Source organism: Anabrus simplex, chromosome 2 (genome assembly GCF_040414725.1).
Source record: "Anabrus simplex isolate iqAnaSimp1 chromosome 2, ASM4041472v1, whole genome shotgun sequence".
Classification (NCBI taxonomy): domain Eukaryota; kingdom Metazoa; phylum Arthropoda; class Insecta; order Orthoptera; family Tettigoniidae; genus Anabrus; species Anabrus simplex.
Window position 1 is genome coordinate 76,611,951 of NC_090266.1, and position 72,089 is coordinate 76,684,039.

Here is a 72,089-nt window from a genome sequence, read left to right on the forward strand (position 1 = left end):
TGAACATCTCCGTTGGTAAGTTATTCCGATCCCTAACTCCCCTTCCAATTTAATGAATATTTGCCCCAATTTGTCCTCTTGAATTCCAACTTTATCTTCATATTGTGATCTTTCCTACTCTTAAGGACGCCACTCAAACTTATTCGTCTACTAATGCCATTCCACGCTATCTCTCCGCTGACAGCTTGGAACATACCACCTAGTCGAGCAGCTCGTCTTCTTTCTCCCAAGTCTTCCCAGCCCAAACTTTGCAACATTTTTGTAACGCTACTCTTTTGTCGGAAATCACCCAGAACAAATCGAGCTGCTTTTCTTTGGATTTTTTCCTGTTCTTGAATGAATTAATCCTGGTGAGGTTCCCATACACTGGAACCATACTCTAGTTGGGGACTTACCACATACTTATATGCCCTCTCCTTTACATCCTAAACACCTCCCACGTAGAGAGAAGTTCTGATCGAACGCGTGCGAGGTCATGTCTTACTGCGAGCACTGTTTGACATGCCTGCATTACACTATGAATGAAAAGAACTATTACGAATAACTCTAGCAATGAAGTCATTAAAGAAAATGCTGCGATACTTCAAAACGCATTTACAGTATCTCCTTTAAAAGTTGGTCGGTTCCTTTCGTCTTTACCTGAAGACAAAGCATACATTTAATATACGGTGATTGGCAGTAATATGACATTTGCTTAATGATACGACAGAGTCCACGAAATTTCGGTGTCGAAGAATTTCTAGAAGCACGCTAATTCTTAAGATGACCATTGCCATTAATTAGTTTTGGTTCTTCGAAGGGCTCCAACAGTCCCGAAACAATTTCCGCATGCTCAACTCGCAACATTTTTGTTTTACTTATCTATTTTAAAAGTATATTTTTATCTGTTATGAGAGCAAAATATTTTAGTGATGGACGATAACTAGCTCAGAAAGAGAATAGAAGCTTTTGAAATGTGGTGTTACAGAAGAGTGCTGAAGGTGATATGGATAGATCGAATCACGAATATAGAGATACTGAATCGAATTGGTGAGAGGAGATCGATTTGGCTAAATTTGACGAGAAGAAGTGATATAATGATAGGACACATCTTACGACACCCAGGACTTGTTCAGTTGGTTTTTGAAGGAAGTGTAGGCGGTAAGAATGGCAAGGGTAGGCAAAGGTATGAATATGACAGATTAAGCAGATTAGAGCAGATGTAGGATGCAGCAGTCACTTGGAAATGAACAGGTTAACACGGGATAGGGTGACATGAAGAGCTGTATCAAACTAGTCTGGACTGATGACTGATGACTCAAACAACATGTTGAGTGACAGAAAACAAAATAACTGTGAATAAGTTAAATGTAAATGTAAAAAAAAAAATGAAATGTAGTAGGCTACTACAGCACTGTTGGAAGTATTCTGAGAATACAATAAATAAATAAATAAATAAATAAATAAATAAATAAATAAATAAATAAATAAATAAATAAATAAATAAATAAATAAATAAATAAATAAATGGTATCCATTTAGGACTGTCCCTATTCATTGTTTACCGAGCAATTTTTAGAATGATTTCAAGGGACTTGAAAAGATTTTTCGAATATTTGCCTTGTAAATTTATTCCAATCCCTTACTCCCTGTCCTATAAATGAGTATTTGCATCAGTTTGTCCTCTTCATATTACGATCTTTCCTACTTTGAAAAGCTCCTCTCAAGTTTTTTCGTCTACGTATGTCATTCCACGCCATCTCTCCACTGACATACCGCTTAGTCGAGCAGCTCGTCTCCTTACTTCCAAGTGTTCTCAGTTCGAAATTGGCAACATTTTTATAACACTATACTTCTGTCGGAAATCACGGAGAGCAAAACGTGATGCTTTCATGTCAAGTAATCTTGGTGTGGGTCCAGTATACTGGAACCATACTCTTTGGGGTCTTACCTAAAGGTGTACAATTTGTACTTCAGGCTTGCCTGCCCCAAGCTGCTCTGCAACAAGCAAAGCAGCTTAGCTTGAGCGTCAGCGAAGCAAGAGTGCACGCGTACTGAGCTGCTAGTCATAGCAAACCAAAACCTGGGTTTCCCTAAGCCTGACAGGTTGCCTGGGACCCGTTCGGACTGCCGGGCTTGACAAGAGAGAACGTGAAGTTTGCTATCGATGCGACGTGATTGTACCGTTATATGTTAGTGTAGCTACGTATTGCGTCGAGTGCAGCTCTGTTGTAGTTAGAAGTGCAACCAGCAGAGAAATGAACAAATCAACCGTAAAGGAAATCGAAGAAAAATTAAAAAATGGTGGATTTATTCCAGCAATAAAACAGGGCTCAAGTCTAGCAAGGGAAAAGTTTTCAGGTGTTTATGTACAGGTATCAAATAAGCCAGTACGTTACTCGCAATGCAATTTTTGCAAAAAGCTACTCAACACCAATTCAGGGACCTCAAGTATGTTGTGACATGTCTGCAAATTTGACCCAAATTTTTCACAGTCTAAAAATATTTTGAAAGAGGACAAGGACTTGGTGACTGACAAGTGCGTGGAAATGTGCGCCAAGGACTTGAGACCGTTTACAACTATTGAGGGTGAAGGATTTTTAAATTTAGGGCAAACGCTGATAGAAATGCGCAAAAAGTATGGCTCGGTGGATATTTAAAATGTTATCTCGAGTCACAGTTGCTAGGAAGGTACAACTTTCGCGGACAAAGTGCGCAGTAAAACGCTTCCTGATATAGTACGTGCTATTAAATCAGGTATCTGTGCGAGTACCACTGACCTGTGGACAGATAAGTACAAGGGTGTGCACTATATGTCTGTCACAATGCACTATATAAATAGAGATTGGTCTCTCAATAAGTACGGTATGTATTAATGTGTTCGGCCTTCCCTGACTGTCCAAAAACTGGTGAAAATATTCGCAGTGAATTGGAAGATCGTTTGAAAGGACATGGCGTTGCTCATGAAGATAATTGCAAAATTACATTTGTAACAGGCCAGGGAAGAAATATTGTTAAGGCCCTCAGCATATACAAGCGTCTTCCATGCATGGCTCATATTATTAATACGGTCTTAAAGCATGTTCTGAGTGAACCCTTTTTGAAAGAAACACTTCCTAATGTGTTAGCTGTTATCCATTCAGTGAAATCTCTGGTTTCGTACTTTAAAAGAAGAGGCATATGTGTGAGGTTACAATCATCTCTGAAACCCTATGTTTCCACTCGGTGGAACAGTTATTTTGACATCCTGCAATCAGTTCACTCCCAGATAGATGCTGTGAGAACTATTTTAGAGAAGGAGGGTGCCTCTGATAAGATGTTCGGTTATGATCAGGACATTACTGGCCTGCTTATAACATTTCTTAAGCTATTTAAGGAAGCCACAATTGATCTTGAGGATGATGAGGACCCGACTTTACATCTAGTCTTTCCGTGGTTTTATGCGTTAAAAGCCCATTGTACTCCACAGAATGACGATGAACAGCTAAATGAATTTTCATTACTTGACGCTTTTGAAACAAACCGGTGGTGTCTTCCTGGAGCAGAAAATGGAAGTCACTATGTTACACAAAACTGCAACACTTTTGGTGCCTAAATATCGCACATTAAAGAAACTAAATGCAGGAGAATGAATGCCTGTTTTCGAGGCAGCTCGACAAATGTGTGCTGAAGGTAAGGTTCTCTGGTTATTATTATTATTATTATTATTATTATTATTATTATTATTATTATTATTATTATTATTATTATTATTATACGTATGAAAATGAGATATATTTAACATTCTGTTATTAGCATAAAATATCAATAACTTGGGCAGATATATTTTCAGAGCAGCTACCCAATCAAAATAGACAAGAAGTCCCATCTTCATATGAAGAAAATTCAGTGCAACGTAGGAAAACGAAATTTGATGATTGGGCAGAAAATTCGCCAATGATACATGGTGAGGTCAGTAGGTACTTGCAAGAAGGGTTTATTAGTAACGAAAATATACTGCGGTGGTGGAAAAATAATTCGCACAGGCTGCTCCGACTTGCCTTGTACCGTAGCGAAAAAGGTGCTTAACATACCCGCTACGAGTCTCTCCAGCGAGAGGGTCTTCAGCTGCTCGGGAAATTTTATCAGCGAAAACGTTCCCGTCTTTATACAGACTTAATGGCATCATAGTAATACACACAAGCGATAATGTGTCCATGCATTAAATATTGGTATGCAGTATGCATAGTATGAGGCGACCACAAACTAAGAGAGCAAATGGTAAAATTACACTTCTAAGCTGATTAGTTTTATAGTTATTTCTTTTGGTTTTGTGGGGAAGGGGTTCCTAAATTATTAAATGTATTTCAAAAAATTTACCTATAAAATTATTCTTTTAAAGATATTTATGACCTGTAGCTACATTACGTATATCATTGTTTCAAATTTTCTCGAATAGTAAATAATGCATTATATTTATGGTCATACTTCCAAGCTGTCATTATGTTTATTTAAATATTCAAATATTTTGTTCAGAGAAACTACTTTTTATTAAGTAACTATGTTTGACAGAGAGAAATATTATTTGTTAATTAGTTACATAAGACGTCTGACTTACGAAATAAATTTAAACATAACTTTGTAATGATTAACATAATACTAAATAACCATACAAAATAATATTTGTGTTGACGAATCCTATATAAATTCTGGCATGTAACAACCCCTTTCCTGCCTGCATTCACGCTAGTCTCATATCAGCACAATGAACGAGCAAACATCGATTAATGCAGCAGGAAGAAGAAAGCAAGCAAGCAAGCTAACCTGTAGCCTGCCCAGGTTGGGCTGAGCTTGACCTGGCCAGGAATGCAGCAGCCTGCCTGTACTGTTGTTTACGTGCGGCTAGCTTGCTTGCCTGGAAAGCAGGCAAGCATGGGCAAGTTAAATGCGGAGTTTGTACACCTCTAGTCTTACCAGAGACTTACACGCCCTCTCCTTTACACACTTACTACAACCCCTAAATACCATCATAAACATGTGACCGAGCTTGTTAGCTGCAGTCGCTTAAGTGCGGCCAGTATCTAGTATTCGGGAGATAGTAGGTTCGAAACCTACTGTCGGCAGCTCTGAAAATGTTTTTCCGTGGTTTCCCATTTTCACACCAGGCAAATGCTTGGGCTGTACCTTAATTAAGGCCAAGGCCGCTCCTTCTCACTCCTATCCCTTTCCTGTCCCATCGTCGCCATAAGACCTATCTGTGTTGGTGCGACGTAAAGCAACTAGCATAAACATGTGAAGAGATCTGTAACCTTTCTTAAACACCTCGTTAATGTGATTACTGCAAAAGAGATCATTCCTCATAATAACACCTAGGTACTTGCAGTGATCCGTCTGAGGTAGGTACTATCGCCCCCTTCACACAGTAATTAAAATTAACATAACTTGTCCTCTTGGTGAACTTACAGTCAATATTTCGGGAATCCAGTTCCTATACGAAACCTTACTTCCCACTCACCTCAAGAGGCGTATGGAAGGAAAATAAGCTTGTCACTAAAGTGAAAATTGTGTCTTAAATAATATGACAAATTATTACTAGATAGATACATTGTCTGGCTTATAAAATTTTATGAACTATGCCAAGTTTTATATTTATCGACGTTTACTGGTCAGAATGTTTTCGTATTTAAGTCATTTCTCTTGTTAGCTCAAGAGAGTTCCAAGGTTCAAGACGCAGTAAAATGCGGACGTAAGGAGCGCTGTGAAACACGAGCCGAGAAGGATATGTAAGAGCCTGGTATTCTATAAGTTGTGTCCGGCTCCATGGCTAAATGGTTAGCGTGCTGGCCTTTGGTCACAGGGGTCCCGGGTTCGATTCCCGGCAGGGTTGGGAATCTTAACCTTAATTGGTTAATTTCGCTGGCACGGGGGCTGGGTGTATGTGTCGTCTTCATCATCATTTCATCCTCATCACGACGCGCAGGTCGCCTACGGGTGTCAAATCAAAAGACCTGCATCTGGTGAGCCGAACTTGTCCTCGGACACTCCCGGCACTAAAAGCCATACGCCATTTCATTTCTATAAGATGTCAGTGACAACGTCTCATCACGCGGTCATGAATCAGCCAGCGCGATAGCAGGCGGTGTCAGACCTTTCGCCGTCCCATGGGGCAACATCAGTTTTCTAGTAAACTCGTGAAATGGCGCTATGTGGTATCGACTGGAACATTCCCCTAACGGAAAACAACGTCCTGTGATACAGTGCTTAACAGAGTAAAGTGCCATGGCGTTAAAAATTGGTCACAGAATTGTTGCCGAGTGCCGGGAAAATTGTCTGTCGCTAAAACTCTCCATATAAGAGTGGCGGTTTATTGTGAAACCTCGTACCGTGATGCACAATCCAGCAAAGCCCACAGTTTCATCACCCCAGAGCTCCTAAAGCTCACAGATGAACACATGAAAGCACAAAGCGGGACAGGAATTATTATTATTATTATTATTATTATTATTATTATTATTATTATTATTATTATTATTATTATTATTATTATTATTATTATTATTATTACAATCCAGCCTCGATATGTGGAACCTGCATTACCGGAATTTTCAGTATGTCGAAGTAACTTCAATTTCCCGGGCGTTTGGCCTATTCTTCACGTGTTTTTATTTATTTATTACTCGAAATTTAGTTACTGGAATTTCTCGATTTATCGAAGCAAACGTTTCCTCCCTTGAAACAAAAAATACTCTGTAACTCGAATTTTGTACAATATTAACTGTGCAATACAGCATTTGTGGTTTGTGTGGAACAGTTAACAAGTACAGAAAGGGTTACAGTGATGCTGGGAGCTAATATGAGGGGAACTTAAACTTCTAATGATCGGAAAATCGGTGAAGCCTCGCTCTTTCTCGGGTCCGAGCCTCCTACGCATGCCGTCAATGCTGCTGGCAAGATAATAATAATAATTATTATAAGAAGAAGAGGAAGAAGGTGAAGATTCCCAACAAGAAGAGTAGGAGCTACCTTCTCCTGTACCGTCAGCAGACTAGACGTTAAATATAGTGGCTATTCTTCGAACCTACATACAGAGTCAGTAGACATTTTTTTTTTGCTAGGGGCTTTACGTCGCACCGACACAGATAGGTTTTATGGCGACGATGGGGCAGGAAAGGCCTAGGAGTTGGAAGGAAGCGGCCGTGGCCTTAATTAAGGTACAGCCCCAGCATTTGCCTGGTGTGAAAATGGGAAACCACGGAAAACCATTTTCAGGGCTGCCGATAGTGGGATTCGAACCTACTATCTCCCGGATGCAAGCTCACAGCCGCGCGCCTCTACGCGCACGGCCAACTCGCCCGGTAGTCAGTAGACTATAAATGACATTTTTTTCACAGCAATAAAGGTTTTTGAGAAGTATGTAGAAGAAAAAGTTAACAGTACAAATCAAAAGAGACTAACCAATTTTTTCCAAAGATGTTAACGGAGGTATGTTTCTTGTTTCACTTATCTATGTACTATAAATTCTGTCTTCCAAAAAAATGCTATAATAAGGATTATAATTAAAGTGATGCCGTTAAATACGAGTTTTTATGTATATTATTAAATACTGTTAAAAATACTGTATTCAGTATAAGCCCGTAGATACATATGATTCAATTATGCGCTATATATGCTAAAGAATGGTAATCTCTACATCTCGAAAATTCGATAACTCGAAATAAAATTTAGTTCCCCGAGTGATTTGACATATCGAGGATCCAATCTGATTTACGTTGCACCGACACACGTACTGTAGGTCTTAAGGCGACTATGGGATAGGAAAAGGCCTAGGAGTGGGAACGAAGCGACCTTTGCCTTAATTAAGGTACAACCCCGGCATTTTCCTGGTGTGGAAAAGGTAAACTATGGAAAACCATCTTCAGAGCTGCCGACAGAGGGGTTCGAACACACTATCTCCCGAATGCAATCTGATAACTGTGTGAGCCAGACCGCACAACCACTTGCTTGGTGGCAGGATTGATCTTCAATGGAGAGGACGAGTTGGCCGTGCGGTTAGGGGTGCGCAGCTGTGAGCTTGAATCTGGGAGATAGTGGGTTCGAACCCCACTGTTGGCATCCCTAAAGATGGTTTTCCGTTGTTTCTCATTTTCAGACAAAGCAAATGCTGGGGCTGTACCTCAATTAAGGCCACGGCCGATTCCTTCCCACTCCTATGCCTTTCCTATCCAGTCGTCGCCATAAGACCTATCTGTGTCGGACCGACGTAAAACTAGCAAAAAAAAAAAAAAAAAAGTAAATTGTAAAAGATCTTCCATAGGGTAATCACATTAACGAATTTGTAATTGAAGATTACATATCATTTCACATGGTTATGCGTAGAGCCGGGAAGCACATGCAGACAAATACGCCCTTATAATTTAGAAAATAGGCATTTATAATGACAAAAATGGGCACTAAAATAATAATAATTTCGTGTGGCTATTTCTAGCCGGATGCAGCCCTTGCAAGGCAGACCCTCCGATGAGGGTGGGCGGCATCTGCCATGTGTAGGTAACTGCGTGTTATTGTGGTGGAGGATAGTGTTATGTGTGGTATGTGAGTTGCAGGGATGTTGGGGACAGCACAAACGCCCAGCCCCCGGGCCATTGGAATTAACCAATGAAGGTTAAAATCCCCGACCCGGCCGGGAATCGAACCCAGGACCCTCTGAATCGAAGGCCAGTACGCTGACCATTCAACCATCGAGCCGGACACTAAAATAATAAAGATGGTTAAATGTAAGTCACGTAATGCACATCTGCATCCCATTTTACTACTTAATCTTACGTCTCCCTGTCGGTGGTGTGGCCGTAGCCGTGTTGTAACACCGGATCCCGTGAGATCTCCCAAGTTAAGCAACATTGGGCGTGGTGAAGACTTGGATGGGTTGCCACGTGCTGTTGGTGGGGTGTAAGGTAATGGAGGAGAGGAAAGGAACTGCCCAACCTACCCGTACGTAAACTCCGGCTCAAGCACATCTCTGCGGAGGTTCGGACCTGCCTTCGGGGAGAATACACCCTTATCTTACCTGTGGGTGGGGGTGATAGAATAACATCAACGGAATCCCCTGTCTGTCGTAAGAGGCGAATAAATGGAAGACGTGGGGCTTACAACTTGGGAGTGTTGGTTAGCGACCACGCTTCCTTTAGCTGAGTCTAGCGTTGCATCCACTCACTTGTGTCAGGATCTTCGCTTTTATCTTTCATACCCGAACTCTCTTGGTCAACTCTTGTTTTTTTGCGACTCCACTGTCGGCAGCCCTGAAGATGGTTTTCCGTGATTTCCCATTTTCACACCAGGCAAATGCCGGGGCTGTACCTTAATTAAGGCCACGGCCGCTTCTTTCCCACTCCTAGTCCTTTCCTGTCCCATCGTCGCCATAAGACCTATATGTGTCGGTGCGACGTAAAGTAACTTGTAAAAAAAGTTACTTTTTGATTATTTTTACACTGACAGACAGAGCAAATGCAACACCAAGGAGGAGTGGTTCGAAAGGGATGAAAGTTGGGGAAAAACAGAGACGGCACGGAAGAATAATTGATGTTTATTTCAAACCGATATGCAGGTTACACAATGCGCACGGCATCGACTCAGAAGGATGTAGGACCACCGCGAGCGGCGATGCACGCAGAAACACGTCGAGGTACAGAGTCAATAAGAGTGCGGATGGTGTCTTGAGGGATGGTTCTCCATTCTCTGTCAACCATTTGCCACAGTTGGTCGTCCGTACGAGGCTGGGGCAGAGTTTGCAAACGGCGTCCAATGAGATCCCACACGTGTTCGATTGGTGAGAGATCCGGAGAGTACGCTGGCCACGGAAGCATCTGTACACATCGTAGAGCCTGTTGAGAGATGCGAGCAGTGTGTGGGCGGGCATTATCCTGCTGAAACAGAGCATTGGGCAGCCCCTGAAGGTACGGGAGTGCCACCGGCCGCAGCACATGCTGCACGTAGCGGTGGGCATTTAACGTGCCTTGAATACGCACTAGAGGTGACGTGGAATTATACGCAATAGCGCCCCAAATCATGATGCCGCGTTGTCTAGCGGTAGGGCGCTCCACAGTTACTGCCGGATTTGACCTTTCTCCACGCCGACGCCACACTCGTCTGCGGTGACTATCACTGACAGAACAGAAGCGTGACTCATCGGAGAACACGACGTTCCGCCATTCCCTCATCCAAGTCGCTCTAGCCCGGGCCATGCCAGGCGTGCTCGTCTATGCTGTGGAGTCAATGGTAGTCTTCTGAGCGGACGCCGGGAGTGCAGGCCTCCTTCAACCAATCGACGGGAGATTGTTCTGGTCGATATTGGAACAGCCAGGGTGTCTTGCACATGCTGAAGAATGGTGGTTGACGTGGCGTGCGGGGCTGCCACCGCTTGGCGGCGGATGCGCCGATCCTCGCGTGCTGACGTCACTCGGGCTGCGCCTGGACCCCTCGCACGTGCCACATGTCCCTGCGCCAACCATCTTCGCCACAGGCGCTGCACCGTGGACACATCCCTATGGGTATCGGCTGCGATTTGACGAAGCGACCAACCTGCCCTTCTCAGCCCGATCACCATACCCCTCGTAAAGTCGTCTGTCTGCTGGAAATGCCTCCGTTGACGGCGGCCTGGCATTCTTAGCTATACACGTGTCGTGTGGCACACGACAACACGTTCTACAATGACTGTCGGCTGAGAAATCACGGTACGAAGTGGGCCATTCGCCAACGCCGTGTCCCATTTATCGTTCGCTACGTGCGCAGCACAGCGGCGCATTTCACATCATGAGCATACCTCAGTGACGTCAGTCTACCCTGCAATTGGCATAAAGTTCTGACCACTCCTTCTTGGTGTTGCATTTGCTCTGTCAGTCAGTGTATATGTGAATTTTTTCCCATATTAATGTATAATTAATTACATTGAGTAGGCAAAGGTCATGGGAAGACACTGAATGTGAGGTTAATAACGAGTTGCTCCTCCACGAGCCCTCAAAACGACAGCAATACGGCGAGGCATCGACTCTACAATGTGTTGGAATCGTTCTGGAGGGATCTGGACCCACGCATTATGCACTGCTACCCACAATTGATCTTGTGTAGTTAGTGCGGGGTTCATGGAGCGTACACTAGCATCGACAGCAACCATAAATGCTCGAATGGATTAAGATCGGGGGATCTGGATGGCCAATCCATGGTCGTAACTTCACTGGAGTGCTCCTCGAACCACCTGCGTGTCACCACAGAGGTGACATGGCACATTGTCCTGTTGAAGAATGGCATCCCATCAGGGTGCTCTAGGGCCAGAAATGGATGCAGAGGGTCTCAAAGAATGTCCACATAAGGTGCACTTGTCAGCGCTCCCTACAGCCGGATAATGAGGCCTAATTGCAACCATGAGAACGCCGCCCATACCAGAACTCAGCCACCTGTCGCCTGGACACTACCTTGTTGACACGCAGGATCCATAGCTTCATGAGGCATACGCCACACTCTCACGCGCCCATCAGCTCAATACAACTGGAACCAGGATTCATTGAATCATACCACGCTCCGCCATTGTTCCATTGCCGATGTTCGCGGGCTCATACACGTAATTGAGCTCTGTACCGAGGTGTCAGCAAAGAAACACGAGTTTGCCGTCGGCTGGTGAGGCCTGTGCGGTGCAGCTGCCTCTGTGGAGTATTAACGATGCCTTTATTTTCTATCTGTATGAATTCTTTGTATCTTCTATGACATCACTATGTTTTTCTCTTTGTAAGAAGTTAAGTCTAATAAAGAAAGCTTGTGTTTATATATACGACATAAATTGGTGCCGAAACCCGGGAAGTTTAGGGAAATACGGAATGAATTGCGAAGATACACCAACACGAGACGACAAGTTTGAAAACTTTCACTAGTTGAACTCAGAATTGGCGAAGAAAGTGAACGAAACTGTCAACATTTGTATTAAAGGAATTTCACAACACGACCACATAGTACTGGTACTTCCCCACGAGACATCGAGAACACTGATAAGTATCCAAATTACCTATTTGAATTACTTTGAGATATTATACGGGAGTTATTCACTGAACGTTTGCCAGTTAAGGGTTGATTTGAGGTTGTATAGCTAACTGATAGATTCCTCTATTTGCGAGAGAGTGGCCAGTAATTTTGAATGGAAAGAGCAGCCTTCTCTTTTTTTTTTAGATACAATGATTGCTAAAGGCATCTAAGAACGTATATGTGACTAGTGCTGCTATCTATCGGATACTTATAGAAACATAACCGACAAGAACACCCTTGCAGTCTATTTAAAGTAGGCCTAATATTTCACGAGTATGGCAGACGAGAACGGAATACGGCGTTAATGTTGATGAAGATAAAAACGAAAGACAGTGCGAGCAAACATAACCAAATTCAGTAATGACATTACAAAGGCAGCGTCAGATGGAGAAATAGATCACGAATATAACGGGATGAGATTGCAAGAGACCTTAGATTAACTCATTTCCCTCGATAATGGCAATCACGAACTTCTATCATACGCCGAATATGACGCAGACGTCATACAGTGTGAGAAATACATCGAGGTCGCGAAGCGCGTGATATTTAATTCGACACGCGTTATTCGTGACAAATTATCTGAATCGTTCGGAAACATGAATCTTGACCCTTCCAGACCTTCATCCGCAGTACCAGAGCCATCACACTTATCCATCACGCACTCCGTAAAATTAACACCTATCAAACTAGAACCATTCGCAGGAGATGTAGAAAATTGGTCCCGGTTTTGGGGGCAATTCCAGTCAGCGGTAGACAACAACCCGACCTTCAACAATCAACAAGCACATCTTCCTTCTTGGATACCTTGAGGGAGAACCTAAGGAGCTAATCGATGGCATAACGGTGACTGCAGACGCATACGAGGAAATCAAGGGGATTCTTATTGGACGATATGGCGATAGGAACCGCATCATCCAGGCGCATCTGTATTACCTGGAGCCCATGAGACCAGTTCGCGATGCTACGCCCGACGCCGTCAATTGTACATATGTTGTTTGTTGTTTCAGTCATCAGCCCATAGACTGGTTTGATGCAGCTCTCCATGCCACCCTACCATGTGCTAACCTTTTCATTTCTACCTAACTACTACATCCTACATCTGCTCTAATCTGCTTGTCATATTCATACCTTGGTCTACCCCTACCTTTCTTACCACCTACACTTCCTTAAAAAACCAACTGAACACGTCCTGGGTGTCTTAAGATGTGTCATAACATTCGCTCTCTTCTTCTCGTCAAATTTAGCCAAATCGAACTCCCAGCGCCAATTCGATTCTGTATCTCTTCATTCGTGTTTTGATGTATCCATCTCACCTTCAGCATTCTTCTGTAACACCACATTTCAAAAGCTTCTATTATCTTTCTTTCTGAGCTAGTTATCGTCCATGCTTCACTTCCATACAATGCTACGCTCCACACGAAAGTCTTCAAAAACATCTTTCTAATTCCTATATCAATGTTTGAAGTAAGCAAATTTCTTAAGAAAGCTCTTCTTTGCTTGTGCTAGTCTGCATTTTATGTCTTCCTTACTTTTGCCATCGTTAGTTTTTTACTACCCAAGTAACAATATTCATCTACTTCCTTTAAGACTTCATTTCCTAATTTAATATTTCCTGCATCACCTGTTTTCGTTCGACTGCAATCCATTTCATTTGTTTTGGACTTATTTATTTTCATCTTGTACTCCTTACCCAAGACTTCGTCCATACCATTCAGCAGCTTCTCGAGATCTTCTGCAGTCTCAGATAAAATAACAATATCATCGGCAAATCTCAAGGTTTTGATTTCCTCTCCTTGGACTGTGATTCCCTTTCCAAATTCCTATTTGATTTCCTTTACTGCCTGTTCTATGTAAATATTGAAAAGGTTGGTCCAATCAACATTATCGAATGTCTTTTCTAGATCTACGAATGCCATGTATGTGGGCTTGTCCTTCTTGATTCGATCCTCTATGATCAGACGTAAAGTCAGGATTGCTTCACGTGTTCCTACATTTCTTCTGAAGACAAATTGATCTTCTCCCAACTCAGCTTCAACTTGTGTTTCCATTCTTCTGTAAACAACACGTGTTAAAATTTTGCAGGCATGAGATACTAAACTAATGGTGCGGTAGTTTTCACACCTGTCAGCACCGGCTTCCTTGGGAATAGGTATAACAACATTCTGCCGAAAATCGGATGTGACTTCTCCTGTCTCATACATCTTGCACACTAAATGGAATAACCTTGCCATGCTGGTTTCCCCTAAGGCAGTCAGTAATTCAGAGGGAATGTCATCAATTCCAGGTGCCTCGTTCCTATTTAGATCACTCACAGCTCTGTCAAACTCTGACCTCAAAATTGGGTCTCCCATTTCATCAGCATCAACAGCTTCTTCTTGTTCCAGAACCAAATTATCTACATCTTCACCTTGATACAACTGCTGGATATGCTCCTGCCATCTTTCTGCTTTATCTTCTTTCCCTAGAAGTGGTTTTCCATCTGAACTCCTAATATTCATACACGTAGATTTCCTTTCTCCTAAGGTTTCTTTGATTTTCCTGTATGCAGCATCTACCTTTCCTAGGACCATACAACCTTCGACATCCTTGCACTTCTCCTTCAGCCAGTCTTCCTTAGCAACCTTGCACTTTCTATCCACTTGATTCTTTAATCGCCTGTATTCTTTTCTGCCCTGTTCATTTCTAGCATTCTTGTAGTTTCGTCGTTCATCAATCAGGTCTAGTATCTCCTGAGTTATCCACTGATTCTTAGTTGACCTTCTCTTCCCTCCTAACATTTATTCAGCAGCCCTGATGACTTCATTTTTCATGACTATCCACTCTTCCTCTATTGTGTTTCCTTCAGCCTTTACATTTAGTCCTGTTGCGACATGTTCCTTGAAACAATCCCTCACACTCTTTTCTTTCAACTTGCCTAGATTCCATCTTTTTGCATTCTTTCCTTTCCTCAATTTCTTCAGCTTCAGATGGCATTTCATGACCAACAAGTTGTGGTCACAGTCCACGTCTGCTCCTGGGATAGTTTTGCAATCCAACATCTGGTTTCTGAATCTCTGCCTAATAATAATGAAGTCTATTTGAAACCTTCCAGAGTCTTCAGGTCTCGTCCACGTATAAAGCCGTCGTTTGTGGTGTTTGAACCAAGTATTCGCAAGGACTAAATTATGATCAGTGCAGAATTCAACCAGCCGACTTCCTCATTCGTTACTTTGTCCCAATCCGGTTTCTCCTACTGCATTACCTTCTCTTCCTTGGCCTACCACTTCATTCCAGTGTCCCATCACAATTAGATTCTCGTCACCTTTTACATATTGTATTAAATCTTCTATCTCCTCATATGTTCTTTCGATTTCCTCGTTATCCGCTGAGCTAGTAGGCATATAGACCTGCACTATTGTGGTGGGCATTGGTTTGGTGTCTATTTTGACGACAATTATTCTTTCACTATGCTGGTCATAGTAGCTTATCTGCTGGCCTATTTTCTTATTCATTATTATACCAACTCCTGTATTTCCTCTGTTTGATTTTGTGTTGATAATTCGGTAGTCGCCTGACCAAAAATCCTGTTCATCCTGCCAACGTACTTCACTTGTACCAACTACATCTAAATTTAGTCTATCCATCTCCCTTTTCAAATTAGCTAATCTACCACAACGATTCAAACTTCTAACATTCCACGCTCCGACTCGCAGAATGTCAGTATCCATCTTCCTGATGATCGCCCCCTCTCGTGTAGTCCCCACCCGGAGATCCGAATGGGGGACTAGTTTACCTCCGGAATATTTTACCCGGGAGGAAGCCATCATCAGTACATCATTCATACAGAGAGAGAGAGAGCTGCATGTCCGCGGGAGTTACTTACGGCTGTAGTTTCCCGTTGCTTTCAGCCATGTAGCAGTATCAACACAGCTAATCCATGTTGAGTATTATTACAAGGCCATATCAGGCAATCATCCAGACTGTCGCCCTTGCAACTTCCGAAAGGCTGCTTCCCCCTTTCGATGAACCATTCGTTAGTCTGGTCTCTCAACAGATACCCATCCGATATGGTTGCACCTGCTGCTCGGCCATCTGGTTCATTGGGACACGCAAGCCTCCCCACCGCGGCAAGGTCACATGGTTCGCAGGGGAGGTTGGACATATATGGTATGTAATAGACGTATTCAGGCTATCTGTAGAAGGTGGACCGTCTACGCGAAGAGAGGGAAGATATCGGAAGCGCACATAACAAGGCTTATTGAATTCCTCAGTGAAGAAGTGGAAAGGCGCAATGACGGCGCAGAAAATCGAAGGCGACAACGCCATTTCAAACTCATATTACCCAACTGCTGCTGCCTTGCAAGTCACTACTAGGACGGGCCAGATGGCCAAGAAGACGAAGACGTCACCTTTTGGCGAAGGTAAAGCCCATTGGGCTCAAAATTGTACCAAGATGACAGATGTCAAACAACGCATAGACAAGCTGAAGTCTACTCAACGATGCTTTTTGTGCCTAAACAGAAGTCACCTTGAGATACTGCAGCAAGAAGAACAAAGTGTTCTGCATTAATGTAAGGGACCACATCACATCTCCATCTGTGAAGGACAAGTGGGAGTAACTGTAGGAAAAATAGACGTTAATATGCCTAACTTGGCATACCTCCAAACAGTTCAAATTAGGGTCATCGGACCATCCGGACTTCAGAAAAGAACACGTTGCAATACGCATTTCGAGTTCCATGGTACTTCTTCCCTCTAGGTTTGGTTGGATTCTTAGTGGGAATACGTCTGGTACTACAGTGAATCACATGTCCGTAAACCACGTCAGTGTCAATGCAGAATTACTATCTTCCGAGGACCATCTAAGAAAGTTTTTGGGATCTAGAAGCACTAGGGATAAAGGAAGATCAGCAACGAGCACTCACTGCGAGAGAGTCTGTAATCTTGGAAGGCTTTCATGAGTCCTTCAAAATGGAAGATGGAAGGAGGGTTGTCTCCCAACCAAGGAAGGAAGAAGTAATGCTGCACTCGAATCGCAAGAACGCTGAGAAGCGTTTTGATTCCCTGAAGAAGAAACTTAATGGAAACAGTTTCGAGAGGTATGCCACGCTCTAATGGCCGACTACTTTGCGAAGGGACACGTAGAGATGGCCCCCGAGGCTGAATCAGTTACCGACACCTTCTATTTGCCTCACCATGCTATAGAGAAGCAAAGAGATGGCACGACGAAGTGAAGAATAGTTTTTGATGCTTCATCTCATGAGAGGGGTTCCCTATCACTCAATGATGCCTTGGAGGAAGGGCCTAATCTCCAACCAGAAATTCTGGCAACACTACAGCACTTCCAACTCTACTGACTAGCTTTAATTGGGGACGGAATCCAAGCCTTTCTGCAGTTGTGCCTGAATAAAAATGACAGAGGCTTAACGATATTTCTATGATTTGGAATGGGGAGATGTGAAAACGGAGATTGGAAGACAACTGACAACACTGCAGTATACAGATTCGCCCGCTTGCCGTTTGGACTTACATGCAGCCGATTCCTTTTATCAGCTACGTTACGTGAATTGGCTTCCAGATTTTGTGACAAGTTTCCCTTGACTACAAAACTGCTAGATCAAGGGACCTTCATGGATGATTTCACAGCCAGTATAGAAGACGACAATGAAATCATTGCTGTGTACTACGACATAACAGGGCTTCTCCGAGAGATACAAATGCCAATGTCAAAGTGAGCGACAAATTCAGCACTCTTAAAGGATATATGGAGAGCCGAAGGCTACCAGGAGAAGAGAGAGACACACGAGTTTTGGTTGTTAACTGGAACACGCACACAGACTGTCTTCTTTTCGACCCTAAAGACGTCATCGGAACGCTACCAGAAGAGCCGGCAACGAAGAGACAGGTACTACAAACTACAGCAAGATTTTACGATCCGATTGGTTTCCTGTCACCAATATCGATTACAGGAAAAGTCCTGTTCCAGGATACTTGGTGTAGAGGGATAGCATGGGACGATCTCCTACCCATAGACCTAGCAAAAAGTTGGCAAATCTGGACTTTTAGCCTCATTCACTTGTCGGTCATTCAAATCCCTCGATGGATAGAATCTTCTTCTACAACGCCAGAGAATGATCAAGTGCATGTATTCTGTGACGCTTCGGGGAGGGCTTATGGTGTCGTACTTTATCTCAGAGTGGTGGAGAACAATACAGTCTCGGTACACTTGGTATGCAGCAAGAACAGACTGTCACCTATCAAGAGAGTGAACCTCCCAAGACCTGAACTCCTTTCCGCATTAGTAGGTATAAGAGTTCTAAAGTATTTCTGTCAGTCTACATGATATGCTATGACGAGGGCAACACTATAGGAGTGATTCTATGGTGACACTATGCTAGATTCACAACAATCCAAATAGATGGAAACCATTCATCTCCAATCGTGTCACAGAAATCCAGCAGAGCTCCAATCCTGCACAATGGCGACATTGTCCAGGTGAAGACAATCCAGCAGATATACTATCACGGGGATGTTAGCGAAAGGGTTGCAGAGCTCATGATGGTGGCACGCATCACGATGGCTTGCCAACGCTCCCAACTCCTGGCCTCAACACTCGGTGTCTAACACTATCCCATTCCCAGTGGCACGAAAGAATGGCCAAGTATTAACAGTTAGCACATGGGAAAATCCCATAAACGCCAGTCGATTCAGCTCGTATTGGAAGATGATTCGGGCCATTGGTTGGATTTTACGGTTTATGAAGGATGTTCGAAGCACAGAGAAACACGACGGTGAATTAACTGCAACGGAGCTGGAGATTGCGAAATTGCGTTGGATCTACATTGTACAACTGGGAAGCTTTGGTGCAGAATGTTGTATACAAGGAATCGGTATACAGAAACACAACATAAATTTATTGCTTCAGTAAGTTTTTACACAATATGTACATAAATATAACTAAACTTTTCTTGAAGCTGGATGAACTTGTACGCAATTAATGATTATATTACAGTAGACTGAGGGTCTGTTGAAATATATACTTTATACACATGAGAGTTCTATATACACACGAATCTATCTTGCGGAGATAGTCTGTCAAATAAGGGAGAGTTCAAGATAGTCGAAAACTATCTGCCTTGTAGAATTACTAGTGTAACTCGCAATGAAAGTTCGCACTAACAGGATGCTAGTAATTGCCGTAGGCTTGTCAGGAGCTGACATAAATATTCACAATTAGTAGAATACTAATGTTGATGTCGGAGCATAAGTGAGGACTGTGGGATGAGTAGAATACTGGCATCGGGGCTCGACGTGGTTACAGGAAGCGGGAGGTGAGGCAGTGTCTAGAGGTGAAACCTCACAACCAGAATTCAGTCCACCTGTTCGACACACATGTTTAAGAGGGATTTCGACTTGCAGTGTAATCTGGCGTTGGACACTGGGGAGTCCTGGGAAGTAGCGGAATGCTGCTCCTTTTATAGCGCTGGCTGACGTCACAAGCAAGCGCACTGCAGTCACCTCGTAGAGTCTGGAAAGATCCGGACTGCGGCGTGTTGCGGAGCTATCAGGCGCAGAGCTGAGATCGCGAAGGACACACAGCACAGAACACGCATGTCTACGAGAGAAAAAGAATGTCTCATCTAAGTCAAATATTGCACGCTACAATCCCTTCCTGGTGGGAGATCTCATCAGACTGGTGGGACGCCTGGATCACGCAGACCTGACATCTCAAGAGACGCATCCACTGCTCCTCGATGGATCCTATCAATTTACATAACTATTAATCAAGCAGACGCACATCCATCTACAGCACCTGGGAGTAAGAATTGTGCTGTGCGAACTACGCTGCAGTACTGTATCTTAAAGACACGCCAGCCATTAAGAATGCCATTCATGCTTGCCTCCCTTGCAAAATCACCAAGAACCACCGAGGAGACGAAATAGAAGCGCCCCTACCTGTGGATCGCATACAATCCACTAAACCTTTCACTGTCACGGGAGTGGACTTCAAGGTCCACGATATGTCAGGGTGGGGAGCGTGTTACAGAAATCGTATATCGCACTGTTCGCCTGCGCTACTACAAGGGCTTGCACCTGGAATTAACATCGGACATGAGTACTGAAAAATTCATCATGTCGTTCGGATGCTTCTCCGGCAGACACGGATTACCTCACACCATCTACTCGGACAATACGAAGACCTTTCAATCGGCGAGCAGAGAACTGGCGGAACCTTCTCGGATCTTCACGGACCCACGTACGAGCCAGCATTTCGCCCACAACGGTGTATCCTGGAAGTTTATTGTTCCACGGGAGGCTTGGTGGGGAGGCTGGTGGGAACGAATGGTGGGCACAACAAAACGATGCTTGAGAAAAGTGTTGGGCACGTCTCAAGTGGACGAGAAAACTCTGAGATCGATACTGGCAGAAATAGAAGCCGCCATTAACAGCAGATTAATTACACAAGACGGTCTCAAAGTACTGACACCAAACCACTTCATAAACGGGGGACGATTAACAACATTACCCAACGGTAAAGAACCTAGCGTCTATGCAGATCTGAGAAAAGTAGCAAGACTAAGGGCAAAGATGCAAGACGACTTCTGGAAGACGTAGAAGAAGGAGTACCTTCTCGCGCTAAGAAGTTACCACGAGGTGCGGCAACCAGACGGAAGATCGACGAATTGCCGGAAGGGGCATGTCGTCCTGATTTAAGACGATCTGCGTCCACGTCACATATGGCAACGAGCTCGCATCACTGGAGTGAGTCCTGGCCGTGACGAGAAGGCGAGGATTCTCATCCTCCGACTCAGCGATGGAACGGAGATCATCCGACCGTTACAGCTGGTCGTACCATTGGAGATCGACCAGGGTGGGGATGGTGTGGAGGATTAACGATGCCTTTATTTTCTCTGTGTATGAATTCTTTGTAACATCTTTGACATCACTATGTTTTTCCTCTTTATACGAAGTGAAGTTTAATAAAGAAAACTTGTGTTTATATATACGACAGCCTCCTTACAGTCCTGGTAGAAATGGGTTCCTGACTCCTAACATTCAATTGGGCGGTGACCTGACTCCCAGCAGCCCGTCGAACGCCCAGTATGGCTCTGCCGAGGCGACGTGATGTCCGTTCGTTAAACACCTGTCGTCAACCCGTGCTGCAGTTCACGTGGTTGGTAACATATGCTCTATAATATTGAAGACGCATCTCCACACTGTAGCCCTCGGAAACCCGAATTCGCGCGTCATCTTCGCAATGCTATGACCCAAGCGCCGTGCGCCGATGACCATCCCACGTTCAAAGTCGGTTAACTCACGTTGTGTTGCTTTCTTCACCACACTGGTGTCTGTGACAGACTTCTCAGTTATACCGCAGCTAGTCGCAACGCTCAGGGTTCATACACTGCACATTCCCTGTTGGGATACCCCTTCCCGTGATTCTTGGCCAGCTTTTGGGAAGCTAAACCTCAAAACTCTTTCTGCTCGGAGGAAAGTGCCAAACCTACAGCTGCTAAACAAAGTAGCTAATGGTTTATTTAGGTCACCAGAATTAGTTTCCTTATTCCAAATCCACGTCCCTTCCCGTAGTAACAGAATGAAGACTCTCTTCCATATTCCTTACTCCCGGCTTTATCGTACACAAAGGTAAGATGTTCGCGTTGAGCTCCGTGTCGAGGTGTCAGCAAAGGATCACGAGTTGGCCGTCGGCTGGTGAGGCCTATGCGGTGCAGCTGCGTCCTTACAGTCCTGGTAGAAATGAGTTCCTGACTCCCAACATTCAACTGGGTAGTGATATGACTCCCAGAAGCCCATCGAACGCCCAGTATTGTTCTGCAGAAGCTAAAATGTTATTGCGATTAGTGTGAGTGGCCTTTTACCCATCCCAACATGTATTCAAGAGGCAAAATTATGGTTGATTTATTGAGGAACTTGGCTGCTTGTTCAACTCAGTTACAAGGTAGGGGATAAGGATTTTGTAGGAATATTCATACGAATTCCAGCTGTTGTGTACCTTTTCTATCTACTGGAATCTAGATATCTTCCTATCGCATCCCTCCCTCGGTCATAACTTAATTTTCCTTCTGGTTCATGCCTGTCTCTTCTCTTGTATTTAAGTTAAATTTTTATGTATTTGTTTATGTAAATATGTAAACTAGTCTATAGGATTGTACAGTTTTTATTGTGTATAGTTCGACCCCTCTAACTAAGAATATCGTATCTGCATAAAGTAATTTGTTGAGGAGAGGAGTTTAAAGATTTGAAAATTTCAAACAAATCAGAGAGTTTTTCAATATTAACGATTATGGGTTCTATGACATGCATTTTCTGTTTAGTTTATTTTTCCACAAGAAGGGTGTTTTAATGTATTAAATAACCCATTTGAATATAGTTACGATATTAATGAACTGGAATTATCTTACGAAGAACATCGTATGTGATGAGGTTACTATCTTCTTCATTGGAGATGTGTGAACAACTAATTACATAAGTCAAGTTACTATGTTATTGTTTGGACATTTTCATCCAATAATGACCATCAACTTCCAGTTATGTCTCTCTTAAGTTAAAATTGAATTTCACTCTTTGAAATGAGCTGAAAAGAAGACCTGACTGAACTTAACTCTCTTGAACAACAACAACACGTCGTTAAAGATCATGGAGTTCGACATGTCTTTCAAAATAAATTACCAATTTACAAGTTAGGCAATCTTAAGGGATAAGGATATTTTTAAAAATTATTACCGGTAGTTATTAAATTTACCGTTGTTTGGAAACTACAAATATGAAAACCTAACCAACTGAACTGTGAGACCGCTTAATTTTATAAGTCTTTGTTAGTCAATAATTATGCCTGATTCAGTTGGTTCGATTACAGCAGTTTTCAGATTTTGTAGAAATATTCATACATATGTGGAATGACATTACGTGCACATAAACACAACAGATCCTTCTTCTTTTCCGGAGCTACTGGCAACAGCCCCTTTTAAGGATTACCTAGTTCAAAAAGTGCAAACTGATTCCAGTCTTCCTCGTCGTTTCTGACTAAACTTCCACATTTCTCCTCTAATAGGAGACCTTAGCAATTGCTGGTTAAAGCTACCTTTCTGACACATAAACATGACAGGTCCTGCTGAACAAATGAATATACACTTACCTTGCAACTGAGTTGAACAAGCAGCCATGTTCCTCAATAAATCAACCATCAATTTGTCTCTTGAATATATTTTGGAATGGGTAAGAGACTACTCTCGCTAATCGCCATAACATTTTAGTCGACGTAGTACATTTCAACGAGAACTGTGTCAAGACTTCAGTGGACAGGAAATGTCGTCAACTGATGATCTTTCTGGTCACAAAGCAGTGAGAATGGAAACTTCGAATATCTTCAAGCATCAATGCGGACAGATGCTCAAAATCAGCACAGTCCCTAATATGCAATGTAGAGGAAATGAGTTGAATACTTCCTGTAAGGTGATCATAACTTCACTTTTACAAAACTTTTTATAGACAACACTCCATTGATAGTGCTCATTTTCTGTACACGATAAGGGAATAATCTCAAAATCACTAAAATGTCAGTTACCATGTTCTTAGTTGGAGGGGTCGAATTGTGTCCTTTGTAAATGTTTTTTTTTTTTTTTTGCTAATTGCTTTACGTCGCACCGACACAGATAGGTCTTATGGCGACGATGGGACAGGGAAGGGCTAGGAGCGGGAAGGAAGCGGCCGTGGCCTTAATTAAGGTACAGCCCCAGCATTTGCCTGGTGTGAAAATGGGAAACCACGGAAAACCATTTTCAGGGCTGCCGACAGTGGGGTTCGAACCTACTATCTCCCGAATACTGGATACTGGCCGCACTTAAGCGACTGCAGCTATCGAGCTCGGTTTGTAAATGTTTGTATATCTTTCAAGTTAGATTATTAACTGAAAATGAAAATGAAAACCTTCAACCTGTTTTCCAGTCTTTGACCGGGTCAGGGATGTAATGAATGAAACATATATAGGCTGTTATTACAATGGGGTCGCCGCTCCCAAGGTGATTTGTTAATGAATGATAAATGCTATGAAATGATAATGGAGAGTGTTGCTGGAATGAAAGATGACAGGGAAAACCGGAGTACCAGGAGTAAAACCTGTCCCGCCTCCGCTTTGTCCAGCACAAATCTCACATGGAGTCACCGGGATTTGAACCACGGCATCCAGCGGTGAGAGGCAGACGCGCTGCCGTCTGAGCCACGGAGGCTTACAGATTATTAACTATTGTACATATAACAGATTTTTGTAATTCAGAGTTATGCTGTTGATCGTAAATCAATAATAAACAATACACTATATATGATTTCAAAGCATCGAAATTTCATGTGTAGGTTCGACAATTTTCTTCACTTAGCACGAAATAAATTTGAATGAGACCTTTCAACAATCAAGGAACGAACCGTGACTTCACAGAACTTAGGGGAAGTAGCTAGAAACAGCAAGCCAACGCATACCGAACTTCCAGTCAGCAGGTCAAAGGTCAGCGTGCGTTCACCCTTAACAACAGTATAATTCATTGACTTCAAAGATAAGGCGAGAAGGATTGCACTAACGGGATATAAACAAATTCTATCACCATTCTTATGTGTTTTTGATATAACGTAATGCTAGTGTACATATTTGTTTTATTTTCTTCCCCATGATTTGCAAGATGCACATCTTGACAACAGTATTTGCTGATTGATGCAAACGAACAGAATAATTCAATTCCTTACAAGCGGTACCCCTGGTACCCGTACGCCAGAATTTACTTTGGCTTAGATTATACAATAAAGGAGAGTTCATATATTTACTTAAAGAAATACGGTACACAATTCTTAACATAGTCGTAGACCATAGGCTCCAAAAGAACCACGAAAACATCCTGCTGTCATATTAATTCAGAGATTTTAAAAATTAATTGTAATTGTAGCTCAGGCGGTAGAACACAGTCCTTCTGAGCTCCAGCTGGCCGGTTCGAGCCCGGCTCAGTCCGGTGGTATTTGAAGGTGTTAAAATACGTCAGCCTAATGTCGGTAGATTTACTGGCACGTTAAAGACCTCCTACGGGACTCAGTTCCGAACCTCGGCGTCTCCGGAAACCGTACAAGTTGTTAGTGCGACGTAAAACCAATAAAAAGGAAAATAAGAAAACCAATAAAGTAATAATAATAATAATAATATTAATAATAATAATAATAATGGTAGTTCATTCTCCTGCAATTACGAAAGCTAGCTCCTCAACGACGGGTTCACAACAGCTAGTTTTTCTAATTATAACATACTCAGTATAATATCTTTGTATGTATCAATGAAGGAAACATTTAGATTCAAACATCGGATCGTTGATGTTTCGAGCCGCACGTTGTTCTGAATACCTCGCGTTCGTAGGATGTTGGTGTCAACTACTGATAGTGCTTCATGATAACCAGAGATAAGGCCCCAACTCCTGGTGTTAATATAATGGGGGCATTGTGTTCACCTGATGGCCTTAAATTTTACAGCAGGTAGCATTATAAAGTACCTTGGTTGCTTTTATTACTAACATTATTCTTCTTCAAGTGAAGGCCAAGTGATGGCCTTATTTATTACTACTTGTAAATTGTCTCGATGAAGTCTTCTCTTGGAGTGACCTCATGATCTTATTTTTACATTATTTGTGGCTTTAAGTGAGTAGTATCCAAGACACTGAAGACACACGTGGAAGAACTGCCTACGTGAATTTATACGGTAAACGCAGATGTAACCCGACAATTATCATTGGATTCACAATGAAAGCATGAACGTTAATATAGACGCTTTCAGTCACCATGGATCTTCATTTAGGGCAGTCGGTCAGGTGGCAGATTTCCTACCCATTGTTTACCTCGTCTTTTCTTAAATAATTGCAAAGAATTTGGAACTTTATTGGACATCTCCCTTGGTGAATTACTCCAGTCCCTAATTCCTCTTTCTATAAACGAATATTTGCCCCAACTTTTCCTCTTGAATACGAATTTTATCTTCATATTGTGAAGTTTTCTGCTTTTAAAAACACCACTCAGACTTATTCGTCCACTAATGTCATTCAACCCTATCTCTCCACTGACAGCTTGGAACCTATCACTTAGTCGAGCAGCTAGTTTCCTTTCTCCCAAGTCTTCCCAGCCCAAACTTTGCAATATTTTCGTAACGCTACTATTTTGTCGAAAATCACCCAGAATAAATCGATCTGCCTTTCTTTGGATTTTGTTCAGTTCTCGAATCGAGTAATCCTGGTGAAGATCCCATACACTTGAACCATAGACTCTAGTTGGGGTCTTAACAGAGACTTATACGCCCTCTCTTTTACACCTTCACTGCCCCCTGCCTGCCCCTCCCCCATGGCGCAGCTGCCCCGTAGGGCCATGGCCTACCAAGGGGCCGCTGCTCAACCCGAGGGCCTGAAGATTATGTGGTGGCGTGTGGTCAGCAAGACGAATCCTATCGGCCGTTATTCATGGCTTCCTAGACCGGAGCTACGATCTCACCGCCAGGTAGCTCCTCATTTGTAATCACGTAGGCTGAGTGGACCTGGAACCAGCCCTCAGATCCAGGCAAAAATCCCTGACCTGTCTGAGAACCGAACCTGAGGCCTCCGAGTTAGAGGCAGGCACGCTACCCGTACACCGCTTGGCCGGCTTTACATCCTTACTACAACCCCTAAATACCCTCGTAACCATGTGCAGAAATCTGTACCCATTATTTACTATTCTGTTTATGTGATGACCTCAGTGAAGACCTAAGGGTTGTTGTTGCTTGGGTCATTAGACCATAGAATGTTATGGTGCAGTCTCCTTGGCCACTCTCATGTGCTAAACTTGCCAATTCCACGTAACTTTGCATAACTGACATATTCATTCCTACCTTTCCTACTGCCAGGCGTGCGATACTAACAGTGTTTAAGAGAGCTAGGCGTTGCTGTGTGAGACAGATGTGAAGAGGGCAGCGAAAACAACCACGGCTACTGACTATTGACGGCTAAAATTGCTCAGCCTCATCTAGATTCGAACACGGGACCCTTCAGTCCACTCAGACACAGAGTGAATTTTGCAATATCTGCAGAGCTGCTGTGCCCTTTCGATAAACTGTTCATTAATCTGGTCTGTCAAGAGATACCTTGCCTTTCTATCACTTTTCGTCTCATTTTTCTAAAGCCCTCCCTCTATTTTGGCTCTCAACGCTTAAAGCATTTACCTGTTTGTTACAGATATGTTCTTTCAATACCTTAAATTTCATCAACCTGGCTTGAGCATGATTCCACACAACGTCCAATACTGCACAAGTCATGATTTTCTCCAAACTCCAAAAATGGTATTATCACGTCTAAATCAACATGGTCTATTTTAAAAAGGGACCATGTTGGTACCTCTTTTACAATCACCGAAAGACTTTTAAACAACAAGGACTTTATGTTTTAGCCTTCATATAATTTTACCCATTCCTTCTTATGCGATACCTTTAATTTTTAATTTTTAATTATCATCATCATCATCATCTGTTTACCCTCCAGGTTCGGCTTCTCCCTCGGACTCAGCGAGGGATCCCACCTCTACCGCCTCAAGTGCAGTGTCCTGGAGCTTCAGACTCTTGGTCGGGAGATACAACTGGGGAGAATGACCAGTATCTCGCCCAGGCGGCCTCACCTGCTATGCTGAACAGGGGCCTTGCGGGGGATGGGGAAGATTGGAAGGGATAGACAAGGAAGAGGGAAGGAAGCGGCCGTGGCCTTAAGTTAGGTACCATCCCGGCATTCGCCTGGAGGAGAAGTGGGAAACCACGGAAAACCACTTCCAGGATGGCTGAGGTGGGAATCGAACCCACCTCTACTCAGTTGACCTCCCGAGGCTGAGTGGACCCCGGTCCAGCCCTCATACCACTTTTCAAATTTCGTGGCAGAGCCGGGAATCGAACCCGGACCTCCTGGGGTGGCAGCTAATCACACTAACCACTACACCACAGAGGCGGACATTTTTAATTATATTTAACTTATTTTATATGATGTCCAGGAAACAAGGACGAAATATGTATTTGTTGATTTGAGTTAAATTGATGTTTGTATTGTAATGGGGAAGAGCCTCCGTGGCTCAGGCGGCATCGCGCCGGCCTCTCGCCGCTGGATATCGTGGTTCAAATCCCGGTCACTCCATGTGACATTTGTGCTGGACAAAGTGGAGGCGGGACAGGTTTTTCTCCGGGTACTCAAGTTTTCCCTGTCATCTTTCATTCCAGCAACACTCTCAATTAACATTTCATTTGTCAGTCATTTATCTTTGCCCCAGAGGAGTGCGACAGGCTTCGGCAGCCGGCACATTTCCTGTCCTCGCCGCTAGATTGGGGCTTCATTCAATCCATTCCCGACCCGGTCAAATAGCTGGAACAGGCTGTGGATTTTCATTTTCACGAAGTTCGGAAGATGCAGTTGGTCTGTCTTTAGTGGGTACATTTTCCCCAATATAAATACGAAAGTACTGAGCGAGTTTGCCATACGGATACGATCGTGCAGTTGTGAGCTAGCATTCGGGAGATAGTGGGTTCGAAACTCACTGTCTGCTGCCCTGTAGATGGTTTTCCGTGGATTCCCATTTTAATACCAGGAAAATACTGGGGATGAACCTTAATTAAGGCCACAGTCGCTTCCTATCCACTACTTGTCCCTTCGTCGCCATAAGACCTAACTGTGTCGGTGCGACGCAAAGGAAACTTAAATCATTATACTCAGTGTGATTATTTCATTATACAGTATACTCATAGCAAATAATCAAGTTAGAGCGAATCATTAGAGTAAATGGATGACATTGTAGAAATTTGAATTCTGGAAAAAGTGCCCAAAAGAGACCTTTGTGCCCTCAAAAAGCTTGGAATAGCTGTTTCTAATACAGTTGCAGAATACAACATGGGATGTAGTGCAACACAAGAAATGAAAATGGCTGTAAGGAATTATAAACTCTCACCAGTATCCACCAATTTTAAGAGATTTTGAAAGGCCATTATGGAAATTTTTAATGGTTTTCTAACTAAAATTCACATTTTTTTGTGTTCCATGCAGGTCAAATCTAAATCTATATTTACCAAAGTTGGTATGTAGATTCTATGTGACCTAACCAAGTAATTGTAGGATGGATTTTGCATTCTTCAATATACTTATTTTATGAGGCAAAATGTACAGAAAATTAGTGGAAAATTACATGAAATAAAATTACAAAAATGAAACAGGAGTTAATTGAGCTACATAGGGTGAATCAAAGATTCCATCCTTGAGTTTCTTTATGTTATAAGGAAGAATCATTTCACAAGTTTTCAAACTCTCAGGTAAAAATCCATCCTGCAGGGAACTTATTGAAAGTTGCCTGTTTCGCTAGTCTCATAAACACAAAGTACATCATATCTCATAAACTAATACGGATGTTAAGCTGAAATTAAGAGATATTCTTTCCATAATAGTTCTACATTTTCCATAACAATTTTATTGTGATTGCTCAAAAATTGTGGAAAATAAAAAATATGTCCCAGGTTCCCTTAAAACTTGCTGTTTATTGTCTGATTGGATAGTAAATATCACTCATGTCACGTATTTACTTAATATTACTCAAAAATTTCCGAATAAGCTTCATTCTTTGAAATAGCCCTCCTGGCATGCCTTTTCTCTTGCGGAAATAATTGTACGGTGCCAGTTTAATAAGTCGTTTATATGGCATCATAACCTAAAAACGTTACCCAGTTCCAAGATTCACATTTAAACACAGAAGCAGACTAACACCTTAGGTTCAAAATTGGAAATTGGAAGTGCACATAACAATCTGTGAAGGATATTTGACACAAATGACGAAAATTATTACTGTCAACTCAAGTGAAAAACTACAAGAACACAGAATATCATGTATCAAACAGTCGTTGATGCACAGATCCTTGAAAATTACGTGAAAGTATGTAAAAAAAATTAAATAAATATAATAAAATTACCGTGAATGTAATAATTTCCCGTCTCTGTACGTTCCGATGGAAGGAAGTGCCATGGCGCGAAAATCATATATATGCGGTAGATTACAGTACAATTGTTATGTGGAGATCCAATGTTTAGTACATGAGTGCATGAAAACTGCTTCGAAACAGTCCATGAACTGATAACCTGAAATAAAACACAACAACTTGTTCCATAAATACAATAACAACAGCAGTTCTAACAGTCGATTACGTCTTAAGTCTGGTGGGTTAGCTTCAAAGCACAACCTCATCTCTTATTTTCCGGAAAAAAGCCAAGCAGAATGGATGTGGAACGAGATGCCCCGAGGAAGGTACATCACAGAGAAAGAAATCAGTGAACCCAGTCGAAGGTAACGTGAACGGATACTCTGGCTCAGACGTAGACACTTGGATCGTCATTTTCCGAACTTGTCATCTGTGAATTCTCAAGGGACGAATCTCCCACGTTGCAGTGTTTACTTTAGGGATGAGAGAGTGGAAGAGACGGCAAATTGCTGACTCCGCTGCAATGTGCTGGCCACACGAATCACAAATCGCCTGTCATTTCTCATGGAACTCAAAGATACTTGTCCAGTACCAATAAATAGGGCCTGCAAGGAAACAGTGAGGGAAATATAGGCTAATAACCATAGCGAGTTTACGGACTATTTGCTTAGAGAATAAGGAGATAAACACCAACTTACGGATGAACGGGGTGGATAAAGTGATACGCATAGTGGGGTTATGTGCCAGGCGAATGGAGAATGATAGGTTACCTAGGAGAATAATGGACTCAGCGATGGACGGTAAGAGAAGTAGAGTGATACGAAGGCGATGATGGTTAGACTCTCATTCTAAGGAGCTAAAGGAAAGAGGTATAGAACAAAACGAAGACACAGAGCTAGTTACAAATAGAGGATTTAGTACATTCATAAAGGCTTGCAGACTGAACGCTGAAAGGCAAAATAGCCTATAATGAAGATATAAGTATGTATTTGTTATGAATAAGAGCATTTCATCAGTCCCGTGGTGTAGGGGTGGCGTGCTTGTCTTTACCCCGAGGTCCCGAGTTCGATTCCTGGCTCGTGCAGGAAACGCTTGAATTTATCTATCGTACCTCTATTCCAGATTCGTTTATGACTTATGCCAGCGTCCTTCATGTCCTTTCTCGTTTCTTCTACCCATTTCATTTTGGTGACGTAGTTAAAAATTTTCTTCGTTGGCCGACTCTTGTTCATTTTAGTGAGGTGCCCATAAAATTCCAATCTTCTCTTACGTGTGGTATCCGTGATTTTCTCTGAGTCTCTCCATAGATATCTCCTCTTTCTCCACATACCATAGTTTCCTTTTCCGGGTCTTAAGAGATATTTCACCGGGCGAGTTGGCCGTGCGGTTAAGGCCGTGTAGCTGTGAGCTTGCATCCGGGAAATAGCGGGTTCGAATCCAACTGTCGGAAGCCCTGAAGATGGTTTTCTGTGGTTTCCCATTTTCACACCAGGCAATACCTGGGGTTGTGCCTTAATTAAGGCCACGGCTGCTTCCTTTCCATTCCTAGAACTTTCCTATCCCATCGTGGCCAGAAGATCTATCTGTGTTGGTGCGACGTAAAGCCAATTGAAAAAAGGCGATATTTAAAGATTTTTCTTCTTTTCTTTCTTCTCTAGCTCCTCCATTTCCCCTTTCTTGTTCGGTATCAGACATTCTGAACTCTAAGAGTCCCTCTGGTTTGACAACCATGGTATACTGTCTAATCTTTACCCTGTAAGATATCATTCTCTTGTTGTATCTGTTCTGCACTAATCTATGGGCTAGTCCCATCTTTCTGGCCCTTCCTTTATTTGCTTCCTTTTCAAGCCCATTCGGCTGGATCCACTCACTAAGTAATTTAAACGTATCCGACCTCTTCATTTTCTCCTACTTTGTTTCCAGATGCTTTCCTTGATCGTGTTTATACTCCATGTTCTCTGCTTTTTCGTATGAGATCTTTAGCCCTGTTTTCTCTGCGATTAATTATTATTATTATTATTATTATTATTATTATTATTATTATTATTATTATTATTATTATTATTATTATTATTATTATTATTATTATTACCTACTCAATTAATGTCTTAGAAATTACCACTTTTCATTTACGTTGTTTCATCACCATCGTTTAATGGAAAGAGGTCTTGGAACAATGTGGAGTAGATCTGCACCATCTCGGCTTATTTTTGCGAATGACGCACATCGCACGGAGTAACTCTAATAAAGCTGGCTGATATCGGTCGGCTAGAGTCATTGACGTCACGCTGATTGTAACTTCCCTCCTATGATTCAGTCCTGAACTAAACTCGACCAATAACCTAACAAAAAAAGCGCCGCGTTGTTAATGAACGAATGATATTGTAGTTTGACAAATACTTGTTTTACATTTGAACTCTCCCTCTTGTTTCATTGTCAACAATGATTAGGATAAGTAAAATATTTATCAGTCTCTTGATCTGAACAGCGGGGAAAACGAATTAGAATCCAATTCATCAGAACAATAGCGAAGTGTGACAAGCATCATCCAATTAAAATGTACATTTTTTAGCCTCTGGATAGCCAATAAACCTTTCTCCCTTGTGTTAATGCTGTCCAGATTTCCCCTTTGATTGGAAACATTTGTCATTCTTCGCAATTGTACAAGTAAAATTCATTTACATTTCATTCTATGTGTAGAGCCAAGGGTTTACCAAATATTTTATATGTACGTTTGGATGTGCTGGAGCTTGTGGCATCTGTTGCATTGACCAAGAGGTGAAATAGATGGCGAACAGTGAGACTGTTGCCCGTGTTACGTCACGACCACTAAACCAAGTCATTAGCTGCGGCGAAACGAAAGGGAGAGAGAGGGACAGAGCACCGATTGTATTAATCTCTAAAGAATCGTCCCTTTAGTCTGCGGTATAGAGTCAAAACTTCAATTACAGTGAAACTTTGCAGATATTCTGATTTTGCTAGAGTTATCAAATATTATAAAAGAGCAACGCAAAGCATTTCACAGGAACCATTACCTCCCCCTACTTCCTGTCCAGAGAGAAGGCTCCGGGCCACCTTTTAAGCAGACTAAGGCCCGGTTCTGCCACCTACGGGTAAAGCAGCGCGTAACTTGCCCAGCGCTTTACTTGCCCTCTGCGTAAAAATATATTTCCGTTCGACCACTCCCGGGTAGCGCTATCGGCAGCACAAATCGTAGTTACCCTGCGCGTAATTTATCGGCCACTTCGAGGACCCGATAAGACTTTACATGCCGGGCAAGTTTCGACAGCTGAACATTATTAGCTGTATTTTTGGTGACATACAGCTTAAAGTAGCTTAGAATGTTCATAAAAGTAAGACACCGTAACAGTGATCGGTATTGTATAGCAGGATTTTGAATTTGAATTTTGCAACGATCACACCAGCCTCTCGCATCTACAACGTCGCGGGTACCTATTATACACTGACTGACAGTGACAATGCAACACCAAGGAGGAGTGGTTCGAAAGGGATGAAAGTTGGGGAAAAAACAGAGACGGTACGGACGAATAATTGATGTTTATTTCAAACCGATATGCAGGTTACACAATGCGCACGGCATCGACTCAGTAGGATGTAGGACCACCGCGAGCGGCGATGCACGCAGAAACACGACGAGGTACAGAGTCAATAAGAGTGCGGATGGTGTCCTGAGGGATGGTTCTCCATTCTCTGTCAACCATTTGCCACAGTTGGTCGTTCGTACGAGGCTGGGGCAGAGTTTGCAAACGGCGTCCAATGAGATCCCACACGTGTTCGATTGGTGAGAGATCCGGAGAGTACGCTGGCCACGGAAGCATCTGTACACCTCGTAGAGCCTGTTGGGAGATGCGAGCAGTGTGTGCGCGGGCATTATCCTGCTGAAACAGAGCATTGGGCAGCCCCTGAAAGTACGGGAGTGCCACCGGCCGCAGCACATGCTGCACGTAGCGGTGGGCAGTTAACGTGCCTTGAATACGCACTAGAGGTGACGTGGAAACATACACAATAGCGCCCCAAACCATGATGCCGCGTTGTCTAGCGGTAGGGCGCTCCACAGTTACTGCCGGATTTGACCTTTCTCCACGCCGACGCCACACTCGTCTGCGGTGACTATCACTGACAGAACAGAAGCGTGACTCATCGGAGAACACGACGTTCCGCCATCCCCTCATCCAAGTCGCTCTAGCCCGGCACCATGCCAGGCGTGCACGTCTATGCTGTGGAGTCAATGGTAGTCTTCTGAGCGGGCGCCGGGAGTGCAGGCCTCCTTCAACCAATCGACGGGAAATTGTTCTGGTCGATATTGGAACAGCCAGGGTGTCTTGCACATGCTGAAGAATGGCGGTTGACGTGGCGTGCGCCGATCCTCGCGTGCTGACGTCACTCGGGCTGCGCCTGGACCCCTCGCACGTGCCACATGTCCCTGCGCCAACCATCTTCGCCACAGGCGCTGCACCGTGGACACATCCCTATGGGTATCGGCTGCGATTTGACGAAGCGACCAACCTGCCCTTCTCAGCCCGATCACCATACCCCTCGTAAAGTCGTCTGTCTGCTGGAAATGCCTCCGTTGACGGCGGCCTGGCATTCTTAGCTATACACGTGTCCTGTGGCACACGACAACACGTTCTACAATGACTGTCGGCTGAGAAATCACGGTACGAAGTGGGCCATTCGCCAACGCCGTGTCCCATTTATCGTTCGCTACGTGCGCAGCACAGCGGCGCATTTCACATCATGAGCATACCTCAGTGACGTCAGTCTACCCTGCAATTGGCATAAAGTTCTGACCACTCCTTCTTGGTGTTGCATTTGCTCTGTCAGTCAGTGTATGTCAAGGTTTCGCGAGGAAACTTTACAAGAATACAAAATGAACACCTAATTGGAATTCATCTCAAACGAGCTTTAATTTTCCAATTTTTATTTGTCAGTTTTCAGACATCAGGTATAACTTAGTACATGTACGTAAGCTCCACGACGCGTTCGCGTAGCGTAGTGGCTACGGCCCTCGACTAGTGTTAGGAGGTACGAAGGCTCGAGTTCTTATTATGAAGATTTCTTTTTATTTTCATGATTAGCAGTTGTTTTCATTTGCATGCACCTTCTCACACGTTATTTTCTTGATAATACTTTTCATTGAAATGTTTAATCGTCCGCCTCTGTGGTGCAGTGGTTAGCGTGATTAGCCATCCCCGAAGGCCCGAGTTCGATTCCCGGCTCTGTCACGAAATTTGAAAAGTGGTACGAGGGCTGGGACGGGGTCCACTCAGCCTCGGGTGGTCAAATGAGTAGAGGTGGGTTCGATTCCCACCTCAGCCATCCTCGAAGTGGTTTTTCTGCGGTTTCCCGCTTCTCCTCCACACAAATGCCGGAATGGCACCTAAATTAAGGCCACGGCCGCTTCCTTCACTGTTCCAATCTTCCCATCCCTCCACCAGACCCCTGTTCAGCATAGCACGTGAGGCCGCCTGGGTGAGGTACTGGTCATTCTCCCCAGTTGTATCCACGACCCAAAGTCTGAAACTCCAGGACACTGTCCGTTAGGTGGTAGAGGTGGGATCCCTCGCTGAGTCCGAGGGAAAAACCGACCCTGGAGGGTAAACAGATAAAGAAGAAGAAAAGGAAGACGAAGAAAATCACTCTTCAGCTCCTGAATTAAGAAACAGTCATGCTTTCCCCCCACCCCGTGGGGTCTGCGGGGTCCCTATCGCCACCACTGAGCTCGAAGGTCCCTCACCGGGCGATGCTCTCAAGCCAGTCTTAAGCCACGTATCATCCCGGCATTTGCCTGGAGAAGTGGAAAACCATGGAAAACCACTTCGAGAATGGCTGAGGTGGGAATCGAACCCCTGTTACTCAATTGACCTCCCGAGGCTGAGTGGATCCCGTTCCAACCCTCTTACCACTTCAAATTTCGTGGCAGAGTTGGTAATCGAACCAGAGCCCCCAGGGGTGGCAGCTACTGGTCTGTGTTGAGCTGGTGATAATTGTTCTACAACTATCGAGTTCATTAAGACCACCAAGGGGAAGCCTGTGTTGATTTGCAGCGGACATCACTGCATTAGCGATGCACAGATTTCCAGAAAAGTACATGTAAAGGAAGAATTAATGACGTTTTAGGCGCGGTAAGTCATTTTTGCCTTTTGGATGAAGCGGGGAATGAATTGAAAAAATAAACGAACAAGGGAAACAGTATGATTTCAACAATTTACACCGAAGAGGTAGGCCAGCTCTTCAATAGAGGCTATGAGAAGTACTGTACGTGTCTCTTAATACCGGAGTATGCGATTATCGAGGCTCCGTGCAAATGTCACACTCCTACTTCCGTCTCACGAACTACTGTTAGACAGAGCGAAGGGCTCCGTGCAAGTGTTCCAGGCCTGCTCAGCACACTAACTGCTACACTACAGAGGAGGGCCAATTTACGAGTTACTTTGCAAAATAATTCGTTCGTTCGTAATCTGTTTTCCCTCCAGGTTTGGTTTTTCCCTCGGACTCAGCGAGGGATCCCACCTCTACCGCCTCAAGGGCAGTGTCCTGGTGCTGCAGACTCTGGGTCGGAGAATACAACTGGGGAGAATGACCAGTACCTCGCCCAGGCGGCCTCACCTGCTATGCTTAACAGGGGCCTTGTGGGAGGATGGGAAGTTTGGAAGGGATAGACAAGGAAGAGGAAAGGAAGCGACCGTGGCCTTAAGTTAGGTACCATCCCGGCATTTGCCTGGAGAAGTGGAAAACCACGGAAAACCACTTCCAGGATGGCTGAGGAGGGAATCGAACCCCTCTCTACTCAGTTGACCTCCCGAGGCTGAGTGGACCCCGTTCCAGCCCTCGTACCACTTTTCAAATTTTCGTGGCAGAGCCGGGAATCGAACCCGGGCCTCTGGGGGTGGCAGCTAATCACACTAACCACTACACCACAGAGGCGGACTTGCAAAATAATTACTTATTAAAATCATTATTGCTAAGTTTGGACCTCGTGGGGGGAAGTAGGTAAATCTTTCCATTTGCCGTAAAGACTCTCTACAGGGGAACTTGAAGAAATATCTGTGTTTAATATTAAGAATATCCCCAGCAGTGTTGGATATTATAGGATACACTTAACGTCTTTGAAAATACTGGAGAGGTACGGAAGTGCCTCATGCAGCACTGGTTAAGCCACTTCTGCTAAAGACGAACTGAAAACGGTATCTCCATCACGACTTAATTTCAGTTTCTACTTCCATCAATATCGCAAACTAGGATGTAACGCTCACAATATTATCTCAAGAAGTAAATTACAAGTAGTTCGCCTCTGTGGTGTTGTGGTTATTGTGATTAGCTGCCACCCCTGGGGACCTTGGTTCGATTCCCGCCTGAGCCATCCTCGAAGTGGTTTTCCGTGGTTTCCCACTTCTCCAGGCATATGCCGGAACGGAACTTAAGGCCACGGTCACTTCTTTCCCTCTTCCTTGTCTATCTCTTCCTGTCTTCCCATCCCACACAAGGCCCCTGTTCATCATAGCAGGTGAGGTAGCCTGGGCTAGGTACTTGTCCTCCTTCCCAGTTATATCCTCGATCATATGTCGTACACGCCAAGACACTGCCCTTGAAGCGGTAGAGGTGGCATACCTCGCTGAGTCCGAGAGAAAAACCAACCCTGGCCGGTTAACTGAGTAATAACACACATTACGAATACAAATTGTCCGCCTCAGTGATGTAGTGGTTAGCGTGATTAGCTGCCATCCCCCGGAGGTCGGGGTTCGATTCCCGGCTCTGCCACGAAATTTGAAAAGTGGTACGAGGGCTGGAACGGGGTCCACTCATCCTCGGGAGGTCAACTGAGTAGAAGTGGGTTCGATTCCCACCTCAGCCATCCTGGAAGTGGTTTTCCGTGGTTTCCCACTTCTCCTCCAGGCAAATGCCGGGATGGTACACAACTTAAGGCCACGGCCGCTTCCTTCCCCCATCCTTGCCTATCCCATCCAATCTTCCCATCCCTCCACAAGGCCCCTGTTCAGCATAGCAGGTGAGGCCGCCTCGGCGAGGTACTGGTCATTCTCCCCAGTTGTATCCCCCGTCCGAAAGTCTGAAGCTCCAGGACACTGTCCTTGAGGCGGTAGAGGTGGGATCCCTCGCTGAGTCCGAGGTAAAAGCCGACCCTGGAGGGTAAACAGATTACGAACGAACGAACGAACGAATAAAAATTAAGGTGGCATACCTCGCTGAGTCCGAGAGAAAAACCAACCCTGGCCGGTTAACTGAGTAATAACACACATTGCGAATAAAAATTACATTTTATAAATGTAACGATTACAAGTAAAGAGGGTACTAAAGAATGTATACGCTACAAGTAATTAGATTACTTGCCAACTCTGGTGATATGAAACACTAATACACACGTGTTTCCAACTTAATGTACAATTTCGTGTATCCTTGTATTTTTGGTTTACAACTTGGACTTGATTTACCATGCAGTGATTCAAAAACTACACTCTCCTAGAGAATTTTGCCGTGTGTCATAGTAGAATTTCAAACTTTTGCTGTAAAAGATGTACATATACCAGGAAGAGTTGAAATCCCTTTGTAAGTGTGGCGAAGTTTTAGGAGAGCAGGTCCACATAGAGTAATTGCATTTTGGAAGCGTGGGAAGTAGGAGCTGAAAACAAGCGGGTTTACTGGCGGCCTGGCTGGTGCATCGCCTCCTCCCCCTCCTCCCCAACCAGTTAACAGGATTTCTCTGGCCATGGGAAAGCAGGCAGCAATATCCCATCCCAATCACGATTCGCCAAGCAGAAAATATCCCCCCGGCACTAGTTTTACCCCTCCATAACAAAGTAATTAATTCATGGAGGAGTAACAGAGGGACCAGATTGGAGCTAGGGGGTGGCTGCACCCCTGACAGTACCACCCTACACAATGGGGCCAATCAGCGCTAAGCCGACATTATTGTGCCTTCATTATATCGCTACGAGCTGGTTTCTCCTTGCTTAGGACTAAGTGGAGCGTTTACAAGCTGTCAGAGGACAACCTGCTTAGTAAATAGGTTGGGGGCGGGGGAGGGAGGTTCGCAATTGACACGCATGACTGAGGATCCAGCATCCAAATACTACTGCACCAATTATTGCTTATTGCCACCCTTTTCTTCAGGGTTTATCGATAACGTTTATGCAGAGGGAAGATGCTTGCGGTTATCGGTGGGTGATGAAAGCTTATTGCACGGAGTTGTTCACTTTAGCAGTATAATATCTTATTGTTGTCCAACAATGGGGCTATATGTACAAATTAGAAGTGTGCTAATCGGAGTGACACAATTGGTTTGTCGTTAACCTTCCGTTCCCAGGGTGACGGATCCAGTTTTTGATCATTATTGTTGGCTTCGACGACCTTAAGTGGGATTCTACTCAGACTGACTAAAAATGTCCAAGAAAGTACAATTGGGATTTTGGCAGGCCAAGACAGCGATGGACCGATACAGTGCACAACGGCCTGAGAGCTGTAAGACTACATCCAGCCATGGCCTGAGTCCGAATTGAATGGAGACAACGAATCCACACAGCGGACCCTGCCACCAGGCGGGACAAACGCTAAAGAAGAAGAAGAAGAAGATAGGCCTGTTACTGCAGTAAACACTTCAAATGTTTCAGCACAGTGTGGTACCCTCTCTGTGTGAGCATCCAACTCCCGTTCCTCTGCGGGCCGCATATGATGTGAGATGAAAGTTGGTAGCGAGTTTTATGACCGGATGCCCTTCCTGACGTTAGCCACATTAGAGGAACTAATAATATGGAATGAATGACGATATATATGACAGTAGGAAGGGCGAGAGTGAAATCCAATGCCAGCACATAGCCTACTCCTATTGAATAGCATCAAAGGGTGTGGTCAAGGCTTAACGTCTACATCCGACAAACGAATCACCATCAAGAGGGTCATATGCCCTCACTCCATATGAGCACTGTGTAGAGGTTTGTAATTTAATCCAGGCTTTTGACACGCTATCTAGTGATTAGAAATTGTATACCACCACCTCTCCTATCCTGCCGGCCTACATTCTAATGGTGAACAGTTTCTCGACCTACGGGACTCGAACTGGCTAACCACGTAGTCAGACCGTTTAGACTTCAACGCCTTAACGATCATGGCTACCAGACAGGCTATGGTGGTAACTTCACTACCCTTTAAAAATTGTATTTACTTGTGTTTTTTTTTTAAAGATTGTTTTGCTCATGTAACCATTTTTGAAGGTTCTATGGAGACATTTAATCCACACCTGAGCGTCTCCATCATTGCTCATCCCTGTAAGTAACCTGTTCTAGAATTACAAATTCTCCAAAAAACCAAACCAAACCAAACCCCATGGCACTACAGCCCTTGAAGGGCCTTGGCCTACCAAGCGACCGCTGCTCAGCCCGAAGGCCTGCAGATTACGAGGTGTCGTGTGGTCAGTACGACGAATCCTCTCGGCTGTTATTCTTGGCTTTCTAGACCGGGGCCGCTATCTCACGGTCAGCTAGCTCCTCAATTCTAATCACTTAGGCTGAGTGGACCTCGTACCAGCTTTCAGGTCCAGGTAAAAATCCCTGACCTGGCCGGGAATCGAACCTGGGGGCCTCCGGGTAAGAGGCAGCTACGTTACCCCTACACCACGGGGCTGGCTACAAATTCTCCAGACAAAACAATTTTAACCTGATTCGTTTCAAACTGTACACAAATGTCCACCAACAGTAGATGTTCATAATTTTGAATAGACTATTCATTTATAAAACGATCGAAAACTTTCTGACATAGTTTACTTTGAGCCAACGCGCAGAAAAATCAGCAGTTTTTAAGATGTGATACCACTTATTAAAATGTTAAATATATAAGCTTTTAATTAATAACAAACACAGTACTCCGTGTCAGGAAACGGGACTAATTTGTAGACATGCACAACTCATAGACTAATAATATTTACAAAAAATGATTGCCTTGACATTTCTGAGCTTAAAAACCAAGCTTGAAACCAGAGAAAGAAAATCAGATGCACATGGTCATTTTGAAAACAGATCTTTCACGAAGTAGGAAGCTATCATATAGAAATTATTTGCTCCATTAATTAAACCAAATTTTGATTTTTTAAATTTAGAGTATATTTTATGTACGTTCAGTCCTCAGCCCGAAGGCTGGTTGTATCCTCAACAGCTCAAGTATTAGATGTCATGGATGACCTTGGGATCACTGAAGAGCCGTAGAATGGAAATGCGGAGTGAGGTAATAATAATAACTTCGTGTGGCTATTTCTAGCCTGTTGTAGCCTCTGTAAGGCAGACCCTCCGACGTGGGTGGGAGGCATCTGCCATGTGTAGGAAACTCAGTGTTATTGTGGTGGAGGATAGTGTCGTATGTGGTGTGAGAGTTGCAGGGATTTGGAGGCAGTACAAACACCCAGTCACTGAGCCAAGCGAATTAACCATTTTTGTGGTTAAAATCTCCAACGCGGCCTGGAATCGAACCCGAGGCCATCTGAACTGAAGAGCACTACGCTGACCATTCAGCCACGGAGCAGGATAGGAGTGAGATAGTTTCCCGTTGCTTTCCTCATTGAGCCAGAAGTTGCTATTACATATCACTGTGTCAAGCCCATGAAATGCTGACCCTATGAGCAACATTTTGACACCATTCATAGCAGGGACTGCCTGCATAAGGAACGGCATTACTAGCATCGCTCATACCTCAGTCACTTTCATATTTTCAGTGCCAAGTAGAAGACTGAGACAATTAATGAAAGTAACACATTTGCTCTAGACCATACGAGGAGATACAGTGCACTGTCAACACTAGGTCTCGTAAGCAATGGTATTAAAGGTTTCTTGTGAGACTACCATCGAATATTTTAAAGACCGATAAGACCGTTAGCAATTAAAACAGACGTTTAACATATGAGAGTCGATCAAATATGAATGTGACTTCAAAAGTAAATATCGAAAAGGGCACTAAACTATTTTTCAGCATTACCTCCTCTAATGACTAAATGTTTTGTCTTCAATCTCACTGGCTGTTTCTCTCAGTTTTAATTACTTCATGGATGGGGTGAAAGTTCCTTATAAGGATCGATGTAAGTACCTAGGTGTTAATATCTCCTTTGGGGTAATCACATAAACGATATTGTAAATAAAGGTTACAGATCTCCGCACGTGGTTATGAGGGTATTTAGGGTATTAAAGATGCAAAGAAGGCGGTATATAGGTTTCTGGTAAGACTGGTAAGAGTATGGTTCCCGTGTGTGGGATCCTCACTAGGACTCCTTGAGTCGAGAAGCGGAAAAAATGCACAGGAAAGCAGCTCGATTTGTTCTAGGTGATTTCCGACAGAGGAGTAGCGTTACGAAAATGTTGCAAAGTTTGGGCTGGGAAGACTTGGGAGAAAGGAGACTAGCTGCTCGACTAAGTAGCATTTTCCGAGCTGACAGTGGAGAGATGGCGTGGAATGACATCAGTAGACGAATAAGTTTGAATCGTGTTTTCAAAAGTAGCAAAAATCAAAATATGAAGATAAAGTTGGAATTCAAGAGGACAAATTGGGGCAAATATTCGTTTATAGGAAGAGGAGTTATAGATTGGAAAAAATGACCAAGGGAGGTGTTCAATAAATTTCCAAGTTCTTTACAATTGTTTAAGAAAAGACTAATTTAAAAACAGATAGGGAAACTGCCATCTGGGCATCTGCCCTAAATGCAGATCAATGGTGATTGATTGATGATGATTGATTCCAAATTCAGAAAAAAGATATTTGACGGGTACATGGTCAATTGCACATGACATTTTGTATTCCTTCTTCATATGAAATTTTATTTCCACCTAAGACGTCTTTCGGGGGTCCCATGGTAGTCATATGATGACAGATGTGAACTATATGGGGGTGAACCAGAACTGTCCAGTGCATTTCTTCCAATTTGGCTTTCGTTGCAGCAGATGTAGTGGAGAATCAGGATGATATGGATAAGAATTTAGCGTCTTTTCGAACGATAGGTCTCTCTAACCTTGCCCAGGAGTTTACGACACATCACACTTTTTCCTGTACCGTCGTGAGGAGCCCTTCAACTCTCTAAATGTTCTGGTTCTTGGAAGACTGCCCGACCTTCGCGAAGAACTTGTGCCACTTGTATACTTGAGGCGTCCGAAGTGTGTCAGTAGAGAAAAGTACACACAATCCACGCAACATTTCTGCAGGCTTAACATCTTCACGTTCTAGACTATACACTCTACTTATCTTGATGCCAATACGAGATGCACAAGTCCATATCTGTTACTTCAGCTTATGAACACGATATCCTGAATCCTCCAATCTTTCACTCCCGTACAATGGCGACCGAATGAAAGCAGATTAATATAAAGATAATTCGTACGAGAGCTCATTTATTTCTTACAGAATAGCATTGGCCAGTAGCTCTATTGACTTTACAACTTCCTGATTCGATTTCATTTACCCTAGATTCTGTATGTCTCCATGAGACAGGTGATATGTGAGGTACCGATGCCGGTGCTCCTTCGGAGCTCCCCTGTCGGTCTTTAGTGGGTGTATTCATTTGTGTTTTAATAGGATGAGGTGAGGTCACTCTTTCGGGTGGCCTCATCCTAGGTTAGTTAGTTTTGTGTTAGTTTATTCCTGTTGTGTGATCTTTTACTCTCCCCATCCTGGGAGATAGAACTGATGCAAGTGTAATGAACTAGTATAACTTGGAAACAACTCTCTAAACCGTGGGTAAATAATGAAAATATCGATCTCTATTATTATTATTATTATTATTATTATTATTATTATTATTATTATTATTATTATTATTATTATTATTATTATTATTATTATTATTACAGTAGAGTCACGATTATCCGACCTAAACGGGACCTGGAGTCCGTCGGATTACCGAAAATGTCGGATAATACAGAATAACTTTGAAAATGAACTAAAACAAACTGAAAGGCTACACTCTAGTACTAAAACAATGACATGTTTTACGGTACTCTATTTATTGAATTATCAATTCAGTTGTACAGTACATGCAGTATTGAACGAAAACATTCCAGATGTCTTACGAAAATAAACTTTTCTCCACAGATACCTAATGCCGTACCGTTTTTCCACCGATCAAGCCACCCAGCATTGGCAGGAAAATTATGGTCCCTTCATTAAACTCCTTCTGGAAATACACAGACTTTTCCTGCAGAATGGGGCCAGATATTGGCAGGCCCTTTTCCCGGTGTTGTTGAGATAACCAAGGAAATAGTGCTTCACTTACTTGTTCGTACTCACATTTTTCATTTCTTTCTCTGCTCTGGTAGAGCACCAGTTTTCAAATTCTTCCCTCTGTTTTTTTCAGTCTCCCACTGTAACACATCCAACACCATAATCTGAAGCCACATTTTGAAGAATTTCCCCTTTGTCCAGTCTCTTTAATGCACTCAACTTGTCTTCCATAGAAACAATCACTTTCTTCCATTTACTCGCTATACTCACAGAGGATATGAAAACTATAACATTCGCACCCAACCAATACTACGATGAACAATGACTGAAGACTCACTGCACCTGTCCTTGAGAAAAAAAAAACTGTCCTACTGCCAGGGGTCAGGCCAGTGCTTGTCCCATGGTCGCACCCTCCACAGCGAGTGTGCCTGAATTTAGTCTCCACCAAACGTTCAAATTAAGTCTACCAGTGTCGGATAACACGGAATGTCGGATAAGTGAAGGTCGGATGAGCAAGACTCTACTGTATTATTATTATTATTATTATTATTATTATTATTATTATTATTATTATTATTATTATTATTATTATTATTATTATTATTGAATGAATGAAAATCCACAGCCTGTTCCCAGTCATTCGACCGGGTCGGGAATGGAATGAATGAAGCCCCATCTAGCGGCTAGGATGCGAATTGTGCCGGCTGCAGAAGCCTGTCGCACTCATCTGGGGCAGTGATTAATGAATAACAGATGGAATGAAATGATACTGGAGAGTGTTGCTGTAATTAAAGGTGACAGGGAAAACCGGAGTCCCCGGAGGAAAACCTGTCGCCTCCGCTTTGTCCAGCACAAATCTTACATGGAGTGACCGGGATTTGAGCCACGGAACCCAGCGGTGAGAGGCCGGCGCGCTGCCACCTGAGCCACGAAGGCTCATTATTTTTATTATTATTATTATTATTATTATTATTATTATTATTATTATTATTACTTGTGAGGTGTGGTTATGAGGTTGTTTACGTCTATTATTATTATTATTATTATTATTATTATTATTATTATTATTATTATTATTATTATTATTATTATTATTATTATTATTATTATTATTTACGTAGTTATGTACAGACAATATTTGGTATAAATCGTGGTCTTGCGATTTGTGTGTTGTGTAACAAAACATATAAGGTTATGTCACGACACATCTGCTCCTTGCATATTAATATGACTTTATTTAATGTAAGAACACGCAATTAATAGTATATAATTTATTATTAGCTGTAAATATGATGTATAAATCGAATGTAATGTTGTGCAGCACAGGCTAATAGTCGAGAACAAAGCATCTTTGTCACTAGAGTTGTATAGAAAATTCCATTCATTTGTACATAGGCTATTGGAGACTCGAGAAGATTAGAGAAAAAGATATTGGGTTAGACTTTTCTAGAAGCTTGGCCAGGCAATGTATATAAGGAGGCAGTCTTGGGAGTTGTTAGCGAGAGTTACTAGTGAAACTCGTGTACTCACGTTGTGATTCTGTTGTGTTGGTAATTGGTTGACTTGCTGCTGTAGCAGTGAAATGTTTGTCAAGATGGCGGTACATGTATGTGTATATTACGTGTATATAATTTGTAAATAAAATAGTCTACCCAATTGACAGCTACCGAGTTTCAAAGTGCTCGTTGTTGCCACTTTTCGTTATTCGCTAGTCTGATAATTCTGTTGTTCAACATAAATCTAAATAGACATTACGGACTACAAAACAGTAGTTTTACGAACACCGCTATTAGCTCTTCAGTTACCAAGAAATGTGGCAACGCTCACTCCACGTGGAGTAGACATGCGAAAATCAGTATGCTGCAGCATCACTGCTGTTGGAGAATGAGACACATGAACACAGTTTAGGGAAAACATGTTTCATTACTACACTACCATTGTCACTTGTAGCGAGGAAAGGTCGCTAATAATACCGGATGTAGACCATTTGCCGAGTTCCGTATTCCTTTCTTTTACAATCTGCTTTATGTTGCACCGACACAGATAGCTCTTACGGCGACGTGGGAAGGGAAAGAGCTAGGAGTGAACATGAAGCGACCGTGGCCTTAATTAAAGTAAAATCCCAGTATTTGCCTGGCGTGAAAATAGGAAACCACGGAAAACTATCTTCTGGGCTGCCGAAAGTGGGGCTTGAAGCCACTGTCTCCGCCCGGCTCCATGACTAAATGGTTATCACGCTGACCTTTGGTAACTGGGGTCCCGGGTTCGATTCCAGGCCGGTTCGGGTATTTTAACTTCATCTGATAATTTTACCGGCTCGGGGGCTGGGTTTTTGTGTTCGCCTTAAATGTATGAGTTCAATTCATCAAGTCAATTAATAATTAGTTCAATTCATAATTAATTTGAAACATACAAAATTGTAGGTTGCTAAATGGTCATTAAGACCGAATGCCAATTTTTATCAAAATAAAAACCCCCCAATCTCCAAAATGCAAGCTGACAGCTACGTTACCCAAACCCTGCGACCACCTCTTCATTCCACATCCTTTACCTAATATTTAATTCTCTTTGGTGTCTTTCCCAATTGACATCATTTCAGTTTTGAAAACGCTACTATTCTTATCATACTCGTTGCACTTCTCTGCAAGTTTTCAGCAGGCTTTCAACACAGTCTACCATTAAAGTCGTCCGCCTCCGTAGCGTAACGGTTAGTGTTATTAGCTAGCGTCCTCGGGGGCCCGGGTTCGATTCCCGGTACTGTCAGAAATCTAAGAATGGTAGGAGGGCTGGTATGTGGTTGGAATGATACATGCAGCTCACCTCCAATGGGGGTGTGCCTGAAAAAGAGCTGCACCACCTCGGGATGAGGACACGAGTTTACTTTTTAACACCAAGTTGTTGGCACAGGCCAAGCTGCTTAGTACACTGAACACCTCCCTATCATTTTATACCTTTCAGCAATGATCCATATTGTTACGTGCCAGCCCCGTGGTAGCCCCTTTCGGTAATTCCAGGAAGGGCCGGTGACTCAGACGAGCTGGGATCTCGCAGGCGACTTGAAGGGTGGGGCCGGCCTTCCCGTGTATTGCTCTCGTAGGCCGGCTTACCTGTGAGTTTCTTGGAGATTCAACGGGGATGTTCCGCCTCTAGTGACATCGCGAAATTTCTGGATGAAATCACACGAGTTAAAAAAATGGAGGCTAGCTGCTGACAGTCAGTCAGTGCTGGACTCGGAGTGACAGTTGGGCTACGAGGAGGAGTCGGTGTGAGACTCGGTGTGTTGTGGTTCGGTGGCTTTACTGAGGGCGACAGAGGTTTTGACTGTCACTAGTGTCCCACCGAGGTCTGAAGCAGGAGTAGTTGTTATGGTGTCGGAGAGACAAGTGAGTGTGTGGACTGGAGACGACGGCACGGTGTATTTCTGTGTGAGTCAACGAGGGAAGCCGCTGTCGCGAGTGAGAAGGTAAATGAATCTGCGTTAATGTTCACTGTTGTGAGTATCGTCCTGTTGTTGAATACTGTTGAGTTGTTTAGTTGTTGACTGCATGTAACTCTGTGAATTACTGGACTGTCTGTGGAATCGAACCAACGAGCAGTCATCGTGTGTTGTGTAGCCAGTGTCACTGTGTTCAAATCCAGTGGTCTACACACAGCTGCTGTATGAGTTGACTGGATTTGGGAAAGTGAAAGTAAGGAATAAGTGTTCCCAGTTCCCAGGTGGAGTAGCGAGTTGAACCTCCTGCTGCGCCATCAGAAAGAGCAATTTGTAAATAGATAGTAATTACTAAGCGTGGCCATTCATATCTGGTTATAATTGTGTGTGTTTATAAAGGTATGTGTGTGTGAATTTATTAGGTCATACTGAAATAAATTAGAGTAATGAAACAGGTGGAGTTTTATTTGTAACAATATATACTACGAACAAAGTTTATAGCATTGTTTCGAGTACCGCTATTAGCTCTTCAATGACCTTGAAACATCAGAACGCTCACTCCACGTGGAGTAAACATGCGTGTGAGCTTGTCTAACCTCTGTAACTATAATGAACCAAGAACTCATTCTACACCCAATTCTCAATGGAGTCTGGTTAAACAAATGCAATTGACCGAAATAGACATAAATAATTGAGTCGCTGTAATTCAAAAAGAAGCCGACCTCAGTGGCGTGATCGGTAAATCCTCGTCCTGTTGCTCATAGTAGGCATGACAAGCGATTGGCATTGTCATTGGCTTATTTCACCAAGGCGACCGCGGTTCGAATCCTAGCCAATACATGTGGAATTGTTGAAACAAAAAGTCACGTCCCTGTTTTTCGGAATCCACGTACAACTGAACGTCCCGTACCTACGAACACGATATCAACCGTTGCTTAAAACCAAAAGCTTGCTTCCTTTTTTCTTTGTTTTATGGGAAAATTCCGTGGGAGACTCAAGGATATTAACAGTTTATTGAATTGAATTGCACTGAGTTGAATTTATTGAAGATTTACATGCCACTGAGACTGAAAATCCCCTTTATGTAGCGTCTTCGTATAATACAATACAGGTGTATGAAGACACTAACTACATTTTTCGTAAATAGAAAAAAATTAAAATATTAAATTAAAAATTAAACTTAAAATAAATTAAAGTGATGCAGTGCAAACTAGTGATTTGTTGACTTTAGTGGTACGATGAAGGGGAATTTGAAGGGTAGCTTTTATAAACCTCTTATCTCTGTTATGTTTAGAGATGAGATCAAACATCCCAGTTCGTTGCAGAGGGTTATTTGAGATTAGTAATAATAATAATAATAATAATAATAATAATAATAATAATAATAATAACTAATTACCGATAAGGTTTGTCGCGTGGTTACGGGTACGTACCTGCGAACTTGCACGCGGGGTTCGAACCCTACCATCGGCAGCATCGTTGATGGCTTACCGTAGTTTCCCATGTACACGCCAGGCAACTGTTGGTGCTGTACCTTAATAAAGGCCACGGCCGATACCTTCGCAGTCCTAGCCCTTTCCCATTCTTGAGTCGTCCGGCTTCATGGCTAAATGGTTAGCGTGCTGGCCTTTGGCCCAAGGGCTCCCGGCATCGACTCCCGGCCGGGTCGGGAATTGTAACCTTTATTGGTTAATTCCAATCGCTCGGGGGCTGGGTGTGTGTGCTGTCTTCAACATTAGAATTCATCATACTTAGTGTCCCATCCTCATAGGCGCGCAGGTTTCCTACACGACGTCAACTTGAAAGATCTGCAACAGACCACACACCATTACTATTATCATCTTTGTGTCGCCGCTAAACTTCCATGTGTTAGTGCGACGTTAAACCAATAATAATAATAATAATAATAATAATAATAATAATAATAATAATAATAATAATAATACCAAACCAAACTACATAGCACTACAGCCCTTGAATGGCCTTGGCCTACCAAGCGACCGCTGCTCCGCCCGAAGGCCTGCAGATTACGAGGTGTCGTGTGGTCAGCACGAAGAATCCTCTCGGCCGTTATTCTTGGCTTTCTAGACCGAATAATAATAATAATAATAATAATAATAATAATAATAATAATAATACCGGGCGAGTTGGCCGTGCGGTTAGAAGCGCGCAGCTGTTTGCTCGTATCCAAGAGATAGTGGGTTCGAACCCCACTGTCGGTAGCCCTGTAGATGGTTTTCCGTGGTTTCCCATTTTCACACCAGAAAAATGCTGGGGCTGTACCTTAATTAATTCCACGGCTGCTTCCTTCCCATTCCTAGGCCTTTCCCGTCCCATGGTCGCCATAAACCTGTCTGTGTCGGTGCAACTAAAGCAACTACCAATAATAATAATAATAATAATAATAATAATAATAATAATAATAATAATAATAATAATAATAATAATAATAATAATAATCCTACAATTGCAGCACAGGAAAGCAAAAATAGCCAAAGTGATGCAATGCGAATGCTGTGAGTTCTCAGTACTCTGATCACGGCATTCTGAAAGAAATCTTGTAATTACGGTACCTTTTTATTTTGTTCGTGTCAACAGCTCATAGACTGGTTTGATTCAACTGTTCTTATCAACCTCTTCTGTACTAAGCTCTTCCACCCGCTATAAGCATTGAACCCTACATCGACTATGATGTTTTTCTCAAAAAGCAATTCATGATGTCCTGGGTAACTTAAACTGTGTTTTCTCTTCTTCGGATCGTTCCCCTTCCACTAACTTGATTCTTTTGTGTTCTCATATCAGACTGAGTAGCTCAAACAGTAGATCGCTGACCGTTGGCTGGTAGTGTTACAGTGAAGGTAGTAGAGCCGTTCAATGAGCGAGTCTTAGCTCATTCCGTCTCAACCTCGACTACCCAGCTCGTTTAGTCTGATAACGAATCAGTTACTAGAACGGACATTATTCGCATAGTGGCTCGACGACAGTAAAAGAGTCCATAAGCATCAAGAAAGAAGAAGAAGGAGAACTGGAACGGACAGAGACAGGCGCATAAAGGAACGACTCTGGACAGACTCCACCAGACTCATTGCTGCTCAGTCGAAATGGGCGAAAATGCCAGTTTCTTTACGTCGTATCGACACAGATAGGTCTTATGGCGACGATGGGACAGGAGTGGGAAGGAAGCGGCCGTGGCCTTAACTAAGGTACAGCCCCAGCATTTGCCTGGTGTGAAAATGGGAAACCATGGAAAACCATCTTCAGGGCTGCCGACAGTGGGATACGATGGGCGAAAATGAACAGAGAGCAGAGTGCTTGGCTCAGTCACTACAAACTACAAGTTGTTGTCATGTTTCTGCTTCACACGTGTACGTTGCGAATGTTACTGTATATGCAGTGGCTGTGTAAGAAAGATGTTCCGAGAACCAATGCCTGTGGCAACAGTATACCAATGAGTGAGTATCTCGAACTTCCCAGTTTCGAAGATGCTCGATCTGTCCACACTCGTTTCATCTCATCGTGAGTACATAGCATCGACAGTTCGGTAGACCCATTCGTTCAGTGAAGTTGAGTTCCCAGTACTGTGATCACGGTATTCTGAAAGAAGTAATGTAATTACCTCTTTATTTTGTTCGTGCCAACAGCTCATAGACTTTGGTCCTTCCAAACCCTCATTGAACAAAGTGCTTGAGCAGGAAGTTCTGAACGAGTTTAGAGTAACTGGGTGTCCATTTCTTGCAAATGAGTTTGAACAAGTGTGCAGGTCGTCTTGCACAGCTCTAGATGTTGGTCCACCGTTTGAATGAGGTGGCTAAGTATTAAAGGGAGGAATGAGGGACAATACAGTTAAAAATTTCACAATTTTGAGGGATAGCTGCATTTTTAGCAGGTAACATTTTCAAAAGCACTGTGTTGCCACATTCCCTATTTTTTGACCAAGATAATTCTTACTGAAGTAATAACATAGAATAATACATTTCACTCGTCTTAATTGTATAGTTTATTTTCCGGTCTGTGGGTTGAAGGCCGTTCATGCATGAGATATACTGAACTGAACGTCTTGTGGACATTACATCGTTCAGGAAATTAGTATGGCGTGTTGGTTTTCACTTTGCATTATTTGCACATGCTCGTTTGATTTTCTCTTTTGCCTTTGCTTTTGCTTTCTCGGGTTTAAGTAATGTCTTCCTTTTTTGTGAGGAAGTAGAAGTGCAGTCTTCAGTGCCCGACACCGAAACCATTTCAAAAATTACAAAAACGTAAAGAAATACACCAGTTAATACAACACGTCTATATTGATGCGCTTCTTGCTAAAGAATGGCCACAGACGCTACGCCACGGACTAACGATAACTCGGAAGTCGGAAGGTACATCCGGAACGCTTCACCTAAGATGCTATGACCTGCTTCTTTGCACTGTTAGATAAATTGACAACAGCTGCGCTATGTTTAGTTGAAGCTAGATGGCAGGACAGTTGCGTATTTTATAAATTCGTACCGGTGACAATTACATGAATATTCGTTCAGATAGAAAACTGAACAATTGCGGGTCATATACAAAATAGCTTAAAATACAGGACGTTCTGCATTATGCTAGACGGTTAGTTACCCTACGTCTGAGCCACGCAGCCCGGTTGAATGAATGTGTGCATTAAAATAATCACGCACCGGGAAGGCGTTATCGACATCGCATGAAACTTAATGGAGGTGATCACTGCTTACATCAAGGAGTGATTAGAATATCAGAGCAAAGCGGAGAGTCATTTGCGGATACCTAAACACTTAAAGGGAAATGCCATTGCTCTGTGGGCGTGATACAAGCGGGCAGAGAGACACAGGTGTTTCGTATGGTATCCTGCTGTTTGTGACAACTGGTTTTCTAGGTCATATAAACTGCTAGGCTTTTGAAGTTGATAACCCAGACATATTCGATGGGCAGGTCATGGAAGTGTGACAATGCTGTGGTACCCTTTCCGTGTAAGGCCGAGCATTATCATGCTAGAAAGTGCTTCTTGAATGTTCTACAATGAAGGGAAGCATTGTGCTCTAATTGTCCCTCGTGTCACCAGGAGGGGTGACTGACTGTCGTATGCGATGAACCTAGAGACCAGTACACCAGCAATTAGGGCGGTGTGTCGCCCCGCAGTATAGGCCGAAGTGAGGCGCTTACTACGAGGCTTCCAGACAACTCGACCATCGTCAGTGCACAAAATAAACATGGATCCATCTCTGTTCCAGTCAGGGTTAGTCCATGTTTGTCATTTACGTCATGTCCGACTCGTTGGCTGAATGGCCTTCGGTTCAGAGGGTCCCGGGTTCGATTACCGGCCGGATCGGGGATTTTAGCCTTTATTGGTTAATTCCAATGGCCCGGGGGCTGGGTGTTTGTGCTGTCCCCAACATCCCTGCAACTCACACACCGCACATAACACTATCCTCCACCACAATAACACGCAGTTACCTACACATGGCAGATGCCGCCCACCCTCATCGGAGGGTCTGCCTTACAAGGGCTGCACCCGGCTAGAAATAGCCACACGAAATTATTATTATTATTATTTACGTCATCACAGTAAACAGAGATGATGGTGGGTGTCAATGGCATACATAATGGGCTCCATGAGACTAAGTTTCCGGCAAATATGCGTCTAGAAATGGCTCGAAGCAGACAGCGGGTTCTGTGACTATGACGCTGTATGTATGTATGTATGTATGTATGTATGTATGTATGTATGTATGTATGTATTATGTATAGTATTGTAACTTGTCGGGCGCAGTAAATAAAAATACAACTGGTGGCGTTTGCTCTTGGATATTTTATCTAACAACTAATTGCTTATGCATCTAAATAGACACACCAGGATCACAAGTTAGGCTGACACAGTAAACATAATTACACCAGTTCGCTATATCTCTCTCTGGTCTCATTACTCAGCCACACGAGTTGTTCACTTCATCGCTTACTAACTAAAACAATCACATTACACACCCTTCTACAACTGTCACTTACAGTCCCAGTCTGTTCCACAGTTACACTTGCTTATGCTATCACAACCACTTAGTTCACAGCTCGCGGACATCACATTCTCAACAATCGCGTATGTAGTACACTGTCCCTTGCTGACTTCTCTCACGCTGCTCAGGGGATACGACGATCACTCACAGCAGCTGAATAAGTGAGACTGCTTCTCGACGACAGACACAACAGAATGAACAGAACTGTACTCGTTGCACTGCGCTGCTCAACTGCATTGAACTTCCGACTGACTGATTGACTGGCTGACTATGAACTCCACGGAAGTACTCTTCCACGCAGCACTCCACCCAGTGCTCGCACACAGCATTACCTCTTTGACAGAACTGTACCGTCTCAATCGCTAGCGGAACTGAACCCATGAAGCTCGTGCGGCCTGCCTTAAATACGGAGGCCGACTCATACCGATACTCATGAAAGGAGAACCCTTCTAATTCACCTTCTAGTTCTTATTCCATAAAAGATTAAGTTCCCAGTGGGTAACCATGATCGCAAATTCATCGAATGTGGATGTTAAAAATATTCAACTCTTTAGGTCTTTTCAATTATGAAATTACCAGCGTTTAGCCCCAGTGTTGCAGTGGGCTCATCAGTTGGATTGCCACAGCTCCCCAGAGCGCTGGTGGCTGTGCGCCTTTGAGACACTACTGCAAGCCTCCTGTGAGGGACAATGTAGTGATGGTCCAGAAGGGGAGGTATGTGCCTCCATTTTTATAAATACCTGCCTTATTCTAGTCCGTACCAGATGGTAGTAATGTACTGTAAACAACATATCTCAACGGAAATAGATCTGGGCGAACATTAAAGACAAGAACTCTAAAGAAGTCGAACCCGTATTTATAGGAACCAAAAACTGAATTCGACAACGCTTAAATCTATGTCTTTCATTATAGAAATATTTCTGTGCCTTGCCACTTCATTCAGACTCAGTAGCATACAACTGGTTGGCATTAATACAAATTGATTAGTTGCGCTTGCCAGTTCAATGGTAAGAAATCCGCTGGGTGTTGACTGTGTAGTCCATCTATTGTCCTGACCATGAACTTAATTCATTTGAACAAAGGATGTGGTAGGGTTTGGCCTATTAGTCTTTAAAATTCTCATCAGTATTCAAGCTGTCGGGTAAGATCGTTTGTCGCTGAGTTTCAACCAGCCAATATTTTATAGTATGACCAGCCTTGGCTACAGCTTAGAATGATTAACCACCGTCTCAGTGGACCCAGATTCGACTCGCAGTGTGACCACACAATTTACCCTGCGTACGGAGCTTTCAATGAGGATTGATTGAGTCTGATGAAGGTAACCGACGATCTTATATGGTAGAAATGTAAGCGACTGAATTCACAAACTTCACATACACGGTGAAGAGGTGCGAACAGTCCTGACAAAAATTACGGTAATTGGCTGAAAATAAATAAGTCACTTAGTACAAGCACGGCCGAAAGGAAGGACATTATCACAGAGATTTCTTAGCTAGGATGCACTTCCATACTCTTAGAACAAGTTTGTAAATAATAATATTCCCAAAACATTGCACTGAAAGCTGCTTGTCACTTTTATAACATAATAAAACTGTCTTCGGCTTTTCCCAGTAATGTCTGGGGCCACTAGTTCTGGTTCTTCTTGACGCCACGTGGTTTCTCAAAGGAAACTCTCAACCCAGGATTCGAACCTCAGTCTTCCGAGTGGGAAACGAGCCGTTAAGCCACTGAGCTTATCAATCAATCAATCAATCAATCAATCAATCAATCAATCAATCAATCAATCAATCAATCAATCAATCAATCAATCAATAAAACAATCAATCAATCAATCAATCAATCAATAATGATCTGCATTTAGTCTAGTTGCCCTATCTGCTCTTTTTCTAGCCTTTTCTTAAATGATTACAAAGAATTTGGAAATTTATTGAACATCTCCCTTGGTAAATTATTCCAATCCCTAACTCGCCTACCTATAAACGAATATTCGCCCCAATTTGTTCCCTTGAATTCCAACTTTATCTTCATAATTCAAACGTATTCGTCTACTAATGTCATTCCACGCCATCTCTCCTTTGACAGCTCGGAACATACCACCTAGTCGAATAACTCGTCTCCTTTCTCCCAAGTCTTCCCAGCCCAAACTTTGCAACATTTTCGTAACGCTACTCTTTGGTCGGAAATCACCCAGAACAAATCGAGCTGCTTTTCTTTGGAGTTTTTCCAGTTTTTGAATCAAGTAATCCTGGTGAGGATCCCCTGCACAGGAACAATTTAGTGGTTGTAGTAAGGATGTAAATGAGAGGGCGTGTAAATCTCTGGTAAGATCGCAGTTAGAGTATGGTTCCAGTGTATGGGAACCACACTAGGACTACTTGACACGTGATCTGGAAAAGATTGAAAGGAAAACAGCGCGATTTGTTCTGGCTGATTTCCGACAAAGAAGTAGTGTTATGAAAATGTTACGAACTTTGGGCTGAGAAGACTTCGGAGTAAGGAGAAGTGATGCTAGACTATGTGGTATGTTTCGAACTGTCAGTGGAGAGATGGGGTGATATGACATTAGTAGGCGAATAAGCTTGTGTGGAACTTTTAAAATTAGGAAAGATCATAATACAAAGATAAAGTTGGAATATAAGAGGAAAATTTGGGCCAAATATTCATTTGTAGGAGTAAGGGACTGGAATAATTTATCAAATTGAAATGTTCGATAAATTTTCATGTTCTTTGAAAACGTTTGTCAAAAGACTAGTTAAACCATTGATAAGGATTCTGCCGTCTGGGTGACAGCGCTAAATGCAGATCATTGATGACTGATGAGTTCTAAAAGCCATAAAAATAGTTGGTGCAACGTAAAGGCATTATTAAGATTATTATTATTATTATTATTATTATTATTAATAATAATAATAATGTTATTTGTTTTACGTCCCACTAACTACTTTTACGGTCTTCGGAGACGCCGAGGTGCCGGAATTTAGTCCCACAGGAGTTCTTTTACGTGTCAGTAAATCTACCGACACGAGGCTGTCGTATTTGAGCACCTTCAAATATCACCGGACTGAGCCAGGATCGAACCTGCCAAGTTGGGGTTAGAAGGCCAGCGCCTTAACCGTCTGAGCCACTCATCCCGGCAAATTATTATTATTATTATTATTATTATTATTATTATTATTATTATTATTATTATTATTATTATTATTATTATTATGTGTGACTCGTTGGCTGAATGGTCAGCGTACTGGCCTTCGGTTCAGAGGGTCCCGGGTTCGATTCCCGGCCGAGTCGGGGATTTTAACCTTCATTGGTTAATTCCAATGGCCCGGGAGCTGGGTGTTTGTGCTGTCCCCAACATCCCTGCAACTCACACACTACACATAACACTGTCCTCCAGCACAATAACACGCAGTTACCTTCACATGGCAGATGCCTTCCTCATCGGAGGGTCTGCCTTACAAGGGCTGCACTCGGCTAGAAATAGCCACACGAAATTATTATTATTATTATTATTATTATTATTATTATTATTATTATTATTATTATTATTATTATGTGACCGACCCTTCTCTTCAATATATGGAACAATACGTTACTGGTGCAGCAATGGGTTGCTATTTTGTTCAATTGTTGTATTTGTTGGATGAGTGTGTAGGGCTGAATGGGGCGTGCAGAAAACCAGCTACACTTGAAACTAGAACTGTGCCACGTACTTACGAGACCTCCTATGATACTGTATAAACAAGGTCCTGAATAGGCTGGGTAATGTCTCCGTGTCGGAGTGGCCCGGTGTAGCACGTGTCTATTTGACGCCCTCGGGAAACAAATTGAATGAGAGAGACGCTCTTTCATCTCCCAGTGAGCCGACTGGGGTAGAGTACATTCATTATATTGCACAGCTTTCGGTAGAAAAACACACGTATTTCATTTACTTTCTTTGACGCATCAATCGTGCATTCTCCATTCACTTACTCTCGGAGTTCATCGTTCAAATGCACTTCTCATTCTAGTTATCATTATTCAAATGCTGTCTTTTGGGAATTACTTGAAATATAATATAAATATATAAATGCATTAGATTAACTTTATAACCACCCAATGTAACCGTGTTCGAGTCCAAGCTCTGGCAACCAATTGTAGTATGTTAACTGAATTGACTTTGTTGTGTGTGTTAAGAATGAAGCCATGTTTTCCAGTGTTGACTTAGTTAAATGTAACAAAGGCTTTTCAGTCTGTCAGACACACAGCAAATACAATGTAAAATATAACACTATAAACATATCTGTAAAAAACACACTAACATACAAAGAATGACATGTTTCGTTCTACAAGAACATCCTCAGATTCTATCAAATCACTAAGTACGTAAGTTTTCATTATATTAATACTTGTACATATTTTTATTTCTGTCATTAGTTTCATGTTATCACTAAACTCTCTATCATTGACAAGTTTACGCTACGTAAACAATACTGTACAAATATAAGATTGTTTTTAAAGTGATTTGATAGAATCTGAGGATGTTCTTGTAGAACGAAACATGTCATTCTTTGTATGTTAGTGTGTTTTTTACAGGTATGTTTATAGTGTTATAATTTATATTGTATTTGCTGTGTGTTTGACAGACTGAAAAGCCTTTGTTACATTTAACTGAATTGAATTCACGAGGAATCCTCCTCATATTGAGGCCAAGAAAACACAATGTTCATGAAAACGCGGGAAGTGCCGTGCATCATCTATTTCGCATGTGCAATAATAGGGAGCGCTAGTGGACAGTCAGCTGCTGATGTTGCTCCGGTTTTTTTGTTGTTGTGCTAGTTGCTTTACGTCGCACCGACACGGATAGGTCTTATGGCGACGATGGGACAGGTAAGAGCTAGGAGTGGGAAGGAAGCGGCCATGGCGTTAATTAAGGTACAGCCCCAGCATTTGCCTGGTGTAAAAATGGGAAACCACGGAAAACCATCTTCAGGGCTGCCGACAATGGCGTTCGAACCTACTATCTCCCGAATACTGGATACTGGCCGCGCTTAAGCGACTGAAGCTATCGAGCTCGGTGCTCTGTCTTTTAGTAGTGATAAAGTAGTTATTACGTAGCAGGCGAGAAAAGTTTAGCATGTGATTGATCCAGTTAGCGGAATAAGCAATTTGTGTTGGTGTTTGTCAGTAATATTCAAACTTAGGCCCGGTTTCATCAACACATGTTAGTACTTAACAAGGTGTTTAATCATTTTAACATACGAAATAAGAAAATTTGCGTTTCATCAACAACTGTTAATGTTAACATATGTTAAACTGAGTATTAAAGTTAACATCAGCCATTTCCCATGTTAACCCATTAGTGCATGAAGTTTCCTGGTCGCATTTTAGTAAATTTTTTTGTGTTTTTCTAACCATATGTAAGCACATTAAGGCCCGGTTTAATCAACAGATATATTTACTAATTCAATTAACAACTCTTTTTCGAAGGAGGAAAAATTAGAACTACGATTCCGTTTCACTTCACGCGCCATATTTTACAGCTGTGCTCAAACAAAAGCGCATACAAGCGCGCTGTAAAACGGCATGTTCTTACCACTGCCTCCTTGATTCGCACCAGTTCGCAATATTGGGAGAGTTAACAGTCGATTAGTTAACATTTCACAAGAAAAGTTTGATGATACGCAAGAAACCTAGCAAGATGTTAAATTTCTAACTCCGTATTAACTAACTACTTGTTAGTATATATTTAACATGTGTTGATGAAACCGGGCCTTAGTATTTTTTAACATTTTGCCTCCGTGCCTCAGGCGGCAGCGCGCTGGCCCCTTACCAGTGGGTTCCGTGGTTTAAATCCCTGTCACTCCATGTGAGACCGACTCGTTGGCTGAACGGTCAGCGTACTGGCCTTCGGTTCAGAGGGTGCCGGGTTCGATTCCCGGCCGGGTCGGGGATTTTAACCTTAATTGGATAATTCCAATGGCTCGGGGGCTGGGTGTATGTGTTGTCTTCATCATCATTTCATCCTCATCACGACGCGCAGGTCGCCTACGGGAGTCAAATAGAAAGACCTGCAACAGGCGATCCGAACCCGTTCTGGGGTATCGCGGCACTAAAAGCCATACGACATTTCATTTCATACTCCATGTGAGATTTGTGTTGGAAAAAGCAGCGGAGAGACAGGTTTTTCTGTGTGTACTCCGGTTTTTTCTGTCATATTTCATTCCAGAAACACTCTCCAATATCACTTCGTTTCATCCTTCATTCACTAATCATTGCCCCAGAGGACTCCGACAGGCTTCGGGAGCTGCCACAATACCCATCATCGCCGCTTGATGGGGGCTTCATTCATTCCATTCCTGACCCGGTCGAATGACCGAAGACAGGCTGTGGATTTTCATTTTCAGTAATTTTTATAATTTGGGTTTGAATAGTTCTCTTGCAGTTCGGTAGATTACGTAGGCTAGGTTTACTTTGTTTCCTCCCTGGGTTGGAGAGAACCGGAAATAATATTCCATATTTTATGCTTATTTCTTTATTTTTATTTTACAATTTGCTTTACATCGCACAGAAACAGAGAGGTCTTACGGTGACGAAGGGATAGGAAAGGGCTGGGAGTGGGAAGGAAGCGGCCGCGGCCTTAATTAAGATACAGCCACAGCATTTAACTTGCGTAGAAATGGGAAACCATTGAAAACCGCCTTCAGGGCTGCTGACAGTGGGGTTCGAATCCACATTCTTCCGAATGCAAGCTCACAGCCGCGTTCGCCTAACCGCTGTTCGGCATCTTCTGTTTAAACCTGCATAGTTTTGTTTGTAAGAATCTTAATAATAGTAATAATGTGACTGCTTTTAAGTTCAACTAACTACTTCTACGGCTTTCGGAGACGCCTATGTGGTGAACGTTTGTCACGCAGGAGTTCTTTTATGTGCAGGTAAATCTACCAACACGAGGCTGACGTATTTAAGCATCTTCAAATACGACCGGACTGAGCCAGGATCGAACCTGCCAACGTGCTCAGAAACCCAAACCGTCTGAGCCACTCAGCCCGGCGGTAATATACTTATATAAATAGTTTTTTAAATAAAAAGGGCAGTATCTTCCGCACTTTCTACTTTTATATTCATAGTGGTACTAGACACGGTACTGCGCATAGAGTCATTGCACCTGTCACGAAGGACATAAACAATACAATTCCGGCAGCATTGTATAGGGCCACTTTAGGTTAAGAAAGGAAAATTATTTCAAGAGAATATACGGTATTTCGCTGAAAAGACAGTCAATGATCTTCGCATTGTTGGTGATTATTGCTGCTCTTCGAATTCAAATGTTCCGCTGTTTGCATACGGTCGAGGAAATCAGCTGATCAGTATACACTCAGCTCTCGATTTACCGTAATCGGATCAACCGCGTTGTGGCTTAACCGCAATATCAAAAGCGCTAAATGTATACGGCACTAAAGCAGAAAACAGTGACTGATTTTATTTCAGAAACAGTAAAGTTAGGTAGTCTGAATATTTCTCTTTGCCTTATTAGCTTCAACGAGAAGTGCTGTTTATTTCTCCGTTTATTAATTGCGCTAAGTGCCTCTTCTTCTTCTTCTTCTTCTTCTTCTTCTTCTTCTTCTTTATATGTTTACACTCAAGGGTCGGATTTTTCCTCGGACTCAGCGAGGGATCCCACCTCTACCACCTCAAGGGTAGTGTCCTGGAGCTTCAGACGGGGGATACAACTGGGTGAATGATCAGTACCTCCCCTAGGCGGCCTCACATGCTATGCTGAACAGGGGCCTTGTGGAGGGATGGGAAGATTGGAAGCGACAGGCAAGGAAGCGGCCATGGCCTTAAGTTAGGTACCATTTGCCTGGAGGAGAAGTGGGAAACCACGGAAAACCACTTCGAGGATGGCTGAGGTGGGAATCGAACCCACCTCTACTCGGTTGACCTCCCGAGGCTGAGTGTACCCCGTTCCAGCCCTCGTACCACTTTTCAAATTTCGTGGCAGAGCCGGGAATGGAACCCGGGCCTCCGGAGCTAATCACGCTAACTACTACACCACAGAGGCGGACTATTTCAACATTTTACGATACATTTAGACCCGTTATTAGTAAAGTAGCAAGCAGCGTTTAGTGGAAGTTGTAGCGAATGTTAACATTTAAACTCGTTCTAAAAGAGCGTGATAGCTCTATCATAATGCGTTTTTTCCTGTTCCATTGTGCTTGTATTTTAAGACATTTCTCGTGTCAAGACGCACACGTCTGGAGCATCATACTTTTTCAAATGGCTTTTAGTGCCAGGTGTTTCCGAGGGTATGTTTGGCTCATTATTCCTGCAGCTGGTTTTCTCGGTGCATAACTAAGTTACACCCCAGCATTCGCCTGGTTTGAAAATCGGAACTGAGGAAAACGATCTTCAGTGCTGACGATGATGGGTTTCGAAACCACTATCTCCCGAATGCAAGCTCACAGCTGATCGCCCCTAACCACACGGCCACTTGCTCGGTAGGTTGTAGGTATAATTGTACGGGCTACGAATGAGAAAGGTACCATCCTGGTATTAAACTGGACATGAAATAGGAAACTATGGACAATTACTTTGAGGATAGCCGACGGGTGATGCAAACTTATTTGTCTCCCGCGTACAGAGCTAGCAACCGTGCATTGAACTAAGCCGTTCGGTTGTAAGATGATTAATCATAGATTACTTTGGGAAGGATGTAAAATGGTTCGATCTTACGCAGATTAGGCAGAGAGTTCTCGTGGAACCGCACTCAGTCAATTAAAGATATACGAAGCTATATTACTATTTATCTCATCATGTCCATCCTTGCCTCGCGTGGAAATACAGTAATTGAAAATTGCTTAGTCAGCGTTATCTCTTACTTAGTTTTACTCCCATACTTTGTGTTCGGCTCTCATTACGTAAGTTTCTTTCAGTCAGCGTAAGACCGTGAATAACTGGCTAATTAGGTAAATCTCCGCAGTGAGATAAGGTACAGTCTTACTGTCTTTGGTGTGCGGATATGTTTGAAGTTAAACGAATGCTAATTAGTGAACCGTAAAAATAGGGGGCGTGGTTAGCTCAGTGACTTACCTGCTGGCGTCCCATTCGAAAGACTGTGGTTCAAATCTAGATCAATCTTGTGTTGAGACTTTCATCTCAAAAATCACGTTGAAACAGAAAGGACATCCTGCCTTAAAGCCCTGGACAAAACAAAAAAGAAAAAATCAGGGAGGTTGACCCAAGCGACCCCAGAAATAGCTGGCATTTGTTGAATAAAATTTTAGGAAAGGTAGAATGATAGGAAGAAAAATACGTATACATGTCGTCACTATCTTTATGACAACAAGATCTTCGCCTGATGTTGAGTACGACTGCAATGACACAATGTTTGAACTGTTCCATTTAGTCTCAAATAGGGAGTGGTTAACTGGAAAACATTCCCACTAAAAAATTATGACATTCACCACCAAACACGTCGATTGATATTGACGTTTTTACATGGTTTCAAAATGCAGGGAAATTTGCTACATCGATGAATGAGATTTTGATTTGTCGATTACTGTGCTTATTACAAAATTATAGGCCTATCGTTTTTGATTTTTTCTGAAATTCTAAAATTCGAATTTATAGACCTCGTTTATAATCTGTGAACATGCTTACCTGTTATACACATACATACGTACATACATACATACATACATACATACATACATACATACATACATACATACATACATACATACATACATACATACATACTGTGACCGTCTCAAGGTCTCAGCTGACTGAATATGGGCGAGCGTGTCACGGGAATTCGCTTTGTCGGCTCGGTGCGCGGGGCCTGGGCCATGTGATAGCGAGAACCTGTTCCTGACTTGAAGAGGGAGGCTTGCCGGCTGGAAAAAAATAATAAAAAGATAACAGAGAGCGAGAAACAAAATGAACCAGAATATGTTCGTCTGTACTCACAGCGATGCATAATTAATAAAATATTTAAAATACTCGTGGTGACGTGGTACGCCTAATCAGGAAGTTACACATGAATTATTTAACTGAACCCTGTTAATAATATCAAGTGTGAGTTACAAAAATTAATAACTGAATTTTCTTGAGGGATTTCAACGATTTCGGCTAGAAGCTACGTGAAATTATTTAATCAAACCCCAGGAGAATTCAGTACTTGAGTCGACTTCACTTCCGAGAACGAACGCCATGCCCGATATTTAAGGCGTGTCATTAGGGGACCAGCTCTCTTACGCTTACCTACTCTTACTTACCACTCTACGATCGCAAGCTTTTGCGCAGTCGCCTTGTGCTCTCCTATGAGTGGACATCATCGCAGAACTCCAAGGGAAGGCTATCGTCAGTGATAGGGGACTCACTCCTGTGTTCAACATTTTTCTACAATCCGAGTTGGTGCTAACACAGACGTCGAAACGCAGATAAATTTTAAAAGTACGTGTTCTTTTTAGTATAAATTATATGTGTGCTCAGGATTTCTTTTAATGCATTTGATGCAAGTTTCAGCAACTTCACGAGTGTGAACGTGGAAGTAGATCTCAACGTGATCATCGTAAGAAGATGGATGTTCGTATCCTGGACTCTTCATATTTCATCATGGTGAACTAAACGCATTGACCAGCGTCGACGGGCCGGAATGCAGGAACTTTCGCCTTAGAATGGGTGAATGGAGATCCCAGACTTCGAGATGTGCTGACAACTAAATAAGTTAAATCGACTACGTCTACTATGTCTGTCCTATGTAGCTCTTTTCTTCTACTCTGATCTTTCCTTAGATTTATTTTATATGACCTAAATGATTTGATTTTCACAGTAATTTACTGCTTTCTTCTTTAACATGTGATAGAACTTGGAACTTAATTTGCATTTTTACGATGGGTCAGGACCACGTGTTGTCGAGTTTGACGATAAGGGATCATTTGAAAGTATCCGTGTGTTATCGAAACCTTCCTTTTTCATAGCACGAATTTCGGTATAATAGTGAGTTAATCTGTGTTTGGTGTATTCATTGAGATGATATTTTCGTAATATTTTCACATTTTCACGGTAGTTGAACTTTTACTTGTGCCTCATAGTTGTGATCACGTGTTATCTGGATATTAATGCTTAGGCTAGTATATGAGTTTATTTAGAGTACATTCGTTATTGAATTATGTGGCTAATGGATTTGTTGATCGTCGGGAAATATTCAATGAAGATATGACTTGTTTTTGGGACGCTGATAGGTCCTTATAATTTTCATGGCTACACATGCGTGATAATTAGTTACGATGAATTCTGGTCGTCATTATGCTGTGGTATTGTACGTGTAATTTATGGGAATTTGTACGTACTATAAGTCTTCGTGAAAGTGAATTTTCATATTTTAAGTGTAGTGATATTTCAATACATGAGGTGGATCATGTTAAAATGGAATTGCGGAATCTTCGAGATGTTACGAGGTGTAGCTAATTTAGTAATGTCTTCTAAGAAGAAGGACAAGTCCATGCGATTATTGTACTCTATATTTCCGGATAATATCCTAATTGTGCTCATGAGATTCAGTAATTACAAGTTTAAGGTGCGTGCGAATATTATTAGGAAGCTTCAGGTCTATAGAATGGATCCTCTATTGAATATTCTGATACGATCGCAACTTAGAACCAGGCAGGCTCATTTTAAATGCCTTACTCCGTACTAACGCGGATACTTTTTTTCTGCATGATGGATGACTTGATACGAGTGGTAATATTGGTTAATATACGTCGATAATGTGTAAATATTGTAGATATTCTTCTGTAGTAATTTCCAGTAGTTAGTTGTAGATTGAGAGATTTTTCAAGTGTCATGATGTTCATTTTCTATGTATTGTGTTATGTTGATATGTGGCACTTTGCCGTGAGAATTCGTATGTGGACAGGATTTCCACATGGAGGAATTTTCCCATATTTATTGATTTTATGAAAGGTCATAATACTAGTTTTGTTCAGTTAATGATTATGTAACGATAGGTTTTGTTAATAGTTCTCACGAGAAGATAAATGGGAAGAAATTACAGATATATTCGACGTCTCTAAATAACTTAAAATAAACAAAGGCAAATTCAAAATTTTCAATTAAATATTAACTTAATTGTTGACGAACAGAATTTCATCCACATTTTGACAAGGTTGTAAAACTAATTACTTTCGGAAATTTTTTATTATACCCTTATTAAAATTCGTTCATTTTTCAGATTGTTCGAGGAAAGTTCTCGACAACCTCATTTTCTATTACGATTCAATTAAACTTCAAGTTGTTAAATTAATGTTCCAAACGAAGGAAAACAATGTTGCCTCAAAACTCTGTTAGAATGGTAGGGAAGCTAAATTAAATGTACCATCCCATTTGGAATATTTTTATTTTTTCTGTTACATCAAGATCAAAAATAATTAAAGTGAAGTAACGATCATTTACATAATCATAGATGTCAGGATGGCTAATTTATTTAAAATTTTATTTGAATAAAAATGTTATATGTTCCTTACACTTATAACAGTGTTGATTTCTGAACCTTCTGTCAATCCTGCCACTCACATCAATTTTAAGTCTGGTTATGTGAACTGAGCGCCCCTGGGGTGTCTCTTACTCGCCAACGAACCTAGTATACGGGCACAATACATACATCATTATACACCGTTATGCCTTTCAGCCATCAGTCTGAAGCCACTGTGAACTTACAAAACGTCGCCACATTCCTCTTTTTGCACTAGTGCTGTGGCCTCATTTAGTTCTATACCTCTTATCTTTAAATCGTTAGAAACTCAGTCTAGTCATCGTGGTCTTGGTCTCCCTCTACTTCTCTTACCAACCATAGTCCATTATTCTCCTAGGTAACCTAGCCTCCTTCATTCGCTTCACATGCCGGTTTATGCGTACAGCTTCATCCATCGAGTTCATTCCTAAATTAGCCATTATCTCCACAGTCCGAGTACCCCCCTGCCATTGATTCCACCTGTTTTTACCAGCAATCATTCTCGCTAGTTTCATGTCTGTTACTTCCAACTTATGAATAAGATATCATGAGTCCACCCAGGTTTCGTTCTCTGCAAAGCAAAGTTGGTCTGAAAACAGACCGATGTAAAGATAGTTTCGTCCGGGAGCTGACTTCCTTCTTACAGAATACTGTTAATAGCAACTGCGATCTCACTGCTTTAGCTTTACTGCATCTTGATTCAATCTCACTTATTATATTACCATCCTGGGGGAACACACATCCTAAATACTTGAAATTATCGACCTGTTCCAGCTTTGTATTACCAATCTGACATTCAGTTCCCTTGGATTTCTTACCTACTGACATCAATTTAGTCTTCGAAAGGCTCATTTTCATACCATACTCATTACATCTACTGTATTTTCAAGTTCCAAGATATTAGACTGCAGGCTTTCGGCACAATCAGCCATTAAGACCAAATCGTCAGCATTAGCCAGACTGCTTACTACATTACCACCTAACTGAATCCCTCCCTGCCATTTTATACCTTTCAACAGATGATTCATGTAAACTACGAACAACAAAGATGAAATATTACACCTTGTCTAACCACTGTAAGAACCCTAAACCAAGAACTCATTCTATCAACAATTCTCACTGCCGACCAATTGTCAACATAAATGCCTTTGATTGATTTTAATAATCCACACTTAGTCCCACAGTCTCCTAGAATGGCGAACATCTTTTCCGTCGGCACCCTGTCATATGCTTTCTGTAGATCTACTGAACATAAACATAACTGTCTATTCCTCTTGTAGCATTTTAAAATTACCCAACGAGTTGGCCGTGCGCGTAGAGGCGCGCGGCTGTGAGCTTGCATCCGGGAGATCGTGGGTTCGAGCCCCACGCTCGGCAGCGCTGAAGATGGTTTTCCGTGGTTTCCCATTTTCACACCAGGCAAATGCTGGGAATGTACCTTAATTAAGGCCACGGCCGCTTCCTTCCAACTCCTAGGCCTTTCCTGTCCCATCGTCGCCATAAGACCTATCTGTGTCGGTGCGACGTAAAGCAACTAGAAAAAAAAAATTAGCCGGCGCATACTGAAAATCTGAACCTGACAGCCCTCTGTGGTCTGAAACCACACTGGTTTTCATCCAACTTCACCTCTACCACTGATTGGACCCTCTCTTCAAAGATGCCAGTAAGTACTTTGCCTGGTATACTAATCAATGAGATACTTCGATAGTTGTTGCAATCCTTCCTGTCCCCTTGTTTATAGATAGGTGCAATTACTGCTTTCGACCAATATGAAGGTACCTTACCAACACTCCATGCTAATTTTATTACTCTATGAAGCCATTTCATCCCTGCCTTCCCACTATACTTCACCATTTCAGATCTAATGTAATCTATTACTGCTTCTTTATGACAATCGAGTTTTTTAACCATCCAGTTCCTCAAGCGTAATTTCACCAGCATAATTTTCCTCCTCCCCATGAGCTCGGTTGTTCGTGACACCACCAGAAAGATTTCCTTTTACGTTGAGAAGATTTTCAAAATATTCCCTCCACCTGTCCAGTGATTCCCTGGGATCTATTATGAGTTCACCTGAATCACCCAAAACACTGTTCATTTCCTTTTTCCCTCCATTCCTAAGATTCTTTATGACTGTTTGGAAAGATTTCCGTGCTGCTTGACCTAGCCTTTCCAGGTTTTTACCAAAATCTTCCCATGACTTCTTTTTGGATTCAACAACTATTTGTTTCGCTTTGTTTCTTTCATCTACATAAATTTCCACGTCTGCATCAGACCTTGCTTGGAGCAATTTCTGATAAGCCTCCTTTTTACGTTTACGAGCTGTTATCACTTCATCATTCCACTAAGATTTTCGCTTTTTCCCATCTTTACACACAGATGTTCCTAGGTATCCCTCGCTGTTGCCACTACTGCATCCTTGTATGCCACCCATTCTGTTTCTATATCATGTACCTGCTTACTGTCCACTGTCAGAAACTTCTCACTAATCATATCCAAGTACGTCTGTCTAATTTTCTCCTCCTGGAGATTTTCTACCCTTATTTGTTTGCAGACAGATTTCACTTTCCCTATCCTAGGCCTAGAGGTACTAAGAGGTACTACGGATCAAATAATGGCCTGTTTCATCGAAAAATCAGCGGAAAAACCTTACATTCCTAACAGATTTCCTGAATTCGAAGTCGGTTAATATATAGTCTGTTATGGATCTGGTATCCCTACCGTCGCATGTGTAGCGGTGAATAGCCTTATGCTTGAAGAATGTATTCGTAACAGCTAAACCTATAGTAGCACAGAAGTCCAGCAAACGCTTCCCATTCGTAACATCGCCACATTTACCAATCACCCTTTCGTATCCTTCAGTTCTATTTCCAACCCTCGCATTGAAATCGCCCATTAGCACTATTCTATCCTTGCTGTTGACCATGACTACGATGTCACTCAGTGCTTCATAAAACTTGTCAAATTCAAAGGACATTAAAGTGCCCTGCCAAGTTGAAGGAATTAAGGAATGAACTGAATAAATATTGAATGAAGATAGAAACATTGCAGGAACTAAGATGGAAGGGGCAAGGGATGGTAATGTCTGGTCAACATATTCTGGTGTACAGTGGAACTGAGGGGTTCTTCTTTCCTAAGGCTGCTGGTAGCTTTACCTTTCCACCTCCTCCGTCTGACACCGCGGCGGCCCCGCAGCTGTCATCCACTGGGACACCCCCTCCTGACCTCGGTGGATTATCTGACATAGTTGACCAGCTTCGGCATATAAACTTTAGTAGACTCATTCCTTTGTTGAAGGAAAAATATGAGCAAACTAAAACGGCTTTGTACGAAATAGTTGCAGATGGTACTTCAGACGGTGAAGTTATGATGTCGACTGATGCAGTGACAGAGGAAGAAATGAGCACTTTTCTTTTACAGTTTGCTTTACGTCACACCGGCAATGATAGATCTTACGGCGACGGTGGGTATAGGAAAGTGCTGGAAGTGTGAAGGAATTGCCGTGGTCTTAATGAAGGTACAGCCGCAGCATTTGCCTGTTGTGAAAATGGGAAACCACGGAAAACTATCCTCGGGCCTGCCGACAGTGGGGTTCAAACTCACTATCTTCCGAATTCAAGCTCACAGCACATTTCTTGGCCTATGATCAAATACGCCAGCCCCGTGTCGGTTGATTTACTGGCACGTAAAATATTATGGCATCTTGGCATCTCCGAATACCATAAAAATTTAGTTAGTGGGACATAAAAGAAATAATCTTAATTATAACACCGAGGGGTGAGCTCAAGGCTTAACATATCCATCGGACGGACGAATCACTATCAACAGCGCAATATGTTTTCACTTCATAGAAACACTGCGGAGAGGTTTTTAATTGAACCCAGGCTTTTGGCACGCAATATAGTGATTAGACATTGTATACAACCACCCCTCCAACCCTGCTGGCCAACATTCTGATGGTGAAAAATATCTTCCACCAACGGGACTCAAACAAGCTAACCACGGTAACAGACCATAGCGACTTCACGGCTTACCGATCATGGCCACCGGGTGGGCTATCAAATAGCACTAGATTCACAAAATGGGTCTACATTTCCTTGAATGATTAATGCCTAAATGAAACAAATGGGAGTTGGATTGTCTAATGTCCGGTGAATTCAGAAGCTAGGCAAGTCATCCCTGGTCAATATTGTGCGATTGATATGTGGGGCCTCGTATATCTTCATGGTTCAATACACCCTTTCTGCTTGCACGTTACTAGATTCTTCTTGTTGAATATTTTGGTGTTATGGTTGTTGGTTGATATTATAGTTTTGCTAATTGATCCTGTGAATTTATGGAGGTAACTCATGCCTTAAAACTATATTCAGGTACGTTGCTTGCTTTGAATATACAGCAGCCATCCTCAAGTATAATTTCCATGTAACATTGTCAAAGATAATCCATTTCATATCCAGTCTCCAATCGTTTCAAAATCGGTTCCGCTTATGTGCTTTAAACGGCCGTAGCCGTGTTGAAACACCGGATCCCGTGAGATCTCCGAAGTTAAGCAACATTGGGCGTGGTCAGGAGTTGGATGGGTTGCCACGCGCTGTTGGTGGGGGGTAAGGGAATGGAGGAGCGGAAAGGAACTGCCCACCCTACCGCACGTAAACTCCGGCTCAGGAACACCTCTGCGGAGGTTCGGACCTGCCTTCGGGCAGAATAACCCTTACCTACCTTATGTGCTTTAGGAGCATATCGCAGTTGTGACGCAGGTTCACGAACCAATATTCACGTTAGGTTCACAAAAATGTGTATGAACAGTACAGAATCTGTTCCAACTCCCATGGTTTTTTTTTTTATCAACGGACGATGAATAATCAGCTTGCAGTTTTATGTAACAGTACCTGTCCGTTATGTCAGTCCGTGAGCCACTGCTAAGGGCTATTTCTAAGACGTCCAAGTTTCTAAGCTGGAATGTTTTGCCTTTTCGCTATCCAAAATAAATCTGAATCATACATATCGAACCCATGACCTTTGTGCCCTAAGAATTTTAATAATGAAAGTTACTACATGAGGCCCCATGTCAATTGTGATGAGGAGCATGAACATTTCTTGATATCACAGAGGTGACACGTGGCACGTATCATTCCCACGCGATGATACGTGACGTCATCCGCATGTGTCGAACGTGAAAGGATACAGAAGAAAGTTTAGGTTGAATAAATACACTGGCTGACAGAGCAAATGCAACACCAAGAAGGAGTGGTCAGAACTTTATGCCAATTGCAGGGTAGACTGACGTCACTGAGGTATGCTCATGATGTGAAATGCGCCGCTGTGCTGCGCACGTAGCGAACGATAAATGGGACACGGCGTTGGCGAATGGCCCACTTCGTACCGTGATTTCTCAGCCGACAGTCATTGTAGAACGTGTTGTCGTGTGCCACAGGACACGTGTATAGCTAAGAATGCCAGGCCGCCGTCAACGGAGGCATTTCCAGCAGACAGACGACTTTACAAGGGGTATGGTGATCGGGCTGAGAAGGGCAGGTTGGTCGCTTCGTCAAATCGCAGCCGATACCCATAGGGATGTGTCCACGGTGCAGCGCCTGTGGCGAAGATGGTTGGCGCAGGGACATGTGGCACGTGCGAGGGGTCCAGGCGCAGCCCGAGTGACGTCAGCACGCGAGGATCGGCGCATCCGCCGCCAAGCGGTGGCAGCCCCGCACGCCACGTCAACCGCCATTCTTCAGCATGTGTAAGACACCCTGGCTGTTCCAATATCGACCAGAACAATTTCCCGTCGATTGGTTGAAGGAGGCCTGCACTCCCGGCGTCCGCTCAGAAGACTACCATTGACTCTACAGCATAGACGTGCACGCCTGGCATGGTGCCGGGCTAGAGCGACTTGGATGAGGGAATGGCGGAACGTCG